Source organism: Oryza sativa, chromosome 5 (genome assembly GCF_034140825.1).
Source record: "Oryza sativa Japonica Group chromosome 5, ASM3414082v1".
NCBI lineage: Eukaryota > Viridiplantae > Streptophyta > Magnoliopsida > Poales > Poaceae > Oryza > Oryza sativa.
In genome coordinates this window covers 9,153,721-9,225,378 of record NC_089039.1, presented here as the reverse complement: position 1 = coordinate 9,225,378, position 71,658 = coordinate 9,153,721, and the positions used below count along the sequence as shown (strand labels likewise).

Here is a 71,658-nt window from a genome sequence, read left to right as displayed (position 1 = left end):
CAAACAGCTTGGTAGGGCCTTCAAAACAATTGGAGGGAAAACGTTAAGGTAAAAGGATGATGGCATTCCCAATCAAATACCCCCACTGTCCCAAAATATAACAATTTCAGCATTCAAATTTTGTCCCAAAATACAACTTCTCTACTTACATTCTCTTATCAACTAATCACAATCTCCCCACATTTAATTTCTTCACATATTTTCACTTCTCAAACAATCACAACCTTCTCCCATTTAATTCCACCTACTTCCTTAATACCCATGTCCACCACTAAAAATTCTTATATTTTGGAACAGAGCTAGTATATAGTAAAACAGAAGAACCAGTACCTGTATAAGATAAACTCCCTGCACCACTTGATATAAGAGCACGAATGGCCTATACATATACATATGCATGTTATTATTTAAAGAGGACCACCATATGAAGATGAAACATGCACAATGATAAGTAAAAAAAAATAGAATTAAGCCTAGCAATGGGGCAAAAACATAGCAAGATTCTCCTTACACTGTTTGGTCATATGCCAAAATGCCAAACAGTAGAGCAAAACTACAACACTAGAACATTTCAGATATGCTATTGCCATATTGTTGTCCAAAGTAGGTACTAAAAGTTACAGCATTGTGAATTCCATCAACGTTCAGATCTCAACTCTATGGTACTTCAGAAAAACTACCAAATTCTAAAGAAATGTAGTCACCCTAGGATCTAATGGGTGATAGTTATTCATGGAGCATTAAGCCAGAAAGTAGCTCACCTTTCGAGAAACGGACTGCGCTAATTTGCTTGCACCACGCTCATTGGCACTTCCAGCATCAAATCTACCATGAGAAATTGTAATGTCATAGACAAACAGAGGCCTGACAAGGCTACCACCGAGGATCAGGAGAACTCCTTCAATGCTAGGAACTTCATCGAGTGCTTTCTGAAGAGCAGAAAATACGCTGGAGAGGCCATTCATTAACTTCTCCTGCTTCTTGATCCTCCGTCTTACTTCCCTTTTCCGTGTATTGTACTTTCTCTGATCAGATGGTTTCATTTCTCCTGGTGGCAATGCCATCTCTGTCTATAAATAGCCACAAATTATTAATAGGCTCGATAAAGAAATACTGCGTAGATGCTAATGGTGACATTCTTTCTGAGAACAAAACTTACCATTTCCTCCTTTAAACTTGCAAATTCATTTTCAAGATTCTGCAATACCCTGAAAATGTAGAAAAACAAATTAGACTTCAAATTCATGTGATAATTTTACATACAGCAGTGTATAACTGCCCTAACTTAGTATATAATCTGGCCATCTGCAAAATGGATAATTACATAATCCAAGCTAAATGCTGTTCACTTATATTCTTTTTCTTTGATTGCAGTGCAGGTGTGCTATAACAAATTTAAACAACACAATAGCAGGAGATTTCATCTTCAAAGGTTTCATCTTCAGTGATGTACGCATCCTAGAAGTCAAGCACCAATGCACAACAATGCTGTGTGCCTAACTTAAGCCCCAGAAAATTAGCCCTACATCATAGAATAACAGCGTCACACCAATGCATCAACATTATTCTGTTGTACTGGACAAACTAGGTTGGTCATGAGTATGTGCTCAGGTATTGCAAATGAAGAACCAGAGCCCAGAACATACACAGAAACTAAACAGTCATACATAAAGTCTCTGACCATTTGTTCTTTTGAAGCTCTGTGTGTGTATGTATATTTGTTGCTACTTTGTTCTCTTACTATTTATTCTTCTTAATACAAATATATGCAAGTTTTTTGGCATATTTGCGGGGGAAAAAAGTCGTACAGCAGAAATTTCTACAAGAACGGATACACACACTTTGATTTCTTCCAGAATTTTTTTTTGTCTATTTTATTATGTGCATAAAACATAAGAACGAAAGCACAAGAACACCACACCTGCACCAACACATGTAATCAGGACCAGGAGTAGATAACACGCTACAATAAGGTAAATTAAAGTATCTCGTCAAATTAACAGTTTATAATAACATAACAATCAACAGTCATATTCATCTAACAGAGAATGCACAACCTAAGGCCACATATCAATACCAAACATCTCCCAGGAAGCAAAGGAAATGCAAGCAATTTGTTACAAAAGTGAACCTTCAAATCATCATCGATGAAGTTGCCCAATTCATTGCCAACAGTATGGTCCAGAACGCCACGCATATTTCTAGAGCCATTTTGAATTAATGGAATTCTCAACTCTGCTACAGCAGAACAGCCATTCAGTCAGGCCATTGCCTATTTGATGGATTGATGCAATGCAACTTGTATCCCAATTAGATCCACAAGCACTAAGGTTGCTAGAACAAAACCCATCAAAATCTGGTGACCAAATCCGAAGTTCAGTACCACCTCAATTGCTCTAGAAAATTAGATTCGAACTCGAACAAATTGTTTAGACTGTAACCTAGATGCTAAAAACTCACATAGAGACCCACCAAATCCATCCCTATACCGACCACTTCCCCAGCATTTGGGAGAGGGAGAGAGATTGAAAGAGAGAAGGGCGGGGGGATAGGATGGGAGCGGATCGAGGGGGGATTACGCGGGGATCTGGTGGTGCATGTAGAGGACGAAGCCGAGGAGCTCCTTCACGACGTAGAACACCTCCGACCGCCGCAGCGACGCCGCCGCCGCCTGCACCTCCACCAACGGCAGCCCTACCCCCCGCGGCGGCTGGCTGCCGCCGCCGCCGCCTCCGGAGGTGGTAGCCCTCTCCATCCTTCCGCCGCCGACCGTTCGAAATTTCAAACTTGGGGAGCTTCGGGAGGGGAAGCTGCGTGCGGAGGAATCCGAGACTTGTGCGGAGGAGGGGGAGACGTGCCGTGCCGATGGGAATCTGAGTGGGCCGGCTGTTGGGTTTACGTAGGAAGATGGGCTGGTCCACTAGAAACGTTAAAGGTAATAAGTTTACTTTAGATCTCTCGTCTTAACATCGAGTTTGAATAACATTCTTTAACGTATCACCAGTGCATACAAGGTCCCAATTTGGTTTGGACGGTTGTTTTGGTTTCGTCCCACATGACGTTGACATGGCATAGAAGCAAGATTTAAAAGAAAAATAAAAGTTCAAACAAAATATGTGGGGCCTACATGTCAATCAGGAAAAAAGATTTTAAAAAGTGGGACACACATGTCAGTGGGTCACCCCTCTCTCTCCTTCCTTCGAGGGGAGGGGGGCTAGGCTTCATCCGGTCTCTACTCCATCGCCGCCCCCACATCCCGTTGCCTATGTTCCATCCCCTGGACCGACTCGAAGACAAGGCATGACAGCGGTGGACCTAGCAGCACGGTCTGGATCTGTATAGGAGAGAGAGGGGGAGTTTTCGAGAACACAACAAACTTGTGTGAGAAAGGTTGTAGTTTTCTCGGGTGAATGGGAGAAGTGCTGCTAAGATGGTGATATTTCGCAGGATTTATTCCCTCTCATGATGGCCACCCGACGGAGAGGGCGAGAGAAGTGCTATTGAGATGGGGATTTTGCGCGCGTTTACTTCTTCTCGTGCGAGTGGCAAGGGATTTTGTGCACGTTTTACTCCTCGTGCTAGTGGCAGGGGATTTTTCGCACATTTCAGTCCTTCTCGACCCGGTGAATGGGAATGTTTTGCGCATCTTGTGCCTTCTCGCACCAGCGGACGGTGGAGGTTGCAGGGGTATTGTTGAGGGGTGTTTTAGACTTCTCGTGTTTAATTCTCACCAAGTCTCGTGAATTAACAAGGTAGGATGGTGGGGAGTTGGACGGATTAATTCCCAATCCCAATCCCTTCGAAATTCCCAAGCCCTCCAACCAAACTACTTCCTCTGTTTCACAGTGTAAGTCATTCTAGCATTTCCCACATTCATATTGATGCTAATGAAGACTTCATTAGCATCAATATGAATGTGGGAAATGCTAGAATGACTTACATTGTGAAACTGAGGGAGCAGAGATTAAAATGCTCAATATTCTAAACTCCCATTTCCTCTCTCATACTCTGGCAACTGGAGGGAAGGGGACTGGGAGTTTAGACGAGAGAATGGATAGTGAGATTAAAATGGGAATTTGATTTTTAGTCCCAATATATTGTTTGGTAGAGGTGGTGGAAATTGATATGGAGTTTAGTTTAATATTAGATTTTTTTTTTAGAACTAGGGCGATGGCGCCCCCATTTCTCTTTGTAGAAATGATAGTCATTACAACAAGTCTTGAGAAGTAGTAAAAAACAGATAACTAACGACAAACCTGACCACTGAGTGGGACAGGAACAGAAGACCATCAGCCTAACCATTACAGGCCTAACCAAGATGACGATCCTAGATACAGAGTACTAGGGATTAAACAGACATTCCAAGGAGTATCAAACAAGATCAAACTGCCAGGGAGAGACTAAGCTGGTCCAATTCTTCTGATGCCTCCTCGCCAGCCATGACTTGAATTGAATACTTCACTTGCCACCTGTCTTAGGTGGTGTTTTAACTTTAGTCCCTGTCTTTAGACACTAATTTAGAGTATTAAATATAGACTACTTACAAAACTAATTACATAAATGAAAGCTAATTCACGAGACAAATTTTTTAAGCCTAATTAATCTATAATTAGAGAATGTTTACTGTAGCATCACATAGGCTAATCATGGATTAATTAGGCTCATTAGATTCGTCTCGCAAATTAGTCCAAGATTATGGATGGGTTTTATTAATAGTCTACGTTTAATATTTATAATTAATTTTCAAACATCCGATGTGATAGGGACTTAAAAGTTTTAGTCCCATCTAAACAGGGCCTTAGTACCATGGTTCCCAGCTGCAAACTTCTTCGACTTGCTTCTTGTTTCTGTAGACAAGTCTAGGAATCCACCAAATTACAAGCCATATACACTAAATCAGTAGGATCTTGAGGAAATTTATTCTCAAAACAAACTTTGTTTTTGGACTTCCAAATAGTCCAGATAACAGCAGCTATCCCAGTAACAACAAGGTTTTTTTGTGAATTTCTCTATATTATTGAGCCAAGAACCAAAAAGATTTATTCTGTTTAGACAAGGTTTGAGATTCAAAGCTACAGCAATGACATTCCATAACATTCTGGCCAAAGGACACTCAAAAAAAAAAAACAGGTGCTGGATTGTCTCCTCCTTATCAAAAAAGCACATTTGTTATCACCTTTTCTCCAACCTCTTTTAAAAAGATTGTCTTTGGTAAGAATCTTGTTTCTGGTAAAAAGCCAAATGAAAATTTTAATTTTCAGAGGAATTTTGAATTTCCAAAACTTTTTATGTGGACAATTGACCTGTTGCATTTTGAGAGCTCTATAGAAAGATTTCACAGTGAATTTCCCATTTTTGGACAGAGTCCACCACAGTTTGTCCGAACAGTTATCATCTAAAGTCAGCTGCTCCTAACTAAGAAGAATCCTTTCCCAATTTCTAATGAAAACGGATGGGTGAGATTTGTTTAGGCAAAACTTATCTCCATCCCACCAAAATTTACATATCTTCCAACCAAACAAAATAGTTAATAGCCTCGTCGCTCTAAACTCTCAATCCAACTTCCCCCAACCATACGGGCCGTATGGGCCCAAAAGGACCAGAGCGTTTTGGCGGGAGATTAGTGACTGACGGGATTAAGCACACACAGCAACCAGTGGGGATCTGCCATCTGGCAGTTAATGCGTTCAAAAAGTGGCGAGCCTTTTCCCCTCCGGTCTCCGCCTCCCGCAGTCGTAAGCCACGTCCTTTCACTAACATGTGAACCCACCTGGGTCCACATCTAGGCACCGCCCCCGTCCATGAACCAAGCCCTCGTGCACCGACCGCCCCCCTCTCGCCTTCTCCGCTCGCCGCAAACAAAAGCAGCAAAACCCCCCCTCCCTCTTCTCCCCCCTTCCACCTCGTCGCCGGCCACCGCCAAAATGCACCACCTGCTCCGCCTCCGCCGCTCGATCCTATCCGCCGCCGCCGCCGCCGGCCGCACCCTCTCCACGGCCGCGCCGCCCTCGCGCCCGCGGTGGGCGATGATCTTCCACGTGGAAGCGGCCAGGAGCTCCCTGGCGGCGCTGCGCGCGTCGTTCCAGCTCGCCGAGCCCCCGCGCGCCTCGCACGTCCACGTCCCCGCGCACCTCCTCGACCTCCGGCCCCTCACCGACCCCAGGAGCCAGATGCGCCTCCTCGGGGGCTGCGTGCGCGGCGCGAGCGGCGACGGCCTCCTCCTCCTCGACTTCACCGACGGCCTCTCCACGGGCCCCGTCGTCGGCGTCCACCCCAACGGCCTGGCGCGCCAGATGACCGGCTTCGACAGGCGGTTCGACGTCACGCGCTTCGTCTGCAACCCTGTCACCGGCCAGCTGTTCCGCATGCCGGACATCGACGGCACCAAGGACACCTCGTGGTGCCAGTTCACCGGAATCCTCACCCAATCTGACCGCCCCGACGGGCCGCCGGACAGGTACGCCGTCGCGTGGCTCAGCGTGGACGGGGAAGACAACCGGCGCATCGCCATGCGCCGGTTTCTCTCGCAGAAAGGGGAATGGGACAAGCTGGTGGGTTTGCCGTCCCCGCTCCCACTCGCCAGGCAGATGGACGTCTCCCACGAGGTGGTGGCCTTCGCCGGCCGGCTGTGGTGGGTCGACGTGAGCTGGGGCGTCGTCTCCGTCGACCCGTTCAGCGACCGACCGGAGCTGCAATTCGTCCAGCTGCCGAGGGGCAGTGTGACGGAGCCCGTGGAGGGGATACGGAAGCTAGGCAGGTTCCGCCTCGTCGGCGTCAGCGAGGGGAGGCTGCGCTACGCCGAGGTGTCCCAGAAGGAGCCATTCGTGCTCAGCTCCTTTGCCCTTGATGACAATGGCAGCAGCTGGACGCTGGAACACCGGGTAGCGCTCAGCCGGCTCGGGGTGGATGGATGCCACCCAGACCCGGAGGAGGATGACACGCCACGGATTGGTGTCATTGACCCACTCAATGCGAGCACAATGTACCTCACAATTGGTGACTCTTGTGTTGCCGTGGACATGGAGCGGGGTGAGGTGCTCGGACGTTCGCAGATAGGTTGCAGCACTGGCCCATTTTCGCCTTTCACCGGTTTCCTCACACCATGTATTCTCCCACCGTGGCTTGAGGAATTCCAGATCCCTTCTGCAGGTTCTCTTCTTTCTCATGCTTTATTTTGATATGCATGTTTTACCTGCGACATGAGTATGCATATGTTATGGTCGGTTGGTTTGTTTTCATGAATAATCTCTGGGAATTTAGGTAGGCATGTTGATTTTTCAGAAAACAGAAGTGATAATTGTCAACTGCCTGAATTCCTCTTGAATTTCAATAGTTAATGTGCTTAGCCATCTTATTATGTTTCTAGATGATTGCATCGCGTGTGATCTGTGGCAATGCAATGGCGAGTGGTTTGGTGCCTTATACTATGTTTTGCAATATCGGTAGTATATTAAGAAACTATTGATTTGTATGGCCAATCAACTTTTTCCAATACTATCTTCTCACTCCTATTCATACTACCGTGGGTGATTTTGATCCATTTTATCTACCACATGGATGTCTCATATTCACCACAAGACCAGCTATATGGGACTATAATATCATCTCTGTTTGCTTGTGTTCATGATGAACCAATAAATATTGATTCTTTCTCTTGTCACTCGCTTCCCTTGCCTGATCAATGAGATGTTCCCAAATCATAACTTTTGCTTTCCAGTTTTCTGAAATTTAACAGTGAGAACTGTTCTGATGGATTAGGACTTTTTTACCCTTTTCTATGAGGTGATGTATTATGATGCAATTGCCAATTGGTGCTGCAACTCCGAACTGTCATTTTGGGGAAACATTGGATGTGCATTTATATTTGGGTTTTGCTGATGCATACCGAACTTAAAATTGGCTGAGCAGAGATCCCTAGACGAGTTTGGGTTGCTGGTTTTCATTGGAATCAGATTGTTGGAATCTCCTCTATTTGGGAGGAATCGGGGGAAAAGCCCTGTCTTGCATGCGCCCGTCAAAACTAAACGATGTGGTTGGAGGCTTGTGAGAATGTTATTGTTTCATGAGCCACCTCTGCTGTTAAATTGGTTACGAAGTCATTAAAAGGAAACGTGCAATGTTAAATGCTGAGATTTGCTTAAATTGCAGTCAACATGTATAGCAAGTTAGCAATTCCATTTTGTTTCTTGATGCATATGTTGTGTGGTCTGTGCCAACCTAATGTAGCTAAATTATGATGGGACAAACTCATTTACAGCGCATGTCTTTCAGTGTAGAGATGTTATGCTCTTTCATATTGTAAACAAATGTAGGGAAGTGTTTATTTCCATTTCTTGTGTTATAATGGTTCAACTCCCTCACTGTAGGAACACTTTCAAGCACCAAGGCCAGCATCAGAAGCAAAACCATGGCAGACACATTGGTTCGTGTAGACAGGGATATGAAGAGTTGAGGTGAAGAAGCAAATACATATGGTTCTTTCTTCTGCTATTCTTGTTTAATCCATAATCTATTTCATCCTTTCCTTTGTTAATGAAACAAGAATTATGACTAGTTACTTTTGCTGACCATATATGTTTGTAGCGTCAATTGAGTCCTTCTGTAGTGTGTACTGTAGAACATGATATGATATACTACTTCAGTTTTAAGCTATTGGTACTTTAAATTTCAATGTGAAATAGTGTACAAATAATTATGGTTACCGTGCCCTACTCTTGTCATCAACTGTACAGATTTGTCTGGTTCGATCTGCCCATTATAACCGAGAATCAACTTCGCGTTGTACCAGTAAAACTTATCTAGATGGAAACCTAAATAAAGCTTGCGTATTAAAAAACTAAATAACTGTTTTTGTTATCATGAGTTATTAACTTCATAGCTTCCTGTTTCTTCACAAGTGACTGAAATCATTAGTTTTTGTTGCACCATAGAAATGGTATATATAATGTATATTTGGTACTTAGCTATCATTGTTTAAACCATCATCTATTTCATTCTTTCCTGTGTTAAGGAAACTGCATTCCTGATTAGTTACTTTTTGCTACCCATCATTATTTGTTAAGTGTTACCTCAGATCAAGACAGCCTAATTTACCAGATGGCTACTTCAATTTCAAATAGTCCATGATTCCTATACTGTGGTCTTTTAGTAGCACTTCGGATTTAAATGTTGAGCATATTAAAAATTAGGGCTATCGTGTTTTATTTTAGATCTGCCAATCAGATGTACATATTTGCTGTTATGGAACAAAGAAATGGTATATAGAAAATAAACATTACGCCTATTTTTATATAAAATTGAGAAAAAGGTGTGTGGGATTATAGTATTATTTCTGTTTGCATGCATCCATATTGTAACAAAGAAAAATAGGTTCTTTCTCATAGCACTCGCTCTCTTGGCATCATTAATGAGATGGGCTAATGCTTAATTCATTCTCTCCAGGTCTATGGAATTTAACAGGCGATATCTGTTCTGTTGGTTTCTGAAGTTGTTTTGTGAAAGCTGTTCTGAATTTATGATGAACTTGGAAGTCTTTCTTTCTTATGAAGCAACGCTACAATGGCATTGGGTGCTGCAATCACAAACTCCACCCCCCCCCCCTCTTTTTCTTTGTTTGCTAAACGTTGGCTGAACGCTGAATTTTGGGTTTCACTGATTAATATTGTACTTAAAAGCAGCTAGGCAGACGTTCCCTAGACACTAATGAGTTTGTGGCTTTGAGCTGCGGCTAATGACGTTGGCAGAAGATTTTGAGTCCGTTTTGAAGGTGGAATCCGGGCAAAAATGCCATGTGTTTGAGCACGTCTTAGATGTTGATTCACAACTTGTCTGTTAATGCAAAATTCAGCATGTGTGAGTGTGACTGTCTGAATACTGTACGTAAATTGGTGTTTGTTCCCTCCGTCCCAAAAAATCTCAAACTCTAGGATGTGTGTCTAGATTCATCTCTTGAGTTTGATTCATTTTGGAACAGAGGGAGTACGTGGCAGTACAATAGAGGTGCCATTCCAATTATTTTCTCGACATAACCACCATTAGTATAGTCAAAGACTTAAAAGAATTATTACCACTCTTGTTTGAATCATCTCAATAAATACAATACATGGGTAGGATTAGAGATGTTGAACCTAGATGATTTAAAGAAAAACAAATTTTGGGAAGAAAGAGGTGTGGTAAGAAAGAGGTGCCTTGTATTATGAAACATAGAAACATAGAAAAATAAAATGATTACGTTACTTTGGGACTGAGAAAGTATGTGCAAATGTGTTAAGATTTTAGGGTCTTGCGGAATTTCAGTAGCCCTGAGAATGTTAGTCATTGCTAATCCCTGAAAATAGCAGATAATGTTTTCGGTTTGTACAGACGCTTTGCCAAAGAAAGAAAAAGCTCGACCTGCAAAGTTCAAAAATGACAAAACGATGCTCTGATGCGTAGCTTAAAATTTTTTGTGCATTTGCCCTTTTTTAAAATTTTGTGGTACATATTGTTTTACTTTTCCGAAAATTTATTTTGCCGCACCAACAGGGAGGGGTGCAGCAAACCTTAGCTGTGTTTAGATCTAAAATTTAGATCCAAACTTCAGTTCTTTTCCATCATATCAACCTGTCATATACGTAACTTTTCAGTCACATCATCTTCAATTTTAACCAAAATCTAAACTTTGCGTGGAAATAAACACAGCCCTTGCCGTAAAATGTCGTTCAAATCCCTGGACCGAGCCCAGTAGACCAGGCCAGCTGCACCCAACTACTAGTACTACTCATCAACTCCGTAATTCCTCACGCGAAAATTCCTTTCACCTTCTCTCTGTTCGAAGGAGACGAGAGAAATTATCAAATTAACCCCCACTTTTTCACCGAGATGCTGCTGCCCCGCCACCTCTCCGCCGCCGCCGCCGCCGCCTCCGGCCGTCTCCGCCGCGGCCTCTCCTCGGCCGCATCGCAGCCTCCGTGGGCGATGATACAGTACACCAGGATACGCGCGTCCACGGCGGAGCGCGCGTCGATCGAGCTCGCCCAGCCCCCGGCCGTCTCCCACCTCGTCGTCCCCGAGCACCTCGTCGGCCTCGACCCCGAGCCCCCGGTCGATCCCAACAGCGACATCCTCCGCACCGTCGTCGGGGACGCCGGAGCCACCAGCGACGGCCTCCTCCTCCTCGACTTCACCGATATCCGCGCCACGGCCCGCGTCGTCGCCAACCGCCGCGCCGGCGCGCAGGCTCAGGCTCAGCAGCAAGGCAAGAAGTTGACCGGCCTCAGCTTTAACCTCCACAACTCACGCGGCGACACCCAGGAACGCGAGCTCGCCGGCGTCAACACGAACCCTGACATCACGCGCCTCGTCTGCAACCCCATCAGCGGCGAGCTGTTCCGCCTCCCGGACATCAACGGCACCAAGAAGACCATGTTCTGCCACCTCCCGGGCCTCCTCACCCGGTCCGCGCAGGGGCACGGTCACGGGCCGCCCGACGAGTACGCCGTCGCATCTCTCAGCGAGGGGAACGGCCGCGACGGGAAGGATCGGGGCTTCGCGATGTGGCGGTTCCTGTCGCAAACAGGCGAGTGGGACAAGCTGGAGAGCTTGCCGTCGCCGCTCCCGCTCGCGCGGCAGCTGAACGTACACTCGCACCACGAGGTGGTAGCCTTCGCCGGACGAATATGGTGGGTCGATCTGGGCTGGGGCGTGGTCTCCGCCGACCCGTTCAGCGACCGGCCAGAGCTCCGCTTCATCGAGCTGCCGCGGAGCAGCGTGCTGCCAGAGCCAACCACGGGGGAGGAGTTCATGGCGTCAGTGCTGGCTCAGGGGATGTACCGCCGCATTGGGGTCAGCGAGGGGAGGCTGCGCTACGTCGAGGTGTCCCAGAAGAAGCCATTCGTGCTCAGCTCCTTCGCCCTCGACGACGACTACGGCTGCTGGACGCTTGAGCATCAGGTGGCGCTTGGCCGGCCACTGTAGAACGCGGCAGCTGGACGGCCATGGCAGGATAGAATCCCTTGGATCTGTGCAATTGACCCGGTGAATGCCAGCGTCGTGTGCGTCGTCGTCGGAGATCATGTCCTCGCCGTCGACATGGACAGGAGGGAGGTGGTGGGGTGTTCTGATTTGGGGGAATGTGAGTTCCATGAGCGAACATTTCTCATTGGCACCTTCTTACCGTGTGTGCTCCCACCTTGGCTTGGGTCAAGTCGGATCCCTTCTGCAGGTGATGTTCAACTTGTCCTCTTTATTTGCTAGTTACAATTTGTTCTCTGTGCTGGTCATTTGCTAGTTTTTACATTATAGCATTGCTTTACATGCATTTTCAGTATTCTTCGTCAAACTGACATCTTATAGTCTGTTAATCTCGTTATCTTGGTTATGGAATAGGACAATGACCTCACATGCTGTGGAATTTAGTAGTTCAACTATCAACTTATATACATATATTTCTGTTGCTGTTCTGTTGTATAATCGTTCAAACCCTTCCATGTATGTTTGAGGATATATTTGTTGGAACTCATAATAATCTAATGTTTGTGAATTGTGAATTTATACCACATGATCCACATTCTATTTCCATCTTTCTATAATTTTGTGTTCATAGAGTACAATTAATAGTTTAATACAGATGATATGTCCATTTAAGGATTTCTTCATTTGTCTAACTAGTCAAGTATTTTATCAGATAGGGTGTAACTCTGGACCTAAAATTAGCAAATGAACTCATTCTTTCAAGTATTTCTCTTACTTCTTTACTTCTCCAACTTGTCAAGAACTATATTAGTTAAAGAGTGTAACCCTGGACCAAAAATTAGCAAGCTAACTTATTTGCATATATCAGGTATGTCTATTGTTTGTATCACACATAAGACTGTCCATTTGAAAGTTATTCATAACAACTTTATTCATGTAATTAAGCCAATTATAGATTCGCTGTGCTGAATTTTCCATTACCTACCCTACAAGAAGAGTTTTATTGCTAGCTCAAACCTTATATTTAAATACAGAGAATTCCATATTGTTTTAGTATGTTCTGTGTTACTATTGTGATGTTTTACTTGTACAAATGATTAAATGTACCGCTTCAGGCAAGGAGGAAGGTGCTGAAAACAAGACTTTGGCAGACGTCCTGGTTCGTTCGAGCAGTGATTAGAACAGATGATGTACCAGGTTCTCATCTAAACAATCTTTGGGTACTCTCTCCACTACTGCTTCTTGTTTCATCCACTATTAGTCGTATATCCAGTTTGTCATCCCTTCTAGTCTGAAGGTGTCCATCCTACAGAAATAATCGTGCACTCACCTCTTAGACATTTTATGCAGTAAATACCCACCTCGTGTGTGCCATTTTGTTTCTAATAGAACCTTTCATGTGTTTAGCTAAAACTAGTAAGTCTGTTTGTACTATATGTGCCAGACGTTGTCACTGGTTAGGCTGGTACCCAAATTGTGGCTGATCACTTCTGTTGAAGCATTCTGTTTATAGTTCCAACTTCAAAAGAACCGAGGTTAACTCAATAGTGGAAGCCTAAACACAGCTTTTTTATGTAGGGTACCTTTCTTCCTCTGAAAAAGAAGATATGTTTTCTTCCTAGTTATCCTCATCTTCTTCGACCTGCTTTGTCACCCTTCGCTGTCGTGTCCTACCAAGTATTAGGTTGATGCCAATGAAAATTCTTACTTCTGTTCCGTATTATTATTCTCCGAGCCAGCAATCATCACTGAGTGCAAACTACAATTTGTCAGTAAACATAATATTTAAGAAACTGAATGACACCCAGTCTTGTCATCATGTTAACTGTTGAAAAAAAAAACATTATATCATCTGGCGATCAAGTCTGAGATGAAGCTTTCCTGTTTATGACAAGTGACCCTGCTTTTATATTTTTGTTGGGATGAAATAAATTGATAGAAAGTAACCATACCATGTACATTGCTTTAAACAAAATACAGATAGGTTATATGGGAGTATGCCGGTATTTCTGTTGGCTTGCGTCTATAATGAACTAGCAGACATAATTAAGTGCAAACTAGAAGTTCTACGTACAAAACATGGTGTCTTGTAAGATCTTAAAGGATGCCCAGCTTTGTCATTATGATGAACCATTGTCATTCTTTAGTCCTAAAAATATTGGAGTACCAACGTATCAAGCCTGAAATGAAGCTTGCCATTTCATAACAAGATCATGGTGTAATCATCTGCCGAATCAAGACATGAATATAAAATATATCTGTGTTCTGTAATCTGCTGAATCAGGATAGAACAAAACACATATTGCTATCTCTCGATTTTCATAAGTAAAAGTAAAAAGGACTAGATGAACTAACTTAGCTTCTTGTTTACTTGTGTTTATGCTTATATGCTGCTCGTTCTCTTCATATGATCATTCAAATGCTTTCTCTATTGGGACTATCTAGAGAACTGTCGAAAGTTTTTTAAGGAGAAAACTTTCAAATCTAACTATAATATAATTGCAATATAATTTCACTATAACTATAATGTAACTCGTATATAAGTATTAAAATAATATATGTAACATTATATCTAAATTATATAGAGATGATAATGTAGTTACAGTGCAGTTACATAGTAATTACAATGTAGTTACAATGTAGTTACAAATGTAACTATAGTGTAACTAGGGTATAACTGGAGTATAACTAAAATGTAACTCATTAAACTTTACAAAAACATGTAGCAGATCAAGTGGCTAGCACGCACGGCTTCCAGGATGGAGACCCTGGGTTCGAGCCCCTGCAAGCACAACACGCGTACATTTTTTTTTTCCAAATCTCGCGCGGATCGCACGGCGGAAAATCATCTCGCGCGGATCGCACGGCCAGAAAATCGAAAGTTTTTGGCCTCCAAAACTGTCGACAGCTAGCTAGCAAAACCGTTCTCTATTTCATTCAGGTTTCATGAAAAACAACTGACAGGAATTAGGAAGCTGATGGATGGTAGCTCTTGCAGAAGTCTCATTTTGGGGAACACGAGAGAAGTTCTAATGCTTTGGTCTCGTAGTTTACCTATTTTTGGGAGTACTTCTTTTGGGAGAAACTGGAACCTTTTTTCTTCTTTTCTTTTGGTTGGAGGCCGGCTTTGCTTGTAGTAGGGAAGAAGTGATAGTGGTGACAACGGTGTTAGGAATAGTGGCAGCAGGGATGGAGGTGGTGGTGATGGTGTAGAAACCAAAGGAAGCTATTACGATTTTGACAAATAAGTGACGGGGAAGGAAAGAACCAATCAAGAAGAGTTCGTAAAGAGAGATCGGATGGTGGAGGACTAATGCCACGTCTCGCTTTTCACGTTTTTGAATTTGCCTAATTTCGAAAATTCACATTAATATTTATTCGCCTAAAATAGCTTAATAGAAATTTCATAAATAAAAAAGGGTTAAATTTACTAAATAAATTAATTATGCCACTCTTTTTTTTTCTATTGTTTGTTATTTGATTTTTATTTGGCTTTTGGAAGTGGAGCTCAATTCCGTGAATTCTCTCAAATCCTAAATATTCCCAATCCATAAAATTTTCTAATTTTTTTTTTCCAAAATCCTCCAAATTTGGAATTTTTCCGAAAAGAAAAATCCATATCCTTTTCTTTTTCTTCCTATCTCTTTTCCTTTTTCCTCTCTTCAATTGTTCTTTTTCTTTTTTCCTTCCTAATTCCTTTGTTTTTTTTGCTTCCTCCCGTTGGCTACTGGGGGTGCGGCGGTGCGCATCATCGGCCGTTCTCTGTTTCAACAGCACCGTGCCATTGGCCAATCCCAACCATTACTTTGCATGGACGATCAGGATTTGCAAACCCACAAGCTGAACTGCTGAATGATAAGTTTTTGACCCAACAAACTTGTGACAGTTTGTTTTTGACCCAACAAACTTGTGACAGTTTTTTAGATACTCCCCTTCCTCTCTTCTCATTGGCACCCGGCACGGTGAGCAGACGATGCGCACCCAACTCATGGTATCTCACGATCTCTCTCTTTCTTTCTCTATCTTCATTTATCTCTCTCTACTTCATCTTTAAGAGCAAGTTTAAGGCTTCAATACATCAATAGTCAATTTAATAACTTATTCATGTAATAGTTACCTATAAACATATACTACAATCTAATAGTTTATTCATATAATAATATACTACAATCTAATAGCTTATTCATGTAATAGTTACCTATAACTATATACTACACCATTAATATATGATCCCACCTCTCATATACACACAATGTATTGGAGTCCGTGCGGCAGCCGGTCTGCTTTCCTTCTCTTTTTCTCTTCTCTCCTCTACATGAGTTTACAGCACTCAGCCTGCTATTGTACTCGCTCTAAATGGGCCAAAGCCCTGGTAGCTACCCATGGTTGGGTGCGCATCCACATGATGACATGAGCCTCTTGCTCTAGCCCAGCCGAACCGAAACGCCGCACCCACGAAGAGCCTTGCTGATGTTGGTTTCTGCTTTTCTTCAGAGCATGAGAGCATGACTGTTACTGCTTTTTCTTAATGAACAGACACAAGACGGTGCCAATTTCCTTGAATAGAGAATGAGTAAAAGTCTTTAGAGGGTAAAACCTAAAAAGGGCTATACAAGCTTAAGAAACAATCTCTGCTGGATGCTTTGCTCTAGCACGCACCCAAGTCCTCCCCCTCCTCTTTAATCTTGGTGAGAAGAGCTATTGTCGGGAGTTCTTTAGCACAAGTTCAATAGTATAGCCAAATACCAGCCCCAAGTCATCTAGAGCCAATGTAATAGCCAATCTATCTAGGCAAATTTTGCTACATGATACTTGTTATGTGTGGTTTTAGCCCTAGGACACTGCCCAAACTCACTTTTGGGGGAAAACACTCCATAAACGTGGTAATTTGCCAGTGGACACCGCGCCGATTAAAATAATACTTTCCGGTTGGGGAGGAGAGAGAAATCGCGTGAAATGTCAAAAAAGCCCTTGGGCCCACATGTTAGCTCTATCTCCTATCTCTCTCCTCATCTCTCTCTTTTATCTCTCAGAGCGCGCTCGCACGGGGTGGCGAGGACGGCGGCCGGCGGAGCGGCAGCGCCGGCCTGAGAGTACTAATCACAAGAGCAAATCCACAAATACTAGTATTACTACTAATCACAAGAGCAAAGCATGGCCCCCGCTGGGGTCGCCCTCGCCCTCGCCGCCGCCGTCTGCTTCCTCCTCGTGGCCCCGGCCTCGGCGCGCCGCCCCGCCGACCTCCCGCCGCAGGCGGTGCTGCTGCTGCCCGAGCCCGTTGACTACCGCGAGGCCGCCGCGGAGCCGCTTCTTCCGCCCAAGCCGGTGGCGGACGCCAACGCCGACGCGTCGGACGCGGATCTGACAACCGCCGCCGCGCTCGCCGTTCCAGATGAGGAGGAGAGGGGACCCGCCCGCGCGCGCGCCTCGCTGCTCTGCTTTGTCTTCCGGTAGGACGGCAGATGGTGGCTGCGGACGGCGTGGAAGGGTGAGGGCGACGACTCCGACTCCGACTGGGACTCCGACTGAGAGTCGAACTCCGACGACGACGGGGAGGAGGGAGGGGAGGGCGGCATCGTGGGTGGCCGCTGTGCTCCTTGAAGGCGGCGTGGAGGCGCTCCGAGAGAGAAAAGAGAGATGAGGAGAGAGATAGGAGATAGAGCTGACATGTGGGCCCAAGGGCATTTTTGACATTCCACGCGATTTCTCTCTCCTCCCCAACCGGAAAATATTATTTTAATCGGCGCGGTGTCCACTAGCAAATTACCACGTTTATGGAGTGTTTTCCCCTAAAAGTGAGTTTGGGCAGTGTCCTAGAGCTAAAACCACACATAACAAGTGTCATGTAGCAAAATTTGCCATTTATCTATTATCTATTATTATATACTAAAAATCCATTAAACATACTACAAACGCTCTCATACCGTCATGTGGCATTCCTATAAACGCTCCTAAATCGCCATGTGGCGTTCTAATATATTAGGAATATCTAGCCCGATTTTCATTTAAATTGGTGGGTCTATTAGACCATTAGATTTAATTAGATTAAAAAGAGAATTTAATCCCACCCTCTCCTCTCTCTCTCGCGTGTACGTGAACCTCACACGTCCGTACACAGGTACCGGACTCCTCCATAATATTTGATATGTAGTTTTTCAGCCGGTAAAATATATATCATTTGTTTCATATTTTTTAATTTTTTTTAAATGATACTAAAAAGTCACAATAAAATTCAAAATAACATATTTCTTTAACTATAAACTATAAATAATCCAATGACTTAAACCGATAAAAATTAGCTATTTATTAACTATAGTTTCTAACTAATATAGAGTGAAAACGGTGATAATTATGGTAAGTGGATAGACATTATAAGCATCATATGTATGATTATCTATCTCATTGTATAATTTATGTCCGGTGGCACTCCGGTAAAAGCTCCTACATCGCTTCGTGCCACTTTCATTCAAACCGGTGGACCCAATATTTTAAACAATTAATTTATTTTACCATTAAATCTTATCTTCAAGAAAAAAATCTGCACGTTCCCCTTTCAATACGTATTATATGTTCGGAAAAGAAAACATAATGCGTTCACATGTATATAGGTACTCCGTCCCACCCCCTCTGACTCTCCCCTTCTGTGTCTCTCCGAGTTCTTTCCTATTTCTTAAGCTAGCAACCAAATATAAAAATAATCTCTAGGTACATATGTTTCTATATAGAAATTATTATATGTCACTTGGATGAATATACCCTTCAGTGACGAAGTTAGAAAAAATTATCCGGATATCACTTTGATATATACCATTTCCTTTCAGTGGCGAACCCATAAAAAATTATAAAAAATATTTAATTATTAAGTGATATATTAATTAATATGACATGAATTATCTATTATTATATACTAAAAGTCCATTAGATATCTTACAAATGTTCTTAAGCTGCTATACATTCCTATAAACATTTCTATGCTACCACACGACGCTCTAATAAATTAAAGTGTAAGAAATTCTAAGGAAAAAAATCATTTTACCCAAACCGATGGATCTTATTTTAAACCGTTATAAACTATTAGATCTATATCTTAAAAAAACCCTACCAAATGATCAGGTCGTCAGAGTGCGTATGTACAACACATGTATCCGGTTCCCTCCTCATGGACGAGACGAATCCACTAGCTCTCATCTCTTTGTTTTCCTTACAACAATTAAGTTAACCAAAAGATCCTAAAAATTACCCCCCAAAAAAATCCACCTTAATTTTTACTTACTTTATACCATTAGATATCTAACGACTTTCTACCAACTTAATTATATTTCTCAACTTGTATACGAGGTCTATTTACCTATACAAATATGTAAAGCTAAATCAATCTCAAAGGTACAAATAAATATGGGGGGCTGCTATATAACGGAATCCCATTTTTGAACGGGATGATACTGGTTAGGTATCAGGTCCGGTATCGGTTGATACATATCAGGTATCAGGCGATTCTACCACGTTTTCAGGTAATACTCGCGACGTATCAGGTGATACCTATCAGGTATCATGCGATTCTTGCCACATATAAGGTGATACTTGCGAGGTATCGGGTGATACCTATCAGGAATCATGCGATACCAGCCAGGTATCACGCGATACCTACCAGGTATCACGCGATACACACCCGACATTGACGCCGCCAACCACTGCCGCCCCAGCGCCCCTTCCTCCCTAGCTCCGGCCACCGCCGCCGCTCCCTCCTCCGGCTCCAGCGACGCACCACCGCCACCCCCTCCCATCCCCTGGATCCGGCTCCGGCCCCCGTCGCCGCTCCCTCCCCCATCGGCTCCGACCACCGCCGCCGCTCCCTCCCCCGGCTCCGGCCACCGTCCCCGCCCCGTCCCCCGCCGGCTCCGGCCACCGCCGCCGCCCCCTCCCTCGGCTCTCTGGCTCCGGCCACCGCCGCCACCCCATCCCTCCGCTCTCTGGCTCCAACCGCCGGCTCCCCGACTCTGGCCACCGCCGTCGCTCTCTCCCTCGGCTCCGGCCATCACTGCCGCCCCCTCCCCCCGGCTCTCTAGCTCCGGCCACTGCCGCCGCTCTCCCCCCACTGCTGGCTCGGCCCTCGTGCCTTATGCTCTTGCAGCTGATGGAGGTGGAGGGGAAGCTATCCCGTTGGGGCAATGGTATCCCGTCCCCTAGCATTCCCGATAAATATGTCTATGAATGAAGCTCTTTTTTATTACTATATATCTCCATTCTATAATGGATCCTAAAATTTTATAGGAATTAAGGAGGAATGAAAAAAATACTAAGATATCCATCATTAAATAAGGGGTATGTAAAGAGTTAGAAGATGGTTAGAGTAATGTTGGATAAAAATTAAATGAAGAATGGTTGGATGAAATGAGTAGTATTAAAAATCTCATATATTTTAGGATAAAATTTGAATCCTTTGATTTATGGATGGAGGTAGTAGAAGTAAATAGAAGTACGTGAGTATGTCTTTAATTAGATAAAGAAGTCATATTATCATATTTTTAATAGAAAATTTCTTAAATTATTATATCTTAAAATCTACAAGGACATGTTTAGTATACAAGGAAAAAATATTACTTAAAAGTTTAAATTAAAAAAACGCATGTAGTATAAAATGATAGTTTCATATGAACCAACTCTATTGTTGAGACATATTTTTCTTATAAATCTAAGTAATTTTGTTTACAATTTATAACAACCCGTCCTTCAGAACAAGGTAGCTCAGCATGCATCCAACTCCAACTGGCACGCTCACTTACGCTATCACATCACTTACACTTTCATTCTTATGGACAAGTGCACACAATGCTTATGGACATCACATATCATATCCTTTAAATAAAAAAAAAACATAGACCACATCCTAATTGCACTAGGATGTCACAGAAACCCCCTCAAAGGACCCGACGTCCCTGTTGGTCCACCTTACTTGCATAGTCACATAAGCAGACAAATGTCCAGGAGCATGTACCTTCTTAACGCGTGTCCGTGCATCCAGTGATCGAAACCAACTTTCAAAACAATCCAAAAAAATATTGATAAACATAGATTTAGAAGAGTAAAAAAATATTTTTTAAAAAATCCTATACATAAACATTCGTTACAAAATTTCAAACATCACTAAATAAGGTGCCCGCGCATCTGCGCGGGCTACCTTCCTAGTTTATACAATAGTTACTTACTATACTATTAATACATGGTCCTACCTATCATACACATATTACGTCTTAAAGTCCGTGCTGCAGCTGGCTACAGATCTGTAGCCCGCTTCTTCCAAATTTCCCAAGTTGTCAGCAGCAGGAGGGTTCTCATCCTTTTCTTGGGCAGTCCTTTACATGTAGCCAATGCTTCCCACCAATCATGTACTGTGGTCATCGCCTCTCATGATGCCAATTTGAATTGTTCTTGCGCTGTCTACGTTGCAATCATGTTCCATATTCTTCTAGTGTATCTGCTTTCTGCCAGGAGGTATAAAGCTGTCTCCAAGGTATGTTTGCAAAGTGGGCAGTATGTGTTGTTTCGTCAACCTCTCACATATAGTCTGTTTTTTTATCAAAGCACAGTGAGGGAGGCCCCCACAGTATACATTAAAGAACAAAGAGTATGTACAAAACTTGGCAAGAGCCTGAAAAGAAAAGAAAACTATTACAGTAGATCAATACAGTCTGTTGGACGTCAGGACTCTGTTCTACATGACCAACTAGGGCCCAAGGCTTCCAGATCAGCATGTCGAAGTTTGTTTTGGTCGAGCCGAAGAATTGTGCTTCGTATGTTGAGGCTGCTGAGTATGTCTCATTATTTGTGATCTTCCAAATGATGTCATCCGCTTCACTAGGGGACAGCTCGACCAGCTGGACCCATTCCAAAGGTTGACCAACTAGTCCAGGAGGTCTGTTGTCATACCTTGTACAATCGGCAAGTCAAGATCCTACACCCACTGATTGTTGGTTATGGCCTGCTTTAGTGTTTTATTTTCTTTTTTGAGATTGCATACACTTTTGGTGCCACATCCTTAGGCCGCAAGCCATTGAACCAAGCTGAGTCCCAGAATCGCACGGTGGTTCTGTCTCCCACCTTGATTTGTGTTGCCACCGCAAAGAGGATTTTGTTAGTGTCGTCACATGGAGTCTCCATTCCTAACGAAGCTTTTCCCAGCTATTTCAACTAATGCCATAGCCATCTCATTCGTAACGCTCTTACGAATTTCTCGAGGTGTAGGGGCAAGGCCCATATTTGTGGTCTGTGAACATGTCCTCACCCAATTAACTTTGCATTTTCCACTTGTGAGATCTCCGGTTCCTGCCCATAGGGATCTTTTCCTTTGCTTGTCTAGCACTGCAAAGATGACGCTCCTACACTGCCAAACGGAGTTCATCCTATTAAGGAGTCTACGGACAAACCAGGCTTATAGACAAAGAGGTTTTACTACGCAACACATAAGATTAAAAGCCAGCTTCGATGAGTGACGGCTGCTCCTTGGGGATATTAATATGATATATAGAGTGAGAGACAAAAATTACTCGAATCCATTGAAAAGGCAATTGAGATTGTGAGAGCGAGACAATCGTTGTACCTTTATTGATCAATGCGATTACAATATATAGATGAGGAAGGGGCAGCAACCGTAGGCGCGATGGTTGGGAACCATCAAGCCCGTTGCTGAGGAGCGCCGAGAGGGCGAGAAGGCACGTGGCTTGGCACAACCGCCGTGCCAAACCTTCGGTTGCCGATCCCATCATTTATATGGATGAGATCATCTATTTATTTCATAATACTCCCCCTTGATCGAATCCAGCCTTTGATCATTGCTCTTTCATTGTTCCAGATATCTGTAAAGACAATCTTAGAAATAATTATAATTAGTATATTAGATACATCATGTAAACTCCTCAAAAACCTAGTGGGAAAAATAAGGAGAAAAACCATGATATATTATTATCTATTTTTAGACTTTTATGAGTAAAACTCGTAATATTGTCCAAAATAGTATAATGTCTACATTTATCATTTAGTAAAAACCCAAGTGGTGGAAAGCGAAATGATAAGACATATAACTTATTTTGATATTACCTTGTTAAAAACTTTGAATGAGAAAACCTAAAGGGTAAAACTCATACAAAGGAAAAAGAGTGTAATATAACGAAAATAAGTTATTTCCCAGAGAGAGGTACTCCCCCTGAATCCTGCAAAATTTTAAGTCATGTCATACCAATTCCTTCAACACATTTAAAGAATGTGGAGTATGGTTGTGATTTTGTGAATAAATCAGCAAGATTATCACATGACTTAGTTTGCAAGATGTTTATCTCTCCATGTTGCTTAAGCTCATGAGAAAAAAATAATTAGGAGCAATATGCTTAGTGATGTTGCTCTTAATATAATCAGTTTCCATTTTAACAACACAAGCGGCATTATCTTCATGGATAATTGTAGGTGATTCTAATGAACCAATACCACAAGATGTTAATATGTTGTTAATCACTCTGCGAAGCCATACACATTCACGTAATGTCTCATATATAATGCAATTATTTCAGAATGATTTGTGGATGTGGCTACCAGGTCTGTTTAGAACACTTCCATGAAATAGTAGTTCCACCTTGTAAAAATATGAATCCTAAAGTCGAATCCTAGTTCTTTTAAAGAAAAGTCCTAGATCTCTTGCGCCGTTAAGATATCGAAAGATATTCTTAACTCAAGTCCAATGGCGGTTGGTAGGAGCAGCGCTGTATCTTGCTAATAGAAATCCAGTCTCGTACTATTTGCAGGATACATAAGTGCACTGATAGCAGCGAGATAAGGATAATCAGGTCCTACAACATTCTCTCCATGTTCTTTTGGTCTAAATGGATCTTTCTCTATGTCTAGAGATTGAACCACCATAGCAGTTTTGGAAGGATATGACTTATCCATATTGAATTTCTCCAATATTTTATGGGTATATGCACCTTGGTGCTAAGGATTCCAGTAGGTAAATTCTCAAGTTGTAGATCTAAGCAAAATTTGGTTTGACCCAAATACTTCATCTCAAATTCTGTCTTTAAATGATGACGTGCTTCATTAATATCTTGTGTATTACCAATGATGTTAAGATCAACGGCATATATCTAGATAATGCAAAATCCTATGGAGGATTTGGGAAATTTTCCAGTGATCAAATGATGACTAATAGAGTTGCCAATAATTTTTCTCATCATCCCGATATCGGGGTGCCCAAGTCGATCATTCCAAGTGTGGAATGCATCAACATTTTTGTAAAAATTACTTTATACGCAACATGGCAACGGGCTTAATGTACGTATAGTACAATCCCGATGTGCAAGATGGAATTTTCTCGCAAATGCGTTTGCCATATCCATTTTGTTTAGTTAAGAGAAGAAATTCTTCTCGGTTATACATATGGGTTTCAATGTGGAACCCATTTTGATGGATATCTCTATAATTTAGTAGGGTACGGGTTGAATCAGGATACAGTAAGGCATCCTCGATTGTAATTGGTGTACCCATTAGGAGTGTAATAGTTGCTCGTCCAGAGCCAACTATCACAGTATCGCGTTCAGCGATGGTCAAAACTTTGCCTTCTCTCTTTTTAAGAGTTTGAAAGTATTTGATCTCCCTAAGTATATAGAATTTGTGGTACCACTGTCCACAAGACATAATTCATCTCCAATCGGAGCAATATCCTTAGACATCTATAGTGAAAGAATACTTGCTTAGTGAAGAATTCTTTATTTAATATATATACATACGTACAATAATTTAAAACATCAAATACATAGTATGACGTTTACATAGATTTAATAGTACAAACTCTAATGACTAGTAAATCTTACAAACTTGCAACTTAAGGGAGTTTGTATTTATCTACTTATTATTTCAACTAATATTTGACAAACTATAGGATATCAATATATTGTCTCACACACACTTAGACTAAAGTAGTTTCATCTCCAAGTGGGACACACTGAGATTACAGTAAATCTGCAAGTGGGTACATTGAGTAATATTCGATGAGCATGCCGTCCATCGCAGAAAGTGGAGCAATATCCTCTAGGAGAAGATCGAGATTGTTCTCTGGTTTAATAGGAGCCTACTGAGAACTTCCAACCTCAGGTCTTGCTTCATTTGTAAGATTGAAATGTGCTTCATATCTTGGTTCCTCAGAAGACTTTTTCTCCTTGAAAGATTTCTGATACAGGAGAACAAGGTGTTTTGGGATACGACAATCTTAAGCAACATTATAGTTAGATCCAGACCTATTGGAATGCTTGTTGCTGTTGCCACGAGGTTGTGGTGCCTTACCCTTTGAGAGCTTTCCATAAGTTGAGTGGGCTCGTCTCCAACATATACTCATATTTGAGATCTTTATGGATATAGAGCCTAAGAAGGAAAAGGGCAGTATTTTTCTTGGTATCCTCGATTGGTGGATCCCCATTGTTGGGTTCCTCAATTGAATTAGAAATCCCACGCGAAGCAAAGTTTATTTTGATATCCGAAGCCAGTTACTCCCATCAATGGCCAGTTCATCGAACTCTTTAGTTGTTATGTCCATACAATCATGATTAATATTATTAATTTATAGAGATTAATTAATAAAACATGATATTGATGTTGTAATCTCAATGCAAAATGTAAGACCTCATAATTTTTCATGTTTCGAAAACTGTAGGTAATAGACCTTACAATCTAAGTTAGAATTTGAAACTAGGTGGCACAATGTGGATAATCTCAAAGTAATTAGACTGTGGAGTAGATCGCTTAATAGTGGGCAAGATATACTTGCCGCCTAAAACATGATCTCCAGGCAAATATATACTGATAAATATACCACAACCATTGTTTAGGACCCAACTTCCTTGTGCACAGCCATATTTCAAATAATCTTATATTTTCAAAACATATATTCACTGAATGGCACATGTGGGTAATCATCGTAAGATGTAGACCACTTCGTGATGGGCGAGATACTCGCTACCTAGATTATGACCATTGTGGCCAATGTGTAGGACTCCATCTGGGTAATCATCTTAAGATGTAGACTAATTAATGATGGGCGAGATACTCGCTGCTTAGGCTATGATTGTTGTGACCAATGTCAACATGTGGTTTAATTCCAAGTCAAAATATGTAGTCAAAATGCATTAAATTCTCCATTAATCATGTTATACATAATTAAGAGAATTTGCTAAATTAAAAATACAAAATTAAAAGAATTTTGCCAATTAACAGAGCGAGTAAGTATAGTGTGTCTTTAAATAATATACAAAAGGCATTTTATTAAGACAACAAGTAAATTTAGTAAAGTAGGGTATTAATAAACACATGTCAAATAACATATAACATCAGGGGTCTAAAGGACCATTGCATAATTGTTTTTACAAGTGATGATCTGCTTAACTAATTAACTAAAATGATAGGGACTAAAATTTAAATTTGATAATTTAATTAAAACTAACACTAAAAGAAAATAATAGAAAAGAAAAAAAAACATGTAAAGGGGTGTTGGGCCGAAATCAACAAGGCCCACCACCGCATCGGCGTCGGCCCGGCCCACCAGGCTGAACAAAAGAGGCGTGGCAAAGTCCTCTGCCGCCACCACCTGCACCCATCGCTGCTTCCCCTTCGTGTCCACCGCCGCCGCCGTCCGCATCCACCGTTGCTCCACTGTCCGCCGGGTCCCCCCCTTGTTCACCGGCGGCTTGCCGACCAGAGTTAGGCCGACGGCCCCCACTCCTCATCGGAGTCGGAGTCTGGTTGGACCCGTACGATGTTCCCCACTCCGTTCGGGAGTGTGTGGCTCGGAGAACCATGAGGAACGGCGCGAATGGTGGCGCGAAGGCCGGGGTGGCGCGCTGCAGCGGCTCTGGCATGATGGTGAGATGATGATGAAGTGAAGAGTGGCGGCTCCCCCGTGCGTGCGGCTAGGGTTCCGGTTTACCGAAACCCGGTGGTGTGGGAGTTGGGGAGCGGTGTCAAATTGGCGGCTGCGTGGTTGGTGGAGGTGTTGCAGGTGCAATCGGTGGTGGTAGGGAGACGAGCGGAGCCAGCAGCGATTCCATCTCTAGAAGGAGGGAGCATTGCTCACTGGTGGGCATCATCTCTGCGATCCATCCATGGTGGGTACAAAACTGTACCCCTTGGACTTGGACGCGGCAGGGTGCCCTGACGGCCGGCAAGGCAGGGGCTGGTAGTGGAAGAGGAGGAGCGACCAGAGTTGCGGCGAAAACAATGCGACGCTGAGAGTGGTGGCGGCGGCCACCAACCCTAGTTCGGCGCCCGTCATGGTGATGGCCTCCTCGTCGATTGACAGATGAGATGGTGAAGGCAGCAAGTGCGATAGTGGCGAGAAAGGCTGAGAATGGCGTCGATCATCGAATTGAAAGTTGGGATACTTTCTTTCCTCCTCTTCTCGTGAAGAGCAAAGTGTTGATAACATGTTGAAAAAGGGTACGGGTCTGACTAAGATTATCCTTGCCGAATCAGAAGGTTATTAGCACTTTGCTCTTGACGAGAAGAACAAGGAAAGAAGGTATGCCTACCTTCAATTCAATGATCGATGCCGTTCTCGGCCTTCCTCGCCACGATCGTGCTCACCGTCTTTGCCATCTCATCTGTCGCTCGATGAGGAGTCGCCACCATCACCATGATGGGCGCCGGACTAGGGTTGGTGGCCGCCGCCACCACCCTCGGCGCTGCATTGTTGTCGCCGCAACTCCAGTCGCTCCTCCTCCTCCTCCTCCTCCTCCGCTAGCCCCTACCTCGCCGATCGTCGGGGCGCCCACCGCATCCATGTCCAGGGGTATAGTTTTGTACTCACCATGGATGGACTGCAGTGGTGACGGTCGCCGGTGAGCAGTGCTCCCTCCCGCTGTACATGGAATCGCCGTCGGCTCTGCTCTTCATCGCCCTACCACCATTGATCGCACCTCCATCACCTCGACCGACCATGCAGCCACCAATCCGACGCCGCTCCCCAACTCCCACGCCACAATGTTTCGGTCGGATCAGAACCCTAGCCACACACACGGGGGAGCCACCACTCTTCACTCCGTCATCGTCTCGCTGTCACACCAGAGCCTTTGCAGCACGTTGCCCTCGGCCTCCACAGCACCTTCCCCGTCGTTCCTCACGGTTCTTCGAGCCTCACACTCCCGAACAGAGTGGGGAATGACATACGGGTTCGACCAGACTCCGACTCCGATGAGGAGTGGGGGCCGTTGGCCAAACTCCGGCTGGCAAGCCGCCGATGGACATAGGAGGGACGTGGCAGCGGCGAACACTGGAGTGATGGTGGGTGCGGACAGCGGCGGTGGAATCAAGGGTACAGAGTCAAAAAGGGGTTCTGGATTTTTATTCCCATTTTTTCTTTGAATGACACCTTCAACTTGGCTCCACCTTAGAGAGGGTTTTCGGTTTTAATCAAGATAGGGTCAGGGGCATCAGACCTGCTTTTGACATATCTATCCTATCCTTATTTGGGTACCATATGCACCTCTTTGGGCTTCTATTAAACTAGCCCCATAACTTCGGGAGAAGGGGTGCCCAGACTCGAAGGGGTAGCGATGATGGATACGGGCGGTGGCGACGGTGGACTCGGCGGTGGCAGATAAACCGCGGGGCAACCCCCATGCCCCATGCTTCTTTTGTTCAGCCTGGTGGGTCGGGCTAGCGCCGCTGCGATGGTGGGCTGAATCCTATTGATTTTGACCCACCACCCCTATAATTGTTTTCTTTTCTTTTCTTTTAATGTTAGTTTTAATTAAATTAGCAAATTTAACTTTTAGTCCCTATCATTTTAGTTAATTTAGGTAAGCAGATCATCAGTTGTAAAACAATTATCTAATGGTCGTTCAGACCCCTAATGTTATATGTTATTTGACATATGTGTTTATTAATTCCCTCCTTTACTTGTTGTTTTAATAAAATGCCTTTTGCATATTATTTAAAGACACACTCTACTTACTCGCTCTGTTAATTTGCAAAATTCTTTTAATTTTTTATTTTAATTTAGCAAATTCTCTTAATTATGTATAACATGATTAATGGAGAATTTAATGCATGTTCAACTACATATTTTGACTTGTAATTAAACCACATGTTGATGGAGCCCTAGTTTGGTCATAACGTTAAACCACATGTTGATGGAGCCCTAGTTTGGTTATAACGACCATAACCTAGGCATCGAGTATCTCGCCCATCATTAAGTGTTTTACATCTGAAGATGATTACCCAGATGGAGTCCTACACATTGGCTACAATGGTCAAAATCTAGGCAACGAGTATCTCACCCATCATAAAGAGATCTACATCTTACAATAATTAACCACATGTGTTATTCTGATAATATGTTTTGAAAATATGAGATTATTTGAAATCTAGATGCGCACAAGGTAGTGGAGTCCTATATTGGCTGCGGTTGTTTATCAAAATATATTTGCCTAGAGACCATATTTTAGGCAGCAAGTTCATCTTGCTCACTATTAAGATATGTGCTCCACTGTCTAATTACTTGGAGATTATCCACATTGTGCCACCTAATTTCGAATTCTAACTTAGATTGTAAGGTTTATTACCTACAATTTTCGAAACATGCCAAATTATGAGGTCTTACAATTCGCATCGAGATTACAACTTCGATATAATGTTTTATTAATTTATCTATGTAAATTAGTAATGTTAGTCATGATTGTAGGGACATGGCAACTAACGAGTTCGATGAACTTGCCCTTGATTGGAGTAAGTACCCAATTTGGGTTTCGGATATCAAAATAAATTTTGCTTCTTGCGGGATTTCTAATGCAATTGAGAAACCCAACAGTGGGGATCCATCCAATTGAGGGCCGGAAGAAAAACACTGTCCTTTTCCTTCTTAGGCTCTATATCCATAAAGATCTCAAACATGAGTATATGTTGGAGATGAGCCCACTCAACTTATGGAAAGCTCTCAAAGAACATTATGATCATCAAAAGGAACTCATCTGGCCTAATGCTAGTTATGAGTGGAAGCACTTAAGCCTACAAGATTTCAAAATTGTGGCAAAATACATAACATTCGCTCTAAGTTGAAGTTTTGTAAAAAAAGAGTCAACATGGGCAGAGAAGATAGAAATAACTCTATATACTATCCTTCTGGAGGACATGATACTGAATCAACATAATCTTATTGGAAAAAGCAAACACAACAACAGGCGTAAATCCAATAGTCGAAAGAAATGAAAAGGAAAGGGTAAGGCACCACAACCTCGTGACAACAGCAACAAGCATTCCAACATTTGTGGATCTAATTATCATGTTGCTTAAGATTGCCGTATACCAAAACACCTTGTTCTCCTATATCAGAAATATTTCAAGGAGAAAAAGTCTTCTAACCAAGATATGAAGCTCATTTCAATCTTACAAATGAGGCAAGACCTAAAGTTGGAAGTTCTCAGCATGCTCCTATTTAACCTGAGAACAATCTCGATCTTCTCTCAGAGGATATTGCTTCACTTTCTGCGATGGACGACATGCTCATCGTATATTGCTCAACGGATCCACTAGGAGATTTACTGTAATCTTTTTTTTTGAAACATAGATTTACTGTAATCTCAGTGCGTCCCACTTGGACATGAAACTGCTACTTTAATCTTAGCGTGTGTAAGACAATATATTGATATTCTATTGTATGCCAAACATTAGTTGTTGTAATAAGTAGATAAATACAAACTCCCTTAAGTTACAAGGTTGTAAAATTTAGTAATCATTAGAGTATTATTGACGGTCGTTATATACCAATTTCGACCGTCAATGGCTATGCTTGCAATGCATATTATTATTGACGGTCGTTATAGACCTAGCTATGCTTGCAATGCATATTTGTTTTAGAATAATCTATTTCCACTTGTACTTGGATATTATTTGCTTGCAGAGATTGCTACATAAAATGGAGGAGAATCGACGGAAAATAACTGAACAATCAATCGAACGCCGTCGAGAAATATACTTGCGGGTAAATGGGCTTACAATTCCAGTGAAACAACCTCAAAAAGCCCAAGACACCACGTCACTAAAGTGAGGAGTCTACAGGGAGACGACCTGCCAAATTTTGGGCCGATTGGGCCAGCCCATGGTTCGGTCGAACCCCCATCCCAGCCGTTCAGGCTGGGTTTGGAGTGGACGCTCCAGATCACTCCTCAATGATGGTTGCTGAGCAGTTAGGACATTTCCATCTATCACAACTATCATTAGCAGCTTATTTAATGAGGAGCTTATTCTCCACTCCAACACACACTCAAGAAGAAGATCAAAGAGCTCTCTTAAGTTTAGTAGTGTTCTAGTGCTAGTGGAGTAGGAATTAGAATAGTTTTCTTAGTCCTCAAGTCTTCATGAGATTTCGGGTATAGCTCTAGCAGTTTTTCTCTCTTCTTTTGTAAGACTTACTGAATTAATAGAATATTCTTATTTATACATCTTCGTTATTTTATTCCCTTTATATCATCTGAGTACCGAGATTATTTTATATTTGCATCGATATAGTTGTGTAGCTAGTTTACCAGAGAGGTGCATTAGTGTGGGTTTAATGTCCTAGTATTCGGTTGCTCTATGTCGGATGCATGGATGTAGAGTGGTATTTAGTAATGTAAGCGTGGTGTTTATATTATTAAGTATCATTATTAAGCAACTTTCATATCGAAAACTTATACAAAAATACACCTTTAGCAGTTTGAAAAGCGTGCACGCGAAAAACGAGTGAACTGAGTAGGGAAAGAGGGGAAAAGAACAACATTGACTAATAAATCTCTAGAATGGACCAGTGAAGGAAAAGATTCCTATGCACTATTGCTTGCCAATTACACTTTGAACCTTGGTATATTAAATCAAGATTTTAGATTTAGATGGGTGTGAGTTTTGCAAGTTTACGGAGTTTAGATGACATCTTGGAACAAACTCCAGCACCGATAATGAGAGAAAAAAAAGAGAAAAAGGCACGAATTACCCACCCTCCCCCCCCCCCGAACTATCGCGGTCGGCTGAATTCCCCCCTAAACCCGAAAAGAGACATGACTCACCCTGAACTTTCAATACGGGACGAATTACCCACCTCGATCCAATCCGGAGTGGTTTTATCCTACGTGGCATACGCGTGGCAACCCAGTCAGCATTTTCTTTTTTTAAAACATGGTGGGGCCCACCTGTCACATACTCTATCTCTCTCCTCTTCCCCTCTCTCACTCTCTCTCTCTCCCTCTCCCAGCGAGCACGGCAGCCCGCGGCGGCTCCAGCGTCGTCGTCGTTGTCGTGGGATAGAGAGCCGGTGGAGTGGGATGCGGCGGTGCTGGATGCGGAGGCCGCAGCGGCGCTGGATGCAGAGGCGGCGGTGGCTGCGTCACGGGGACGTTCACGCTCGAACTTCCCATGGAGATGAGGAGTCTGAGGGGCTTGCCGGCGTGCCCCGCCGTCCTCCCTTGCTTGGGGGGTTTCACACGATGCGCCTCTGGCTTGGCAGCGCGGTCCTCGGAATCCTGAATGCCACCGGCAGCGCCTTCCGCGCTCTCACCGATGTCCTGCTCAGCTATACCAGCGTCAACGATGGTGATGACCTCCGCCTACTGCCCGCAGCTGTGGAGGCTGCCACATCACCGGCCTCACCAACCTGTGGCTCGACGCCGCCGCCACTACGCTTGAGGAGCTCTGGCTTCATCATTCCTACGACATGACAGCAACGGAGGTGGATGCGCCCGGCCTCCGGGAGCTCACCATCGTCGTCTCTGGCCTGCCAACGAGGAGTTGCCGATGGCGGACGCCGTGGCTCCCGAGACCGCCATCGCTGCACCTGAGGCCCGGGATGGTGGTGGAGAAGGGGAGGTGATGTGACCTTGGATGGCTCCACCGCGTAGGACCACGACGACGACGACGCTGGAGTCACCGCGGGCTGCCGTTCTCGCCGAGAGAGGGAGAGAGAGAGAGAGTGAGAGGGAAGAGGGAAGAGACTGTGTGTATATGACAGGTGGGCCCCACTATGTTTTAGAAAAAGAAAATGTTGACTGGGTTGCCACGCGTACGCCAAGTAGGATAAAACCGCTTTGGATTGGATAAGGAGGGTAATTCATCCGGTATTGAAAGTTCATGGTGAGTCATGTCTGGTTTTCGGGTTCAGGGGGGAATTCGGCTGACCGCGATAGTTCGGGGGGGGGGGGGTAATTCGTACTTTTTCCGAAAAAAATATTCATGGAAGTTTAATTGCTGCTTCCTCCATCCCAAAATAAACCAATCTGGGACATGATGTGACTTTGCCTTAAACAACAAATTTAGACAACCCCTATCCAGATTCATTCTTGATAACGTCTAATTCTACTTTAGATTTGTTTATTTTGAGATGGAGGAAGTGGGAGGCGACTCCCGGTCGGGCGCCCGATGCGGAGGGGGTAAAATCGGGCGCTGACGTCAGTGCCACGCATGCGTGCAAAAACACTTTAAACTATTTTTTCTCTTAAATTATTTATCCAAATCATGATATGATTGCACCATTAAATTTGTTGCAATTAAATCTTCAAAACAAGACCACATATGGATATATTTCGATAAAATTTTTTTAGCTTATTATTGAATTATTTTTAAATGTTGCACGATGTTCCACCAGGTATATCGGAATTGTTTCACTAAGTAGATCGAAAATGTTTCAATCATTTAAATCGGACGTTGTTTCACCTTATATAAAAACAATGTTTCAGCAAATAACGAAAGAATATTTCAGTTCACTGCAACATTTGATCCATACATAGTGAAACATTATAAGTGCACTAGGTAAAATATTTTTGGTGGAACAAAAAATGGAACGAATTAGCTTAATAGAGGGTTTCCAAAATATGTGGGTGATTTGTTGCAAAAGAATATTTTAATTCACTGCAACATTAGATCTATACATAGTGAAACATTGTGAGTATATTAGGTGAAATATTTTTTTGAGAAACGTGGCAGGTGTGAGCAAGACACATGATGGGGCCTAGGGGGACATGTGGGGCGTCGGGGGGAGCGCCCGATTTTGATCCCTCGGACGGTCGCCTGAGGCAAAGAATTTTCGGAGGAAGTGCCTTGGTAAAATAATTTATAGGAAAGTAGTAAGTAAGATTTTCAAAGAAAACTTCCGGTAGTTAAACCAGTAGTACTAGTAGGTTTTTAAGGAAAAGTTAAATAAAAGGTGAAAGTATTAGTAGTTATTATTAACTGTGTGACACCGTACATACTTCACTGCGTGAACCAATCCCAATAGAGCATGCCACGACGCTAGGTGCACCTCTCTGTTGGAAGGACCGAGGAAAGAGAGTGAGAACCCCACCCTCACCAAGATTGTGCTTCAGTGTCGCATCTCTGGCCGCCTCCGCCGCGGCCTCTGTACGGCCGCATCGCAGCCTCCGTGGGCGATGATACAATACACCAAGATAGGCGAATCTTCGCTTTCTTCGGCACAGCGCGCGTCAATCGAGCTCGCCCAATGTTGAAAGCATAGTGCTAGGAGACATATTTTAACCATGAGATTAATTCCTAAACTAAATGGAAAGGTAGAAACAAGAATTAAGAACTCCCACATGGAAATATATGCTAGTAGCATGATCACAAAAGATGCAACGTAATTTGACATGGCAACGTCAAACACGTCAAGCTATTAGCTATGGCTCTCAATTTACTCCACATATGCAGGCTAACAACTAGCAAGAATTAATTTACTACTAGCAATTAGTAAGTCTCAAACAATAATATCACGTAGAAAGATGGACCGATTTTCTCACAAATCAACGGTACTCAAAACCGTTGAGAGACGTATAGTGAAGCACGACGAAGTCCGCTGTTCGTGGCGAGCCGAGACAACGAAGTTGAGACCTAGAAAGATCAGCACGGGGATGACGAAGGACGAGAAGATCGCAGATCACCAGCTGCTGCTGCTGCTAATCACTCAAAATTATGGAGGAGATTAGGTTAGAGAGAATAGGCTCTCCGCTGTCACACCAAGGAAATACTATAAGAAGATGTGCTGCTCCTTTGATCAGAAATTAACAACCAGGGCGCAAGATATGGATCGATCCACATGACTCGCACATATCCATGCTGCCCACCTCCCTTCTTTTCCTCTATCCCAGTGACATGTAGGCCCAAGCCTCTCTCTATATTCATTGGGACCACCTATACATTTGTCAACAAATTTTCTACTAAAAATTTGACAGATGTAATTATAGTACAATCGTAGTGTAATTACACTGTAACTTATATGTAATTACACTATAACTTGCATGTAACTACAATGTAACTTGTATATAAGTTTCATGTAATTTTGAATCTTTAGATCTATTACAAGATTTGTTTTGGTGAGGAAGAAAAATAAAATCACAGCACATACATATGTAAGGATTTGTTTCCACAACCTCTATTTTATCGAAATAACATATTACGGAGAGATTTTTGAAAGTTACATACAAGTTACACTATAGTTACAGTGTAATTACACTACGATTGTACTGTAATTACATCTGTCAAATTTTTAGGAGAAAATTTATCGACAAATATATAGCAAAATCGAATAAATATATATGACGTAAAATTTTAGTGATGGTTTTACCAGGGTTCTTATGGTTATATTGCTGGTAGTGAAGGCTCGAGATCCTCTAGCCCCTATGATAGATCCGCTGCTGATTCGGCTGGGAATAAGCCGCATAACGCGGTGCTGGCCTTCGCCGGCCGGCTATGGTGGGTCAATACAAGCTGGGGCGTGGTCTCTGTCGACCCGTTCAGCTACCGACCGGCAAATCATCGAATTGAGGGAGATAAATTGATCTTGTTTTAATAATTGAGGGAGGACAGAATTGTAAACCGGGAGCCCACAGATGCTAGGAAAATAAAAGGGGAAAAGAAAGCAAATGATGAAAATGATGACAAGGAAAAAGATCCCTCAGTAATCCTTTCCTTCCCACGCAATCCCACATAAAAAAGTGAAAAGAAAATAAAGGAAAAGCTATTGAAGCAGAAGCATCAAGCTAGGCATAGCACTCACAGCAAGGTAAGGAAGGGATAAATCTTTCTTAAAAAAAAAACTAAAAACTAAATGGCCGTTAGAAGATAAATACACGTACGCGCGTGAGGCTAGCTATCTACACCCACACTGCCGTGCTGATCGATCAGGCCTCCCAGTTCATCAACTAGCTAGCTATGGCCATCGTCCTGGATGCCTTCGCGTCCTACGTCGGCGACCTGCTCAAGCAGGTGGCCCAGGACGAGCTCACCCTCCTGCTCGGCGTCTCCAGCGAGATCGCCAGCCTCCACGAAAGGCTCAACAGCCTCAAGGACTACCTCGCCGACGCCGAGCGCCGCCGCATCACCGACCAGAGCGTCCAGGGCTGGGTCAGGAAGCTCAAGGACGTCATGTACGACGTCACCGACATCCTCGACCTTTGCCACCTCAAGGCCATGCAGCGTGGCGGCGTCGGCTCATCCGCACCTCCCGTCAACATCAGCTGCCTGGACTCGCTGCTCTTCTGTCTCCGCAATCCGCTCTTCGCCCACGACATTGGTAGCCGCATCAAGGCGCTCAACGCCAGGCTCGACGCCATCTGCAAGAGCGCCGCCGCCTTCAGCTTCCTCAAGCTGGAGGCCTACGAGGACATGGCGGCGCCTCGCCGACCTAGTGCCGCCGACCGCAAGACGGACCCGGTGCTGGAGCGGTCGGCTGTGGTCGGAGAGAAGATCGAGGAGGATACCAGGACACTGGTGAAGATGCTCACCAACGGCAAGAACAAGAAGCAGAATGCAGTGGTGGTGGTCGCCGTGGTGGGCACCGGCGGGATCGGCAAGACGACGCTGGCGAAAAAGGTGTTCAATGACGAGGCCATCAAGGAAGCGTTCGACAAAAAGATATGGTTGAGCGTGACACAAGACGTGAACGAGGTGGAGCTCCTTAGGATGGCCATTAGGTCCGTCTCTGTCGGCGGTGCCAGCGATGGTCGAGAGAGCAACAAGTCACTGCTGGTGCCCACACTCGTGGACGCCATCAGGGACAAGAGGTTCTTCCTGGTGCTCGACGACGTGTGGAGCGACAGAGCATGGAGCGGCCTGCTCAAGGTGCCCTTCAGCCATGGCGCCGCCGGCAGTCGTGTCCTCGTCACCACCCGCCATGACGCCGTCGCCCGGGGTATGCAAGCCATGCACCCCTTCCACCACGTCGACAAACTGTGCCCTCCAGATGCATGGTCACTGCTCAAGAAACAGGTCAGATTTACACAATATACTAAATGTTTTACATCCCTCCCTCATCTATCTCTGCCATAAGAAACACTGTGACACCTATCTTCTTGGCCATAATAATTAATTCTAACAACAAAAATCCCCGAAAAAAAATAATCTAACAACAAAAAGACATTGCCAACATATTAACTTGTATGTATATAGACTAGAATAGAGTACCATTTGCTAAACTAATTGTTCTAAATGCATGCATGTATATGAAATAATTTTCAGGTAGTTTCAAGTGAGATGGAGGACGTTGAGATTGATGAGACGCTCAAGGACATCGGAATGGAGATAATAGACAAATGTGGTGGATTGCCTCTTGCTGTCAAAGTAATGGGGGGACTCTTGTGCCAAAAGGAGAGACGGCGAGCAGATTGGGAGAAAATTTTGCATGATTCTATATGGTCAGTACCTCAAATGCCTGATGAGCTAAACTATACTATATACTTGAGCTATCAAGATTTGCACCCTTGTCTGAAGCAGTGCTTTCTGCACTACTCCCTCCTCCCCAAAAATGTGGATTTCTTCATTGACACAGTTACTAGCATGTGGATAAGTGAAGGATTTCTTCATGGGGAAACTGATGATTTAGAACAATTAGGAGAAGAGTGCTATAAAGAGTTAATTTACAGAAACTTAATAGAGCCAAATGCGGAGTACGCTGGAGAATGGGTTAGCACCATGCATGATGTTGTTCGCTCATTTGCTCAACATCTGGCTAGAGATGAAGCACTTGTAATTTCATCTAGAGATGAAATAGGCAGGGGTGCACTTAAATCACATAAATTTCTCAGGTTGTCTATAGAAACAGATGATTTGCAACCGAATGATGAATTTGGGTGGAAAATTATACAAGGGCAAAAATCACTTAGAACACTAATACTAGTTGGTGAGCTTAAGATTAACCCAGGGGATTCATTGATTACTCTTTCAAGCCTAAGGACTCTACACATAGAAAATGCCAACTGTACTTCCACATTGGTTGAATCATTGCATCAACTCAAACACTTGAGGTACATCTCCCTAAAATGTGGTGACATAACTAGATTGCCAGAAAACATTGGCAAGATGAGATTCTTGCAGTACCTTGGCCTTGTATGTGAGAATTTGGACAGGCTTCCTAATAGCATTGTAAAGCTAGGACAATTGAGGTATCTTGACCTTAGTGGCACAAGTATAACTAGTATACCTCGAGGGTTTTGTGGCCTAACAAGCTTGAGGACTTTATATGGTTTTCCAACCCAAGTAGATGGTGATTAGTGTAGCTTGCAAGAGCTGGGGCCTCTTGCTCAGCTCTGGGTTCTTGGACTAAGTAACCTAGAGAATGTACCTGCTATCTCGTTCGCTGCAAAGGCTAGGCTTGGTGAGAAGGCCCACCTTAGCTACTTGATGTTAGAATGTAGTAGTAGACTTGGTGAAGATGGTTTTGTACAAGACGAGAATGGTGTCCCCACGGAAGAGCAGCGGCAAATCGAGGAGGTGTTCAATGCGCTTACCCCGCCACTGTGCATAGAGAGCATTGAGATTAGTGGCCATTTTGGAGAGCAGCTACCAAGGTGGATGATGTCAAGAGTAGCAGGTGCATATGAGAGGTTGTCGATGGTGATCATGGATGACCTCGCTTGCTGCAACCAACTCCCAGATGGCCTCTGCCGACTTCCGTCTCTGTATTACTTTCAGCTCACCCATGCCCCTGCAACCAAGCGTGTTGGCCCTGAATTCCTAACTATACTACCATCATCGAGCCAACTCCGCCAAGCTCATGCCTTCCCGAGGCTGAAGAGGATGAATCTGATAGGCATGGTGGAGTGGGAGGAGTGGGAGTGGGATCAACAACTAAATAGTGTGCATGCAATGCCTGCATTGGAGGAGCTTGTGATCGAAAACTGCAAGCTGAGACGCCTTCCTCCTGGCCTTTCCTCACAAGCAACGGCCTTGACAAGCTTGTACCTACGTAACATCCAACAACTCAATTCTGTGGAGAGCTTTGCTTCTCTTGTCAAGCTTGAGGTGTATGATAACCCCAACCTGGAGAGTATCACTTCCCTCAACAAGTTACAGAAGCTCGTCATTGACGGCTGCCTGAAGATGAGGATATTGGAGGGGGTTCCTGAGCTGCTGAGGCTAGAGCTCAAGGACTTAGATATGGAAGAGCTTCCAGGATACCTGCTGCAGAGTGTGAGTCCTAGGCATCTGGTGCTAGACTGCAGCTTGGAGATGCTCACAGCCATATCAACAGGAGAATCCGGTCCTGAGTGGAGCAAGTTGAGCCGTGTCCAGCATGTGAAGGCCTATGCTGACCAAGGAGACAATGAACGGAGGTGGCATGTGTTGTACACGAGAGATCCCTATAGATTCGAGACAAATATTGGGATCAGCTCTTCTTCTAGTTCTGGAGGTAAATCAACACTTTAACACATATGCTTCTTTCTAATTTATATCTATATATTCTTTTGCATTAATTTCTTTGCCCATGTTCTGTCCACCTTTCAACATGTTCATTTCATTTTCTCATTTGGGTTGCTTCATTCACAGAATCAGGGGATGATGAGGAATAGTACAAAAATACTTTGAGAGCTCACAACGACAAGGAGCTAGCCTCACTACCTATCAAGAACAATTGTAGTTCAAACTTGTGGGCAAAACAAAACTATATCAAAAGATCAGAGGTCAACCAAATCTTGAGAGAAGTACGCAGGTAACACAAAGGGGCTCATCAGATACCAAAGCTTTTTCATTGTTATACTGTCATCAATTTGGAATGTCTTTAATTAACTACATTGAACATAGGAAAGGGTAGTAAATTAACAAGCCATGGGCATGTGACATAGAGTGTCATTCAATAATTCGAGATAATAATGCTCCAACAAAAAGGTGGGTTTTTCAGGCTTCCAACTGAAGATTTTCATAATGGAGTCACACATCCATGAGTCACTGATTGGATTCAAGAGATTTTTTTTGCTATCTCCTTGAAGACCTCATCCATGTCAAGCTTCTTCATCACCTTGAAAGGTCATGGCATGTTCTGCACACAAATTGGAGTGTGTTCAATCAAAAACAAAATCATGATGTGCCCTAATTCCTAGAAGTATTGTAATCATTACATAGAATGGTATCTCAAAGAAATTGTCCAAATAAACATTATTGTGGAGTACTAGATTCGTTGTAAGGCAAATTGGTTATTTCCGACAAGTCTAGTTAGAAGAATGTTGTAATTAGAGGAAAATACAACTTTTTTATTACCTAAATTATTGAGGGCCAAAATGTGCTAGTGATGGTTTTCTGCCAAAATGTGCTAGTGATGGTTTTCTATTATGTTGTTGCCTTGGATGTTGTTTAGCTATTGCCGTAAGTGTCAATTTAGTCCGGTTGCAAATATGTATTGTTGTTCAAATTGATTTAAATGCAGCATATGCTAAAATATTTCAGACACATAGTATCTATAAATGGAGATGAACACAACAGACCTAAACTAATTCCTCAAAAAAGACAGCGATTTGGCATATACTACATGATGAAAGCACTTAGAGACTAGCCTAGACACAACAGATTCCAGAAATCTACAATACCTACAGAGTCATCGTCTTTGCTTTCTTGCCATCAGACGTGGTGGCCCAGTAGCATCCAATCCCACTAGCAGACCATGCCACCGAAGAATTGAGCAGCGAAGGAGAGCATGACGCCGCCTCCACATCTTTCTTGTTGATGTGAAACTGAAGCAACGCAGACTGCTGAAATTAGGGATAGTGACAGCCCCACCGTCAAGGTGGTTGAGAAACTAGTAGCAGCGTGAGAGACGAATTAGGTTTGCATGTGGAGGCATCACCACATTGGTACATATGCACAGATGACCTGTGCACAGGCACATGCCCTAGAGAGAGCTATAGGGAAGAGAGAAAGAGAGATAGAAGAAGAGGAGAAACATGTGAGGTTGCCAAAGAAATAGAGGGAGAAGAGGGAGGTCGAGGAGGAGAGCTCCTCAACCCCTCTCCCTACTCCCCAACGGTGGCCCGACAATAGCCCACGTCCCCCAATGCCACAACACTTGCTCTTCCCACAGAGAAGAGGTAGCGAGGAGGTGGCTCCAGCCGCGAGGACAACCATGGCGAGGATCTCCTTCAATGGAGGCAAGACGGCCATCAGCATTGGTGACAGACGTGTGGTAGGTGGAGAGGAGAACAACTCAGGGCTCCCATGGCTCCACCAAAGCTAGGAGCCATTGTCGAAGGTCCGCCAACTAGGAAAAAGAGATAGAAAGAAGAGGGGACGAGAGAGAGAAGGGATGACATGTGGATCCACTTATTATTATTATTATTATTATTATTATTATTATTATTATTATTATTATTATTATTATTATTATTATGTTCATGTTGGTACTAACATGGATGCCACGTTAGTCACTAAATGAAAATTGATCTCGTTTTGATAACTGAGGGAGGATGTAAACTAGGATGCATAGCTGAATGCCCATAGAGTAGGAAAAGAAGAGGCAAGAAGAAAACAAATGAAGAAAATAATGATAAAGATCCCTCAATAATCCCTTCCTTGCCTCGCAATCACGCAAAAAAAAAGAAAAGAAAAGCCAACAATTAAAGATTGAAACAAAACCATCAAGCTAAGCGCAGAATGAAGAGCAAGGCAAGGATAAACTTTGTTTAAAAAAATTAAAGACTTTCTACAGTGCATGTGATATATTAGAGCCATTGATTGCTCTAAATCCAACGGATTAAGATAGAAGGTACCAGTGCGAAGGTACTTAAAGTTTGGGCTATGTATAAAATTCGTGCGGGTGGAGATTGGGAATAAAATCGACAGCGTGGGATTCAATCGCGCAAGCTCTGCCTCTTTGGCGAGCCCTCTCCACCACTGGGCAAGTGTGGGTTTTACGTTCAAAACAAATCTACACCCTAGTTACACATGTAATTAAAGTGAAAAAGTTTTTCTCCTAAATATTGTCGAATGTGCTAGCTACAGATAAACTCAATTATTAAGCCATGAGAGTCAGAAAGACTTTTTTCAACAACAAATCATGTGTTGTTAGAATTGGAGGATGTTAAAGAGTAGTGCTTTCCAAACCTCTGGTTAGGGTGTGTTCAGGACACTTTGCTGACCTCTGTTATATTGTTTTCCATGTGCATACTTCCTGAACTTGAAATTTTTTCTAAATTAAAGTTGTTTTAAAAGATCGTATTACTACATTTTTCAATTCTTTTATATTTACTTAATTAATCATATATATATAATTAATTATGCGCTAATGAGCTACTACCTCGTTTTGAGAATGAGTTACAAACAAGTAGTGCCAAACACACCACTATAGCCTGTGGATCAGTAAGCCGTTGAATCTGACATGATGAGTAGTAGTTTGTTAATCCAACGGGATAGGTGATTCGACAATATTGATGTGTATGAAGATTTGCATGGTTCAAAGATATGCATAATTTTACGCATGTAGGAAGATCTTAGGAGGTTATTTACGCACTTATCATTTTGCTGGGGTGGCAAGCTGATGTGCAGAAATATCCTAAGTGACTCTTTTTTCTAAACTTAAAAATGCACCCACTAACAAGGTTTTAATACCGGCATACTCAGGTTTCATTATCTTGTACTCAATCACACCCAACGACCAATATTTATGTACCCTCAAGAAGAGGGTAGAAAAAAGCAAATGAAGGAAATGATGACAAGGAAAAAGATAGACCCCGTAATAAGCCCTTCCTTGCATCACAATCTCACCAAAAAAATAAAAGAAAAAAGAGCTAACAACAAATTAAAGATTGAAGCAGAAGCATCAAGCTAAGCATAGGATGAAGAGCAAGGCAAGGCAGGGATAAACTTTATTTCAAAAAAAAAAAGGAAAAAATGTATGTTGGTAGCTATATACACGTCCGTGCGGGTACTGACTGCCTCATCAACCAATCTGCCCTCCGTTAGTGTCAATGTGTGTTTGTGTCGATCATTCACATTCACATATGGCCATTGTTCTGGATGTGTTCGCGTCCTACGTTGGCAACCTGCTCAAGCAGGTGGCCAAGGACGAGCTCAACCTCCTCTTCGGCGTCTCCCTCGAGATCGCCACCCTCCACGACAAGCTGCGCATCCTCAAGGACTATCTCGCCGACGCCGATCGCCGACGCATCACCGACCTGAGTGTCCAGGGCTGGGTTACGAAGCTCAAGCACACCATGTACGACGCCACCGACATCCTTGACCTCTGCCACCTCAAGGCCATGCAGCGCGGGGGTGGTAGCTCATCCTCCTCCGACCCTGTGGGCTACCGCTGCTCTTCTGCCTCCGTAATCCACTCTTCGCCCACGACATTGGCAGCCGCATCAAGGCGCTCAATGCCAGGCTCGACGCCATCTGCAAGAGCGCAGCCACCTTCAGCTTCCTCAAGCTGGAGTCCTACGAAGACATGGTGGCGCCTCGACGGTTCAGCGTCGCCAACCGCAGGACGGACCCGGTGTTGGAGCAGTCGGCCGTGGTCGGAGAGAAGATCAAGGAGGACACCAGGGCGCTGGTGAGGAGACTCACCGATGGCAAGCACAAGAAGCAGGACGCGGTGATGGTGGTTGCCATGGTGGGCACCGGCGGGATCAGCAAGACAAAACTGGCGAAAGAAGGTGTTCAACGACGAGGCCATCAAGGAAGCGTCCGACAAGAAGATATGGCTCAGCGTGACACAAGACGTGAACGAGGTGAACCTCCTGAGGACGGCCATCAAGTCTGTCGGCGGCGCCAGCGATGGTCGAGAGAGCAACAAGTCACTGCTCGTGCTAGCGCTCGTCGACGCCATCAGGGACAAGAGGTTCTTCTTGGTGCTCGATGACGTGTGGAGTGAAAGATCTTGGGACAATTTACTCAAGGCACCCTTCAGCCATGGCGCCGCCGGCAGCCACCTCCTCATCACCACCCGCCATGACGAAGTCACCCAACGGATGGAAGCCATGCAACCTTTCCACCACGTCGACAAACTGTACCCTCAATATGCATGGTTACTGCTCAAGAAACAGGTCATAGCTCTACCCATATTAATTATTACCAGCATATATATGTAATCTTGTACTAATTGCTAGCTAGTAAGCTCAAAATTAATCTGAATTCATGCATGCATGCATGTTCAGGTAGCATCAAGTGATGATATGGAGGAGGTTGAAATTGATGACACACTAAAGGACATCGGAATGGAAATAATAAAGAAATGTGGCGGATTACCACTTGCTGTAAAAGTAATGGGAGGGCTGTTGCGTAGGAGGGAGAAACGGAGATCTGATTGGGAGCAAGTTCTGCAAGATTTTATGTGGTCAATACCTCCTGCTTTATTAGACGATGCGGTGTACCTGAACTATCAAGATTTGCATCCTTGTTTGAAGCAATGCTTTCTGCACTGCTCCCTCCTCCCAAAAAATGTAGTATTCTACAATGTCACAGTCTTGGCATGTGGATAAGCGAATGATTTCTTCACGGGGACACCGATGATTTAGAAAAATTAGGAGAAGGGTAATATCAAGAGTTAATTTACAGAAACCTAATAGAGCCAGATGAAGAATATGCTAATCAGTGTTAGCAGCATGCATGATGTTGTTCGCTCATTTTCTCAACATCTATCTAGAGATGAAGCATTTGTAGTTTCAACTTTAGATGAAAGAGGCAAAGGTGCACTTCAAACACAAAAGTTTCTTAGGCTGTCTATAGAAACCAATGATTTGCAACCAAATGATGAATTTGACTGGAGACTTATACAAGGCCAGGGATCACTTAGAACACTAATAGTAATTGGTGAGCTCAAGATTAACCATGGGGATTTGTTGATTAATTTTTCAAGCCTAAGAATTATGCACATAGAAGACGCCAACTGTACTGCTTCCTTGGCTGAATCCTTGCACCATCTCAAACATTTGAGGTATATCTTTCTAAAATGCAGCGACCTAGCTAGACTACTACGGAACATCAACAAACTCAAATTATTGCAGTACCTTGAGATTGAGTTTGAAAACTTAGTCAGGCTTCCTAATAGCCTTGTAAAGCTAGGGCGGCTTAGGCATCCAAGCCTTGTAAAGCTAGGGCGGCTTAGGCATCTTGACCTTTTAGGTGTAAGCATAAATGGCATACCCCGACAGTTCTGTGGATTGACAAATTTGAGGTATTTATGCGGGTTTCCTGCACAAGCAGATGGTGAGTGGTGTAGTTTACAAGAGCTGGGGCCTCTCGCTCAGCTACGGAGACTTTCACTAAGAAAGCTAGATAATGTACCTGCTCCCTCCTTGGCTACAGAGGCTAGGCTTGGTGAAGTTGCATCTTATGTACTTAGCTTGAGATTAGACTGTAGCAGTAGACTTGGTGAAGATGGGTTAGTAAAAGATGAGAAAAGTGTCTCCGAGGAAGAACCTTGACAAATCGAGGAGGTGTTGGATGAGCTTGCCCCACCATGGTGCATTGAGAGTATTGAGATCAATGGCTATTTTGGACAACGGCTACCAAGGTGGATGATGTCTAGAGGAGCAAGTGCATTTGAGAGACTGATGATTGTGATGATGCAGGACCTAGCCTGCTGCACCCAACTGCCTAACAGCCTCTGCCACCTCCCATGCCTGAAATTTTTTCAGGTCATGCATGCCCCTGCAATCAAGCGTGTTGGCCCTAAATTCATTACTATACGACCATCATCCAGCCAACACCACCATGGTGCCCAAGTATACCCTAGTTTGAAGGAGATGAATCTAATAGGCATGGAGGAGTAGGAGTGGGAGTGGGAGTGGGATCAGCAACCAAATAATGTGCAGACAATGCCTGCATTGGAAGAGCTTACGCTCGAAAACTGCAAATTGAGAAGCCTTCCTCCTGGCCTTTCCTCGGAAGCGATAGCTTTAACAAGCATGGACCTATATAAATCCAGCAACTCAGCTCTATAGAGAGCTTTGCTTCTCTTGTCAAGCTTGAGCTGCAAGATAACCCTGACCTGGAGAGGGTCACATCTCTCCCCAAATTGTAGAAGCTCATCATTGTCGGCTGCCCGAAGATGAGGGCATTGGAGGGGGTGCCTGAGCTACGGGGGCTGGAGCTGGAGGACTACGACATGGAACAACTCCCAAGATACCTGCAGGCTTGCAGGATGTGAGTCCTATGCACCTGGTGCTGGACTGCAACTTAGAGCTGCTCACATCCATAGCCCTTGGAGAATCTGGTCCTGAGTGGGGCAAATTGAGCCATGTCCAGCATATCAAGGCCTATGCTGATCAAAGAGACGATGAAAGGAAGTGGCACATGTTGTACACAAGAGAACCCTACAGTTTTGAGACAAACATCGGTGACAACTCTTCTTCCAGTACTGGAGTAAATTAGCTCGGCTGCTTATTCTTCTTCTGATTTCTGTCCATATTTTTTCTTTCTTTTTACCCATATTCGTTCCATCTTTCAACTGCATGATGAGCCTTTCTACTGTCTCCGTTTCACTTAATGGACAGCTTCAGAGGATGAGGAGTAGGAAACAAATACTTCGATAGCTCAAGGCACCCAAGTGGTATCTGGCAGCCATCCATTGTCGAAGACATTGCTAGAGACAACAGTCAATGCATGCTACAAATTGTTGCGGTCCACAACTGTCAGCAAATCTCCTAGCCTAACGAGCAATTTTACAGTCCTTGAAGAGATACCATGAGGTAAAAAAAATTTAATGTAAAATTTGGTGCCTCATAGTATTTAATTTACAATAGAAAAAGTGGTACCTCATGGTATCTTCTTAAAGACTGTAAAATTGCTCTAGTCTAACATTCATTTTTTAGATAATGCCTAGTCTATCATTCATAAGGAAGGCTCTACAGCTCTGTACATGAGATGGGACTGTGAATTTGTGATTTGTATTGTTGACATATGCTACTACTTCCTGCAATGTACTGAAAGAAACAAATATATTACTATTTGAGCCAACATTATTTGATTTGAGGACTGCAGTGACTTAACACATTGTTAATTTTGTACTTAGCCTCTCCCCTGAATATTGACTATTATATTGAGAAAAGTTAGGAAAGACCTAAGAAGGTAGCCTCATTGCCTATCAAAAACAGCTGCAATTCAAACTTTTTTTTTTGAAACCTAAGCCAGCTCTTGCTGGTTTTATATTAAGTGAGGGGGGAACTGTACATAAATTCAAACTTGTGGCTAGAACAGAACATATGACATCAAATCACTAGGTAACTGAATATTAGATATTACGAGTAGTATGCAGGAATCTTTAGATACATTTAACACAGGAAGTGCCAGTGAATCAACACACCATGGGTATGCAACACGGAGTGCCATCCAATAACATTTCAAGATGAAGATCCAACAGAAAGGTGGGATTGGAGGCTTACTACTAGTTATAAGCCACCTAAAGATTTTCACCCCATGAGTTGTTGATTTGATTCAGGAGATTTTATTTTGCTATGTCCTTGATGACCTCATCCATGTCGAGCTTCTTCATCGCTGTGAAAGGTCTTGGCATGTTCTGCACACAAATTGGAGTGTGCTCAATCAGACACAAATCATGATGCACCCTAATTCCTAGCAAATATAGTAATGATTATATAGAATGGTCTCTTAGATTCGATGTTCTAATTGGAATGCAAGTGATTTAAGTACATAGGTGAGTTAATATATCATCACTGAAAAGAACTGCCAATGCAAGTTAAAAGAAAACCAAAAGAATAACTAGCTAGCAAACAACAGATGTAGAAAGCTAAGAAAAGTCCCTTATGATTCAGGTACCAAGTAGTAAACAAGATTACCAGCAGTGATATGAACACTTCACCACCTTCCTCACGAATCTCCAGGCAACCACGTCGTGGCTGAGAATTAGGAGGAAAACAATGATGACAACGAAGGAAGCCAGTGAGATAACCGAAAAGTTATTTTAGGGTTGATTGTTGCAAAAAAAAACAATTACTTCGGTTTAACACCATGTAGATACTTTTTCAGGGTTGATTACCACAGATACCCCAGGAACAAAACTTTCCAGATCCTCCTTTACCTTCACAGCTCTGATCTTGAACTGTCTGCATTGAGTGCTAGAGAATCGTACAAAGAAGCAAGGATAAAAGAAAATTCAATAAGAATTGCTACCAATAATTCATTTAATGCAATAGGACTTTTTTAGATATGTCAAGATAAAGGAATGATGTACGAGTTATCTAGAATTATTCAGCTAAGCAAGGAGAACATTTTGTCCAATGTGCAAAAGCAAATTATAAGTCTGTTCGATAACAGATCTATTGCGCGTATGGTCAATCATCATTCTTATATGTAAAATACAAAAGAAGGTGGTCTTACATACTGATTAGAGATACAGTAAGGAATTCTGGGTTTGGGTTCTATGTCGATGGTATCTATTGACAAAACCATTGTTAACACTTCCAGTGATAATTCACAAAAACTAAAGTCCGTTATTGAAGTTTAAGTAACTAGTATTAATTGAACGTACAGAAAACAGCAGAAAACACTCAATTATCAAGGAAGGAAGCAGAGTATATGACCCCCCAAAAAGAAATGGAAACCTATAGATAGCAAAGCACTTGACAGATAATCACAAAAAATGGCTTCATATATACACCAAAACTAGAAGCCGCAAGAAGAAGTAAGTAAACCTACTACAGCCAAAATACTATAATCCCCTAGCAACTATTTGAACTTAGGTACAGAGAGAACATTGTTCTTTTTCTTTTTCTTCTGAACTGACATCGTTAGAAAATGATTTCCTTATGGCTTCGGCGGGTATCAAAATCTGAAGAATGCACAGAAGACCATCCATAGTATGTATGTAAAAGGGGGCTTCACCTTTTAGGTTATCAACCAACCATTAGCCTGTTAGCCCCAGCAGAACGCCATTAAATCCCAAGGATGAACAAGTAATCCCCTCACCCCGAGCGTGGGGGCACTTACCATGACTCCACGACGATGCGCTTCCCGTTGCTGGCCACAGCGCTGTAATCCGCAGCCGCCACCTCTGCATCTTCTTTCCTGGCCCTCTTCCTCCCCTTCTACTCGGGTGCTGCCGCCTCCTTTTTGGCCGCCTTTGCCGGAGCCTCGGCCCACTGCTTCCCGACGGCCATGCTCCGTGTCTTCCTCGGTGACCCGGCCGCCGGAGACTTGCGCTTAGGAGGCATCAGCGGCAGTAGGCGAGAGTTAGCGTTGGTTGGTTCCTTCTCCAAGGGAGATGGAGTTGGGGTTGGGGAAATGGGGGGGTTTCGTCGGAATTGAGGGAAGAGAAAAGGTGCGAGAGGTTCCCGCCCAACCCTCTTCCCATTGGCAGGAAAGAATCCACTCCCAACTTGGTCCTTCTTGGGCCTTGGGCCTATGAATCGATTGATGTATGAGCCTTCCCTGTAATTTATCGATGTGAACCCATCTGTCAGCTGGAAGTATCTTTCAGTTGGAAAAAGTACACCAAAGGTCACTCGACTTGTCATCGACTTAAAAAACGCCCTCAAACCACAAAACCAGATATCTGGTATCCCTTAACTAATTAAAACCGATCACAATAGGTCCTAGATCAGTATTGCAACAGGTTTTGTTCGACGTGGTGACTGAGTCAGCGTGGGACCCACGTAGGCACTATATGTAAGAGTGATCCACGTCATCACCCTTCCTCTTTCTCCTCTTCTATCATTCTGGGCGAGGCGAGAGGCGGGTGCAGAGGCCGGCAGATGAGGCGGGAGAGAGGAGGAGGGTGGTGGCTGCAGCGGGGTACAGCCCAGCCGGCCCATCCCGTCCCCGCCGCAAGCGGTCGTCGTCTTCCACCTCCAGACGCTGCCCGTTCCTCTCCCCGGCCACAAAACCCTAGCGCTGCCACCGATTCGATCCGCCTCCCCGCTTGTTTTCCATTCCGATTGATTACGAAAATCGATTACCCTTCACCTCCTCATAAATTCCCCCATGTTTTCCCCATCAATCATGCCTTTAATCGCCTTGAATCATCGCCTCTTCATCTCCGGCGAACCGACGCCATTACCTTCGGCAACCGAGCTCCCCGGCACTGTGTTCGTGTTCCTTTCTTGGCCTCTCTCTTGGTTCGTGTTCCTTTCTTTCTTGCCAAGTGCCAAGTGCCAACCACGGGGCAGGAGTTCTCGGCGCCATTTTTTGTTTATAATGATGTGTTTATTGCAAGATAACACGCTCATCCTTTCACATGAAACAGGTCGATGCGACGGTAAATTGTATTAAATCGTAATCTTCTATGCTCGCTCAATTTCTTCGGATTCCATTACTGAAAATGCACAAAACCATCGGATTGAGTTTCTCCATATTAGTTCAGAATTTATTAGGTTATATGTTAATGACAAAGTCATATGACTAAAGGATCCGTAAAAAACGATCCTAACTCTAGCGCATAATTTTATTTTTTTTCATAAAATAACTAAGCACATAAACACCGTTTTGGCGGGAGCATATGATGGGATTAGGCACTGATGAGGACATCCCTTCCAACGATACAACCACGCCTATTGCACAGCAAGGACCAATGACTAGAGCTCGAGCTCGTGAACTTAATTATCAGGTAAAGTCATTCCTAGCTAATCATACAAGTTCTTCTCAGAATTAGGTGCTACTAAATGGTTGTTGTGATCTACTTGTTGTTAGGAATATGGGAGAGGAACCAAATCGCAAGCAGCACTAGCAGCGCTGATTTGATGAAGTCAATGCTCTTCACTCCGGAGGGCAAACGGGGCAAATGAGTACTTGTTGGAAAGATCTCGTCGTCTACTGTCAGCTATGTGTGGCCTCACCATCAACTTTGACCCAGGCTACTCAGAATGACGAAAATAGTTCTTTACATCAGAAACTTGGGCTTGGGCCTTGTATCATTACAGCCCATTAGGGGTCCACAAAACCTAGGGTTTGCTCCCACCTCCTCTCCTGGTCATTCCTCCACCTATATACACTCCTAGCAGCCACCATTTTGCACTTTGGGTTTTGTTTTGATGTAAGTTTAGCTGCAGCTACTTCCTTGTACTCGCGTGTGTCGGCTAGACCACCCGGATACTTGTATTTAGAACCCCATTTTGGTTTGTTTAAGTTTCATCATTTGACAAGTGCCGTGAGCTGTTTCCTTGTCAACTTGTTTCTTGCTTGTTCTTCGATTGCTTGCAGGTTCAAGGTTGTTCTTGGCACGACAAGAACAGCAACAACGTGGAGTCGGTGTACCAGTTGCTACGGCGCAGCACCCCTGTGGTAGTTGTAGTCGGACAGCCAACGTCGTATCCTTCCCCAAATCGAAGTTTATCCTCCTCTCATCGAAAGATCGGGAACCCCCGTTGCTGCATCAGGCACGGAGACCAATGAGCATCTGCCATAAGGCTGCTTATTACCGAAACGCTAATTAGCGCGTAGGCGTTGGCGGCGCAAACACTAATTCCCTTTTTATCTTTTTTTCTCTGTTGCTCTTTTTTTCTCCCGTGATTAGTTACCTTTTTCTCGCCGCAAGCGTGATTTTCTTCACGATTTTTTTTTTGTTTTATAAATTAAAATTTTCACATCCAATTTAAGTTGAAAATTTTTAAAAAATGTTTTAAATTTTAAGATGAAAGTTTTCAAATTTAAATCGAATGTCTTGAACTGTGTGATGAAAGTTTATAAACCAGTATTTTCTTACAAATGCGATAAAAAATATATTTTTTCAATTTTTTTCCCAAGCAGTGCGGAAGCCGGAAGAGGAGCAAGACACCGTCACCACCCTGACATGACATGCGGGCCCTACCTCATTACCTCAAAACACGGCACCGCTCCCCCCGCGTGAACCGAGCTCTCGTGGACCTCACCGACCGCCTCGGCTTCTCCACTTCCTTCCTCGAGTGTTTTACCCCTATGCCATTAAGAAAGTTGGAGGTACGCATGTGCCATAAAAAAGTTTTGAGTCATTTATATGCCATGACACAAATTTTCGTTTACCTGTGCGCCACTTTGGATGGAATCAGCACTAACGGAGACTAACGGAGGTTTAAAAGGTCTATTTTGCCCTTGCTCTATTTCAGCCACTTTGGATGAAACATTTGGAAGAGAAATCGGCTCACACACCACATAGAGGCTGAAATGTAGATTGAAGAAAATGAAATAAAGTGAACATTTTTAAAAAATGAAAATAAAGTTAAAACAGGAAATAAATATGGAAAAATTCGTAAATAAATTTTAAAATGATGGAAATAAATAGAAAACAGGGAATAAATAAGAAAAAAAATTCGTAAATAAATTTTAAAAATCATAAATAAATACAAACATATGAAAACATAAGGAAAATTCGTAAAAGGATAAGGAAAAAAATGCGTGGATAAATAAGAAAAAATGCAAAAAAAATTAGAAAAAGCAGGAATAATACTTGGTTATAGGATCAACGTTCAAGCAACTAAACTTGGTCATAGCATCAACATTCATGACATAACTTGCATCCATAGCAACAAGTTCATATCACCAACATTTAAAGTAGTAATTCAACACACTAAGTCCACACATAAAAAGATCACCAACTGCTAGCATTACAGAATCACACCCAAACTGAACAAACTCTGAACTCTGCAACAATATGTAGCAGCAAGAAAGCAAGAAATGCAACAAGCTGTTCGTCCTCACAGCTGCTTCAGTCCGTCGGCGAAGCATGAGCTGAACCGCGCCATGTCGGACTCCGGCAGCGCCACGCCGATCTCGATGCCGCGCCATGGACACCGTGCCGGGCGTCTTGTCGATGGACAGGAGCTCCACCTTCGTCGGCTGGCCCAGCCCGAAGTCGGTGTCGTACACGGCGTACAGCGGCGAGCCGCCGATGGACATCGGCCGGTGCGGCATCAGCGACACGATCTTCTGGAACCACCCGTCGGCACCGTCCAGAACGCCGTCGTCGAGCCCCCTGATGGCGGCGCCGATGCCCGCCGCCGCCGTCACCACGCTGCCGGCGCCGAGCAGGCTGGATCTGGCGAGGCGACGCGAGACGAGGCGAGGCGGCGGCGGCGGCGGCGGCATGCCGGCGAGGCGAGGCAAAGGCGGCGGCGTGCCGGCGACGGCGACGACCGGCGGCGGCGGCGGCGGCGGCTATAGAGGCGGCGGCTAGGCTAGGGTTCGAGTGAGGCGCACGGGAGAGGAGGAGTAGAGATGAAAATGCTTCAGGGGCAATTTAGTCATTTTCATACGTGAGTCCCACATGTCAGAGCTCATTCTCTAACATGGATGGAATGGTACACGGGTAAACGAAAGTTTGTGTCATGGACAGGTAACTCTCAATTTTTTTACGGCACACGCGTAAGCTTCAACTTACTTAATGGTACAGGGGGTTAAAAGACTCTCCCTCCACGCCGCAACGCAAAGGCAGCAAAACCCTCTCCTCGATTCCCCCCTCTGCTTCGCTCCGCCGCCTCCGACTCCGAAATGCAGCACCCGCTCCGCCGCGGCGCCCGTGGCGCGCGCCCTCTCCACGGCCGCCGGCGCCGGCGCCTCGGCCTCGCGCCCTCGGTGGGGGATGATCCACCACACGGGCCTGCTCATGCCCCCGTCGTCGCCGCGCGCCGCGTTCCAGCTCGCCGAGCCACCGTGCGCCTCCCACATCCTCGTCCCCGAGCACCTCGTCGAACCGCAGCCCTGCCCCCCCGGCATGATGCGCGCCTGCAGTTCCCACGCCCGCGCCTCCAGCGGCGACGGCCTCCTCGTCCTCGACTTCACGGACGGCCTCACCGCGGCCCCCGCCGCCGGTGCGCGCGGCCCGATACCGCTCGACGGCAAGCAACTGAAGCCCGACGTCACGCGCTTCGTCTGCAACCCTCTCAGCGGCGAGCTGTTCCGCGTCCCGGACATCGACGGGACGAAGAAGACCTTGAAGTGGCAACTCGTCGGCATCCTCACCCAATCTGACCGCCCCAACGGGCCGCCGGATAGGTACGCTCTCGCTTCGTTCAGCTCAAACGCCGCCGCCGCCGACAACGATGAGTGGTCCTTCGCCGTTCGGCGGTTTCTCTCGCAAAAGGGGGAATGGGACGAGCCGGTGGTTTTCCCGTCCCCGCTCCCGCTCGAGCGGCCATTGTTCGTGGATCACGATCCGGTGACCTTCGCCGGCCGTATTTGGTGGGTCGACGTGAGCTGGGGCGCCATTTCCGTCGATCCGCTCAGCGACCAACCGGAGCTGCGCTTTGTCGAGCTGCCAGGGGGCAGTGTGATGGAGCCCGTGAAGGATGAGAAGCGGAGGGGCCTAGTCAGGTACCGCCGCTTGGGCGTCAGCGAGGGGAGGCTGCGCTACGCTGAGGCGTCCCAGAAGGAGCCATTCGTGCTCAGCTCCTTTGCCCTTGACGACAATGGCAGCAGCTGGACGCTGGAGCACCGGGTGGCGCTCAGCCGGCTCCGGGTGGATGGGGGACTCCCATTGCAGCAGGAGGACACGCCACAGATTGGTGTCATTGACCCACTGAATGCTAGCATAATGTACCTCAAAATCGGCGTGCAATGTATCTCCGTTGACATGGAGAGGGGTAAGGTGCTTGGGCGTTCTCTGTTAGGTGATGAGAGTTATACTCGCTCATGTCTCACCGCTCTCCTAACTCCGTGTGTTCTCCCACCGTGGCTTCCATCATACCGGATACCTTCTGCAGGTTCTTTCTCATGCTTTCTTTGAGATGCATGTTTTCCATACGATGTGAATATGCAGATTTTTATTGTTACGCTCATATGTTCTGATTTGTCCTTGAAATTTAACCGTGTGGTTGGAGGCCTGTTTATAGTAGGATGATTTGTTTCATGAATAATCTATGGGATTTTTGCAAATGCTAATTGTCAAGCGTCTGAAAGCCACTTAAATTTCAATCGATGTGCCTGCTAGCTATCTGATTCTGTTTCTAGATGAGTGTGTTGTGCGGATTGGTAATTCAATGGGGTGATAGATGAAAAAAATTATGTATGTCCAGTCAACTAACCTATGCTCTTTTGAATCTGTTTTTTTTTTCCTATGTTAATGATTCATGCATAAATTCTGTATCATCATTTGTGAAGATTTATTGTAGGTCAGGAGAGATATCTTAATGCAATTATATTTCGCAGTCTTTTTTGTTGCAGTTTAGAATTCACTATGCAAGACTAATAGACTATACTAAAACTCTATAAGTTATCACTTTCACATTTTACTCTAGAACTTACATGCATTTACTTTAGAATTATTGTACGGACGGTACGAACTGCCAGGAGTGGCTTAATGCAAAATTTCACATTGGTCCAGGAAAACTTATCTAGACTGGAACCAAAATAAATTGCCTTGTTATTATCTTGAGACATTGTCTATGTTGCTTCCTGCTTCTTGACAATGATCCTGTCATACGGTTTTGATGTAATGATGTAAGTGGCATGTAGAAGAAAAATATAATCACATTATTTTTTCTATTAGAAGAGTAAAAAACAAACATGTATATGGGACTATAATATTGTTTTTGTTTGCTTGTGTTCCTGATGAATAAATAAATATTGGTTCATTTCATATCACTTACTCCCCTCGCACGTTCCCACTGCTTAACTTTCGCTTTCTAGGTTTCTAAAATTTAACAAGTGTAAGCTGTTCTGATGGATTAGGATTTTTCTCTTTTCGGTGAGGTGATGTATTATTATGCAATTGGAGCTGTGATTCCAATTTCTCATTATGGAAAACAATGGCCGAGTCCTCAACTTTGGGTTTACTGATGCATATTGAACTTAAAATTAGCCGAGTAGAGATTCCAAACATGAACCCATAAGTTGGCATCAGATTGTTAGACTCCTTTTGGGAGCAATCTGGGAAAAGGCTGTCTTACATGTCATTCGAAAATAAACCATATAGTTGGATGTTTTTTGATATTAGTATTGTGTCATAAGTCATTTCCAATTTCAGTTGTTCATTGAATGGTGGAATTAGTTGCTGTAATCTGGGAATTTAGGTAGGCATGTTGAAACATCCAAAAAAAAACAGAAATACCCATTGCAAATTGCTTGAAACTTACCTAAATTTCTGTCAACATGCATAGCCATTTTATTCTGTTTGTTGATGAGTACGTTATTGATCTGCACTAGCCCAATGTGGAGCTAAATGGTGATGGAAAATTATGCATTTACAGCCAACTGAGCTGAACATGTTTCAGTGTATAAACATGGTTTATCTGTTGAATGTGTCAGAGACAAGATGCTATGCTCTTGCATACTGTATACGAATGTACACAAAAGTACAGTTCCATTTCTTATGTTGTATTGTTTAACTCCCTCACTGTAGGAACTCCAAATACCAAGAGCAACATCAAAAGCAAAACCTTGTCAGACATATTGGTTCGTGCAGATAAGGACACGAAGAATTGAGGTAAAGAACCAAGTTCGCTTGATACTTTATTCTGCTATTCTTGTCTAACTAGCATATGGCCCGTGCATTGCAACAAAATTTTAATTAAAGAAAATTATCATTAACCCGTTATTACCATCATTTTCTACATATATAATCTTTTAATTGCTGCATATATTTGCTACGGATATGTGGACCCTTTGGCCCCACATTATCCTTTTTCTTTCCAAAAAGTAGAGAGTTGGTGGGGGTGGTTGACATGTGGACCCTCTAGCCCCACCTCTCCTTTTTCTTCTCCAGAAAAGGTAGGAGTTGGTGGTGGGGGTGGTGGCAGAATCACCACCATGACAACTCTCTTTTAAAGGAGTACTACACTCTTTTAAAGGAGTATAGACAACCCGTTATTACTAACATTCTTTGCACATATCATCTCTTAGTTGCCACATATATTTTGTTACTGATATATGGACCCTTTGACCCTACATTGTCATTTTTCTTTCCAAAATGTAGAGAGTTGGTGGGGGTGGTTGACATGTGAGCCCTCTAGCCTCACCTGTTCTTTTTCCTCTCAAAAAAGGTTGGGAGTTTGATGGGGGTGGTGGCAGAACCACCACCACTATTCCCTTTTAACAAAGTATAGATGATATATTTGATCCTTTCCTATGTTAAGGAAACATGAGTCCTGACTAGTTACTTTTGCTGACCATTACTGTGGTGCACTTTAAATTAAATTCACCTCACCATAAAACAGTACACAAATAACTATGGCTACTATGTCATACTATAGACCTTGGAGCTGTACAGGTTGTAGCTGTGGTTTTATCTGCCAGTTATCACTGAATACAAACTTCAAACAGTAAATTATGAGTCGGTAGTCTAGGAATCTAGGATGCAAGCCTAAATAAAGTCGGTAGTCTTGTTGTCATTATGAGCTACTAAGTAAATTGCTTCCTGTTTCTTGTCAAGTGATCATATTGTAAGTTTTTCTACCCTGTGGAAATGGTTTGTGGAATATATATCTGGTACTTTCTCTAGTTATCCTTTTTTGAACCACCAACTATTTCATTCTTTATTGTGTTAAGGAAATTGCATTTATGGCTGGCTACTTTCTCTGCCTATATGTCCCTGTTGTCATTTGAGACAGGCTTGTTTACAAAATGACTACTACTTACTCACTCCATCCCATAAAAAACCAACCTAATACCGGATGTGCGGTCCTAGATTCGTTTTTTATGGGACGGAGGGAGTAGGTTTCAAACAGTAAAATATTCCTATCTACAGTGCTCTTGTAGTTGCAGTTTAGATTCACTATGCAGGAGTATGCTAAAAAATATTGATATTGCATTTTACTCAAGACCTTCTATTAGCTGTACATACTTGTTACAGTATGATTTAAACTACCTCGTATGACTTGATGGGAGTATTTCCCATCCTTGTGAGACATAAGGACGTATTTTATCTTTGTGTAATAAGTAGTTATTTTTTGTTGCAACGAGAGATATAAATACCCCTATATACATCATAAAATCATCCTTCTTGTGATAGATGACTATAATTTCTTCGTATACATCTCAACCTTCGTATTTTTTTTCTCATGATAGGGAGGTACACAAGCTTCAAATTCGTCCTGTAAACCTAAATGAAACCTTTAGTTTTGTTGGCATCTTGAGTTACTGTCTACAATGATTAATGTTTCTTTATCAAGCTATCCTGCCTTAAGGTTTTGATGCAACAAAAAAATGCACATGGAAAATAAACATGCAATTATACTTTTCTCTATATGAAACTGCAAAGAGGTATATGGGAGTACACTATTATTTCTGTTAATACGTGTTTTTATAGTAGCAAGAAGAAATGGTTAATTTCTCATGTCACTCCCTTGTTATGATCAATAAGATGTATCTAACGTTTAACTTGTTATCTCCAGATTTCTGAAATTTAACAGGTGAAAGTGAAAGCCATTATGATAGATTAGGAAGTCTTTTGTTGAAGTTGTTCTGAACTTCTGATAGATTAGGAAGCTTTTCTTTCTTACGAAGTGATGCACTACGATGCAATTAGTGCTACATAAACTTCCTTTTTTTTTTTTGGAAATGTTGGCTGACAGCTGAATTTCGAGTTTCACTTATGCATGCGAACTTAAAATTAGCTGAGCAAAGGTTCCCTAAGTGAGTTTGCTTTGAACTGTAGGTTCATGTTGGCAGCAGATTACGAGTCTTCGTTTTTGGACGTAGGGAAAACATTGTGTATGTCATCTTAGATACTCGTTTTCTAGCAACTCTTTGATTTGATGTTGATCTGCTGGAAGATGAGCAACTATTTGATGTTAATCTGTTGGAAGATTGGCAGCTTTGTGTGTTAACACAATCGATGACTGGCAGTCTGATTACTGATGGTAGTAAATTGGTAACTTGCTGAAGTTTTTGAGACATTTGGTTGTCTGATTCATGCAATTCGAATGTGATGTTTGGAAATTTTTTTTGCCATTTTTATTGCATTCTTTGTCCTTCGGCATGCTCAATTGAAGCGAATATCGCATTGTTTATTTATTTTGTTTCTACCATTAGACTTCTGTAGCCCCCAAAATATTAGTCATCGTTAACCCTGCTTGCCAGAAAAATAAACAGTCTGCTTTTTACAACGCGAGATCGTGCTTAGTATAATTTGGTTTAAGTTGGAAATGCATCAATGTTGGATGCACTGCCAATCTATTGATGCATGCTGAACTTAACTGCCAATCTGCTGATGGTAAGTAAACAGTCTGCTTTTACTGTAAGTCTGTAACCAAGGTTGGTAGTACCTGCGTATACTAAGATATTACTCTCTACATATTTCCTCCGTCCAAAAAAAAAAGCTAAACCTAGGAGCTAAACCTAGGGGTCCTAGGTTGGCTCTGTCCAAAAAAAAGTCAACCTAGGATTAGGAGGTTGGCTACCCTAATCCTAGGTTGGCTTTTTTTTTTTGACAGGAGTATATAAAAAGAAACTTCAATGAAGGAATCTGGAAGCATTTGACCCGTTCATTTTCATAAGTTGGAAGCATTTGACCCGTTCATTTTCATAAGTTGATTTTTTATGAGACGAATATATTCTCAAACGTTGATTTTTCACTACTATTGAAATGATCATTGCGTGCGGGCGGTAACTCACACCCCACGGAAAAATCAGCTCATTTTCGCATGTGATCCATTTAAGAGGACTGCATGGGAAAATCGATTTTTCCGTGCGGTCCTCTTAAATAGGCTGCACGTGAAAATGAGCCAAATTTCCCGTGCAATATATTAAGAGAACCGCAGGGGAAAATAGTTTCCCTCCTACCCACTTCAAAAAATTCCCTTTTTCTCTCCTTTCCCCTATCCGTGCGCGCCTAAGTCCCCCCCTCTCTCTCTCTTTTATTTATCCGGCCGATCTGACTCTCTCTATCCTCCCTCTCTCTCTCTCACTCCTCTCTCCTCGATCTCCTCCTGGCGACGGGCGTAGGCGGTGGCGACAGCGGTGGCGGCGGACGGTGGCGCGTGGCCCCTCCCCTTGCAGATCCGGCGGAGGGGAGGCATGGGGGAGGGGGTGGCGGCGACGACAACGACGGCAGCCCGCGGCTCCTCCCCTCCCTTCCCCGGCGGCGATGGGAGCGGGCGGCGGATCCGTCGCCAGCGCTTGCAGCGGCGACAGCGGCGGACCTCAGCTAGGGTGGCGGTGGCGGCGGCTGGATTAGGGTTAGGCTTTGGTTTTTTTTTCGATTTTTCATTTTCCCGTGCGGGTGGCTTAAGCGCCTGCACGCGCGGGTGCGTCGCCTGCACGAAAAAGTCGCGATTTTCGCAGATACTTCCTTCCAGACGGTCAAATTCTCTACACGCGAAAATTGAATTCATCCATACGGGAAAATCCTTAATGTAGTAGTGTTTTCATGAGACGAATGCAAAAGTTGCTCTGAACTCTCTTTTGAGCAAAACACACCGACGTGGGGAGGGGGGGGGGGCTTTGTTCGATCTGGCTGAACGGGTGGGATTTTTTGGAATGCAAAATTATTAGCACATGATTAATTAATTGTTAACTATAATTTGATTTTTTATAAAAAGATATAAAAAGCTTTTTATAAAAAATACATCGTGGTTATGAAAAACGAGATACGTTGTACTCCCTTCAGGCTTCATCCCACGAAGATTTCATTTTCCAGTTTTTGAATATACTCTTCGTCTTATTTAAAATTTTTCTATGATTAATATTTTTGTTGTTATTACATGATAAAACAAGAATAGTACTTTTATGCGTGACTAATTTTTTTATAAAATTTTTAAATAAGATAAACAACCAAATGTTGGCGTTGGACGCAGACAAAAAAAAAGTCTTCGTTAGACGGAGAGAGTAGTACACAAATCAAAAGGCTAATTCTAACTGAAGAATTATCTTCATATTGTTACGTTGGACCTTGAGGATCACAGCCCATTGGGCCAACACCGTCTGTGGCTCCCAGGCCGACACAACCTGAGCATTTTGGCGGGAAACCGTTGCCATGCTTTTTGTAGGCCAGCTGTCAACGGATCGTTCAAAAAGGATGAACAAGTACAGAGGCAGGAGCAGATGGATAGAGACAGGTAACGTCACCAAGTAGAACAACGCAAAATGCTGCACCGAGTCTATGCGCACCGGGCCACACCGTTGCGAAACCCTCTCGGCTCCAAATGCCCTGGCTCACGGTGGACCGAGCCCACGGCCGGACGTCACGGCTCCCTGCCCCTCTGCTGCTCGTGTCAGAGCTCCACTTCTTTCCATGGACCTCACCCACCGTGAACAACCGACCCCGCCGCCTCGCCTTCTCCGGTAGGGTAGGGTAGGCTAGGCTAGGCTACGCTCGCCACGATACGCGCGCCGCCTCCGCCCAAAGATGCAGCGCCTCCCGCTCCGGCGCGCCCTGTCCGCCGCCGCGTCCGCGCCCGTACGCCGCGCCCTCTCCACGGCGTCGCGGCGCCCTCCGTGGGCGATGGTGGAGAAGTACGTGGCGGTCGGATCTCCCGAGCGGCGCGTATCCCTCCGGCTCGCGGAGCCCCCGTGCGGCTCCAGGCTCATCGCCCCCGCCCACCTCGTCGGCTACGCGCCGCGCGTGCCCGACCCCGACACGGACGAGCTGAACGCCTTCTTCGCCGGCTTCGTCAAGGCCGCGAGCGGCGACGGCCTCCTCCTCCTCACCTTCATGGAAGTCACCGGCACGGCCCCCCTCGTCCCCGGCGGCGGTGGGTGGCGCGCGCTGACTGGCATCAGCATCGACCCCGACATGACGCGGTTCGTGTGCAACCCCATCTCCGGCGAGCTGTTCGGCCTCCCGGACATCGACGGCACCAAGAAGACCGCGTGGTTCTCCGACATCGGCATCCTCACCCAATCCGAACGCCCGCACGGGCCGCCGGACAGGTATGCCGTCGCTTTGTTCAGGGAGGACTCGGTGGGCTACCGCGGCGGGGACGAACGGTTCGCCATGCGCCGGTTTCTCTCACAAACGGGCAAGTGGGACAAGCTGGTGGGCTTGCCGTCCTCGCTCCCGCTCCACCGGCGTCGCATGAACACATCCACGCAGGAGGTGGTGGCCTTCGCCGGCCGGCTGTGGTGGGTCGACCTGAGCTGGGGCGCCCTCTCCGCCGACCCTTTCAGCGATCGCCCGGAGCTCCGCTTCGTCGAGCTGCCGAGAGGCAGCGTGACACAGCCCATGGAGAAGGAGCGCCGGGAGCTGCGCAGGTTCCGCCGCGTCGGCGTCAGCGAGGGGAGGCTGCGCTACGCCGAGGTGTCCCAGGAGGAGCCATACGTGCTCAGTTCGTTCGCCCTCGACGACGACGGCGGCGGGTGGACGCTGGAGCACCGCGTGGCTCTTAGCCGGCTCTGGCCGCATGACCAAAACCTCTGCAAGAACACGCCGCAGATCGCAGCCATTGACCCACTGAACGCTGGCTGCATGCACCTCGTAGTTGGCAGGCAGGTTGTCTCCATAGACATGGACAATGGGGATTTGCTTGGGTGCACGCTGGGAGGTGGAAGTGATCCATCCGTGGATACACTTACACCATGTTTGCTCCCTCCGTGGCTTGCATCGTGCCGGATCCCCCGTGCAGGTGATCATCTTTCATGTGATTTCTCCCGTGTACATGCATGCTTGACACACCAGATTTGCTTATTAAGTGTTAATTAGATAGATCCAGGACTTTGTTCGTTTTACATCTCTGTTGAAACTTGAAACGGTATAATGTTAGTGGGAGGCTTAGCTTGTGCATAGTGGTACTGGTAGTATCATTTGTTTTGTCACTTCAATATGCAATGTTGGAAACGTGTATCTACTTACATTATTGTTTTCTCTTGTAAAATTTTGAAAATCCTTCTGTTTGTGATTGAAGAAACTCTTTCAAGGAACAAGGCGGATGCGAAAAGCAAGAGTTTATCAGACATGTTGGTTCGTGTAGATAGGAAGAAGATGACTTGAGACCAAACAGCAAATGGGTCAGCAGGTACTTCATTAAGCTAACTATTATTCAATCAGTCGTCTTGTTAATTCTTTTCACCATACATGGATGCCGTTCGATTACCACTTTTCACTGCTTGTATTCCTTATTTTCTTGAAGTGTGTGCTCCGAATCATGAAAGGCCATTTTATAAGATAAGATGGATATTTTAGTTGAATTAGCATAACATTTGAGCAAATATTGCTTTTTCTTCCGTCTTGTGGTAGCACTTTAGACGAAGGGGCAGATCCAGCACACATTCATCACTGTCATTTGACACCGGTTACTCTTTGCCAATCACTGTATAAGTCCTCTTTAGATTAAGAAATTTCTCTTATAATCTGCAATGGCACGATTATTTTTTAAAGAAATTTGATTAGTGACCTAGATGATATTTTCTCCTGGATCCATCCCTAATACAAGGTGCATCCTAGGGTAAAGTACACTAAAAATTATCAGTCATGTTTTACTCTTCAGTATTGACTTTGCATAAAAAAGCAGATTATAGCTGTTGTTTAAACAGCATTGCATAAAGCAAACTCCAAATTTGGCCAATAAAATATGAAGTAGGTAACCAAGTCACTAAGTATAAAAGCCTTAAAGGTGTTTGGTCTTGTCATCATTATAAGTATCTATTTTCATAAGAGTTAATTATAGTTTGTTGCATTGTGTATAATATTATGAGCAACCACTTAAAAGCTTCATGTAATATTTTTGCTGGGATAAAAAAAATTGATGGAAGGTAAGCAGTAGATGTGATTAAGTGCAAACTAGAAACTTTTGCCTATAAAACATAATAGTATTGTGTAAGAGCTGAAAGGATTCCCTGCATTGTAATCATGCTGAGTCACTGTCATTCTTTGGTCCTAAAATATTATCTCTTATCAAGCCTAAGAGTCTAAGATGATGAAGCTTGCTACTACGATTTGATAGTAAAAATCATAATTAGGTATTCTGCTGAATAAAGACATGAATATAAAATAAAATTGTTGTGTAATATAGTACTGAATCAGGACTTGAATAAAAGATAACATGCTCTCTTTTCAATTTCTTAAGTAGAAATGGCTAGATGGACTATCATAGTTTTCCATTTACTTGTTTATGTTTTCATTTTTTTTATACCGCTCATTCTATTCAAACATATCCTAATGTTTCCTGTTTGATTCAGATTTCTTAAAAACCAACTGAAGAGGTGTTTTAACGAATGAGGAAGCTGATGGATGGTAGTTGTAGAAGTCCCGTTTCGGAAACCCAATGGAAGTTCCAAGTGTTTTGACCTCACAGTTTATCTACATATTTTTGGAGAAACAGGAACCCTTTTTTTTTTCCTTTTTTTGGGTGGAGGCTTTGCTTGTGAGCATATTGAGAACATTGCAGTAGAGTGACTCAATTCAGCCAGCATGTCATGACCATCACATAAGAATATACATGCTGTGTTTGTTGCTGGACAATATGGTCATCTTTGCACTTGAAAAATAGATCGATGGATGTTAATGTAACTTTCCAGGATTCTTGTTTAGGCATCTTCTGTGCTTGCTTATTCATATCGGATACCTGTCATCACATTGTTTCAGCTGGTAAAAAATTCAATACTAAATCTCGGGTTGTATCTTCATGCTTGGTTATACGTGTGCATCAGCACCTAAGTGCCAATCTATTGTTACTGGTAGGCAAGATATGTAAAATATCTCTCTGTTACTTATTTGAGGCAGAAGAGCAGGGAATCATTCGAATATATCGCAGTGATTTCATGATTTATACGCAGAAAACAGTGTTTTGCTTTCATTTGATAGAACCATTGCACTACTATGAAGTACAACGAATCCAGACATGGTTATGAAGTGTTTTATCTGGTACTAGGTTGCTTTATAGGACGGAGGGAGTAGCAGCTAGCATGGCAAACATGATGGTCAATCTCTGAACTTTCAATGCCATTTGCTTCACCCCGCTTTAAGACAAAAACCACCTTGGTTTCACATTTTCACTTGTACGTTACGCCGCGTGGTTTTATCAAGCTTTGGTGAAGGGACCTAATGATTTATGTATTCAGCATATTTCAGTGCATATATAAAAAAGTTTCTCACTGTTCTTATAATAAATTTTCCTCCCTAAGATAAATAAGAAGGATGTAAAGAGAGGAGGCTGCTTATTATTCAGCGGTGGACAAAATGACGATGAAGATAAAAGGCATAAACATTTTTACATAAAAGAGAACACAGAACACAAGTACACAACAATAACATAGAGCGAATATTTCTTAAAAAAAAACATAGGACGAATATTTTACATGGAGTCGATATATATGTACATGATACTTATATTTGTATAGCATTAGCATTAAACAGTGTCAATAACGTATAGGGATATAATGTTTGCCTCATTAGTTATGATGGATTAGGGCCTGTTTAGATCCTCTGGCAAATTTTTTCACCCTATCACATCGAACGTTTGAACACATGTATAGAATATTAAATGTAGAGAAAAAAAAAACTAATTACACAGTTTGCGTGTAAATTGCGAGACGAATTTTTTAAGCCTAATTAGTCCATGATTTGATAATATGGTGCTACAGTAAACATTTGCTAATGATGGATTAATTAAGCTTAATAAATTCATTTCGTAGTTTATAGGCAGAATCTGTAATTTGTTTTGTTATTAGTCTACGTTTAATACTTCAATTTAGTGTCCGTATATCTGATGTAACACGCTAAAACTTTTCACCCCCGGATCTAAATACAGCCTTAATCTATTTGACCATATGGTAAAAAAAAAAAGGCTACATGCAAGCTAGCATTGTGGACACAGTACTTTGATGGTTAAGCCACGTTTGGATTTCCTAGCCCATTTGACATACACCATTGTTTAACCTACAAAATGGAAATCCATGCGATTCACTATTTGAGATGTATAGTTGGGTTATCTTAATGAAAGATAACCTCACAAAGAGAGAATGGAGGGAAAACAAGCAATCTAATCTGTTTTTTTTTTAAATATACAAAAGACCATCCAATATCTTTTCTCTTACTGTCATGTTGCACGTTTTTCTTGATGATATGTCTTCTTTGACATTAATATTCCCTTTTCCAAAATGTAAAAGATATTTTTGGTAACTGGCTAAGGGGAGTGCCTAGACTAAAAAATGATTTTATTTGGAGTTAGTGCTCTATGTTGGTCAATCTGTCGTTGCCGTAATGTTGTAATTTTTAACCATAAAAAAATGTCTAGCATCATGCATGTTATCTTCATGTGTTCCAACTGGCTTCACTCTTGGTGTATGATACTTTCACAAGAACAACAAGATAAGATACTATGTACAATGATGCTACACGTTTGGAATTTATAGCCAAGGAACTTTTATTACAGTTTAGATGGTGTAGTACCTACAGAATTTTGTCATACAATCTATTTGATTTTGGAAACATTATTTTATTAGATCATCTTATTGGCAGAAGTTGGGGGTTTATCCTATCATGTATTTTTTTTAATTTCTTTTATGTTTACTTCTGAGACTTTTTTGCTGTATGCCCACGAGCAGAGACCGGAGATGTAATCCATTTCCAATCTAAAAAAAGACATTGTTTAGTAATAACCTGTTGGTGCATTCAAAATACTTATATGTATAATGTAGGAGCATGAATAATACTTGCCTAGTCACTCCGTCCTAAAATAAATCAATCTAATATAAGATGTAATGCTACCTACTATAATGAATATACATCTGTTTAGTCACCTATCCCGATTCATTGTCATAGATAATATCAAATCTCATGTTAGATCCATTTATTATTGGACAGAAGTTGTGTGTGGGATGGGAAGGATGATTGATCACGCTTGTACTGCATGAGAGCAAACAATTTTAAAGGAATTTAAGGAACTTTGTTCCAAAGTACCACCCGTTCTTTCCTATCTAAGATACAAATTCTACCTCGATTTTTATTAGCATGTTTTTCAAACCAGTGAATGATGTGTTTCATCCGATAAATTTTCTATATAAAAGTTGCTTTAAAATATTAGATACTATATAGAAGTTGCTTTAAAATATTAAATAAATCCAAATTTCTAATTTGTAATAATTAATACTTAATCAATCATGTGCTAATGGCTTTCTTGATTTGTGCCCTAGCTTCACCTTCACCTTTATTAGAAACGAACACCACCATATGTTACAAATTCTTTTACAAAATATATCTCTATTTTTTAACTTATCTATATGAAACTAGGTGTCACAACGCAAGGTTGTCTATCTGTAAAAATACGGCTTCTAAAGGCTCGTTCGAAACTCCAAAATGAAGGAGAATATTAGTGGCACATATATAATGGGATAACTCATTAGCACATAATTAATTAAGTATTAGCTATTATAAATTTTAAAAATATATTTATTTGATTTTAAGAAAAACTTCTACATAGAATTTTTCACTCCATGTACCATTTAACATTTAACGGTTCGAGAAGTGTGCTTACGAAAACTGTGAATTAAAGAAGTTTAGAACTAGGCATCAGGTTGTTTTTTTGAATGGGTTAGGAACCATTCCCCGTCGACACATAAAATGGAGTTGCTAATTAACACATGAATAATTACTCTCTCTCTTCCAAAACATTAGATATTAGAACCGGATGAGACAAATCATAGTACTATGAATCTGAATAGATTGGTAGTATTATGATGTATCACATCTAGTCCTAATATCTTATTCCCTCCGTCCGAAAATATAAACATTTTTAGAATAGGGATAAGTCAAACATTTTTAACTTTGACTATTAATAGCAAAAAAATAAAAAAGATTAATCACGTAAAATTGATGTTACTAGATTTATCATTAAACAAACTATCATAATATGCAACTCTTTTTATTTAAAACATTTTATTTTTATAGATATTGTTGGTCAAAGTAGCATCTCGAAAATCATGTCGGAGTACGAAGGGAGTATATATTTGGATGGAGGGAGTGCGCTTATGACGGAGCTCGTGGCTCCTCACCGGGAGACCGCGCAGGCCCCCCTTTGCCGGTTCGGCCGGGGGCTTAGGGTGAGATCTCAAGCTCTCTCTCTCTCTGTATCTGGAAAGATCACCCGCCCGCAAGACACACGAGACACAGTGATGTATACAGGTTCGGGCCGCTGCGAAGCGTAATACCCTACTCCTGTGTTTTTGTGGATTTGTGTATGGACGAGTCACAAAGGATTAACTCCCTTTCCCCTCAGCCTTCCAAAAGGGAAAAAAGTCCCGTCCCCCTCTAAATGGGCAAGGTCCTCCTTTTATATCTCAAGGGGATACCACATGCACCTTTCTCTTTCCAAACTGGACTGTTCTTTTTCTCTTTAATGGGCGGAGATCGGTACGGTTTCCATCCGGGAGCCCTTCTGATGGGACAGCCCACACCTACCCCCACCTCCCCCGAAGACAGAGATGACGCGGGACCGTGGCTGTCTGTCGATGACGCGACCAGTGCCAGACCGGTCATTCTTGTTCACCACGCGTCAGCTTAACAACGTGCATGTTTGCCCTTTTTCGTGTAACACCTTGCCTGTAATGGTTAGGATGAAGCCTGGTGTAAATCTGACCAGGGCTAACGTGCCATCTCTAAGAGATAACACCCTAGTTCCGGCTTGAGACGAGTGCCTAGAGGCTTTCGTCTTGACGGGATGGGGCAAGGCGTGCGTCAGACCGCCAGCCGCCACCTAACCCGTGATCTGACCGGTCTGTGACTGGTCACAGACCGGATAAAGGAACGCGCTGTACTGCGTTGCATGCAGCGTGACACGCTTGACCAGACTGCAATAAATGCTGTTAGGTGAGCACAGCTGTGCTCACTTATCCCATATATGTGGTGCAGACTTCCTTAAGGGGTCGGGGTGCCTCGGCCCTCGGGGCCGGGGCAAGCGCAACCCGACCCCCCCTCGGGGGAAATCAGGAGGAGGGCGGACACCTCACCCTCGGGCCCGACGTCCCCGAAGGTGCCAGGCCACGTGGGCGATTGCGTCTGCCTCAAGCCTCTGGTCATGATACTCCCGGTCCCATATCACCGACAGTAGCCCCCGGCGTTATGCCAGAGCAAATTTCCCTTCCCAAGGGAAGCGGTCAGGTGTGACGCCACCCCTAAAGCCTGGTGACAGGTGGGACCGGTCTCCGTAGTTGGGCAAAATACCCAACGGTCTCAATCCATGCACATTGGTATTGGTAACTTTGGTTGTCCATAATGGGCGGTCTATTCAAGACTGCCACACCACTTGAGCAGCGCGCGAATCTGGGTGAGCAGATTGGTCTCGCCCGGAGATACGGTAACGCCGCTTCGGTCGGCGAGCGTAATTAACGCGCGCACGATACAATCCATTTCGATTGCCACAACCGCATATCCACTTCATGCGCCGTAAGCGGGCGAATGGGATTAGTGGAAGCGTGGGCACGGGAAACGAGGGAGCGAGATAGCGAGATACGAGGGAGCGAGGTAGTGGGCGCGAGAAACGAGGAGCCAGGCCCAGCGATGGCAAGGGTATAAAAGCATCGAGAAAAGGATTTGCTTCCTTCCTTTCGCCATTGTTCCTCTTGCCTTCGCCGCCTGAGCTCTAACTCTTTCTCTGCTACGCCCTACTTTCGCCACACGCGCTCGTTCTCAATCATCTCTTCCTCCACCGCCATGGCACGGGGCTCTGCTCTGCTCGACGGCAGTGTACTACCGCCTTCCCGCATCGTGAGCGAGAGGCACGCCGGACTGCCGCGCCGCTTCATGCCGGAGTCCGCCACCGGTCGGGAGATAGTGATGCTGGGCGAGGGGCGCCCGGCACCAGACTACCCGGGGCGGTCCATCTTCTTCCTCCCCTTCGCAATGGCTGGGCTGGTCCCGCCATTTTCTTCTTTCTTCATGGATGTCCTGGAGTTCTACGATCTCCAGATGGCGCACCTCACCCCCAATGCGGTGATGACATTGGCCATCTTCGCGCACCTGTGCGAGATGTTCATTGGGGTGCGCCCCTCTCTTCAGCTGTTCCGGTGGTTCTTCACCGTGCAGTCGGTGTCACCGCCGTCGGTGGTTGGCGGCTGCTACTTCCAGCCGCGGGGGCCGGTGTTGAACCGCTACATCCCCTGCGTCCTCCGCAAGAAGTGGGACGACTGGAAGAGCGACTGGTTCTACACCCCCCTCGCCAACGAAGCGCGCCTCCGACTTCCAAGCCAGCCCCCGGCGCAGGTCTCCAGCTGGCGGGCGCCGGTAGATCTGGGGGAGGACTACGACGCCGTCCTCGACCGCCTGGCGGGCCTGCGATCCCAGGGGCTCACCGGGGCCATGGTGTACGGCGATTACCTCCGTCGCCGGATTGCGCCGCTCCAACGGCGCGCCCGGAGCGCCTGGGAGTACACTGGGCCTGAAGACTACATGCGGACCCACCAGGGAGCCAGATGGGATTGGGCTCCCGAGGACTTCAAGATCGTGGTCCAAAGGGTGCTGAATCTTAGCTCCGTGGAGGCGTCTCGCATTCCTCAGGAGATCCTCCCCCTCTGCAGCGATCCCGACCGCGCCTCCATTCTAACCATTATGATGGGGGTCGGGGCCTCAGAGGAGAGAGCCCCTAAGGGCCACGACAGCGCGGGCGAGCGCCGCCGGGGGGAACAATCTGCCCCAGGAGGGGGTCGTGCTTCTGGGCCCCGCGTCGGGGGCTCGGGGAGCAGCCGCCCTGCCGACGCCCAGGGGAAGAGGAAGCTGGGAGGAACACCTCCCCCATCTCCTCCCCGAGGGGGCGGGGCGGCGCGTGCCAGCAGTCGGCGCCCGGAGGGGGCCGCGCCGACGTCGCAGCCCGAGGGGGAGCGCAAGAAGAAACGGCTCCGCAAGACGGGGGAGACGGAACCATGCCGGGGAAACCTGATTTCCCCTCCAAGGTGGTCATTCAACCGACCCCCTCGCAGGTTCGTCTCACTCTCATTGCAACCATCTTTCTCCCAAAAGGAAGTTTTTTCTTACTCATTTTGTTCGTCTTCTGGTTTTTTCTTCTGCTTCAGCGATGTCCCGTCGCATTCCTCCCGCCACCCCAAGTCCGGCCAGTCCGAGGCCGAAGATCCAGCGGCCGCAGAGGAGCGGAGGCGAGAATCTGACCGGCGTGAAGCCGCAGACCGCCTTCGGGAAGCTGAAGAGGCCGCCCGGGAGGCCGCCCGGATTCGCCAAGCGGAGGAAGCCGCTCGGGAGGAGGCCGCCCGGGCTGAGGAAGCCGCTAAGGAGGAGGCCGCCCGGGCTCGCCAGGCTGAGGCAACAGCTGCTGCTGGCGCGTCAACTGGGCCCACTCCTTCGGGCAACCCTCAGGCGACAGCCTCCGGGGAGGCTCGCGACGAGGCCGCGGGCACATCGCCTGGGCCCACCTCCCCGGGCGACGCCCAGGATCAAACGGGTCCGGGGGACATCCCCGAGCCCAGCACGTCCTCCGGGGGGCCGAGCCGCATCGCCTTCTCTCCAAGGCGGCTCTTCTCCTTATCTTCCGTCGCCCCGCTGAGCGCCGAGCCCATTCTGCAGGCCTTGGCCGCCGCAAACACCGCGGTGCTAGATGGGTTCAGCGCCCAAGTGGAGGCCCTGCGCGCGGAACGAGCGGAGCTCGAGGCCGCATGGGCACGCGTTGAGGAGGGGCGGCGCTCGGTGGACGCCATGGTGGAGGTGGGCCGTAA

At 44.3% G+C, this 71,658-nt stretch overlaps 5 protein-coding genes and 2 pseudogenes across 6 annotated transcripts in view; 5 read left to right on the top strand and 2 right to left on the bottom strand.

Annotated features, from left to right (window-relative positions):
* The window catches only part of LOC4338221 (uncharacterized), a 4,039-nt gene extending 1,240 nt beyond the window's left edge, over positions 1-2,799 (bottom strand). Inside the window, exons 1-5 of the mRNA XM_015783459.3 lie at positions 2,580-2,799; positions 1,160-1,208; positions 762-1,070; positions 331-379; positions 1-18 (exon numbers count right to left, since the gene is read on the bottom strand). The exon at positions 1-18 is cut by the window's left edge and continues 77 nt beyond it. Coding sequence (XP_015638945.1) covers positions 1-18; positions 331-379; positions 762-1,070; positions 1,160-1,208; positions 2,580-2,755 — 601 coding nt within the window. The 5' untranslated portion in view covers positions 2,756-2,799. The remainder of the gene's footprint in view (positions 19-330; positions 380-761; positions 1,071-1,159; positions 1,209-2,579) is intronic.
* Positions 2,800-5,837: 3,038 nt separating this feature from the next.
* On the top strand, positions 5,838-9,871 carry LOC9269437 (uncharacterized). The gene is made up of 3 exons (XM_015783396.3): positions 5,838-7,149; positions 8,367-8,453; positions 9,442-9,871. The coding sequence occupies exons 1-2, from the start codon at positions 5,925-5,927 to the stop codon at positions 8,450-8,452; spliced, it is 1,311 nt and encodes a 436-aa protein (XP_015638882.2). The 5' UTR covers positions 5,838-5,924; the 3' UTR covers position 8,453; positions 9,442-9,871.
* Positions 9,872-10,786: 915 nt separating this feature from the next.
* On the top strand, positions 10,787-13,675 carry LOC9267253 (uncharacterized). 2 transcript variants are annotated; one of them, XM_066310367.1, is made up of 3 exons: positions 10,787-12,202; positions 13,068-13,172; positions 13,531-13,675. In XM_066310367.1, the coding sequence occupies exon 1, from the start codon at positions 10,861-10,863 to the stop codon at positions 11,953-11,955; it is 1,095 nt and encodes a 364-aa protein (XP_066166464.1). In that variant the 5' UTR covers positions 10,787-10,860; the 3' UTR covers positions 11,956-12,202; positions 13,068-13,172; positions 13,531-13,675. The 2 variants fall into 2 exon arrangements, with proteins under 2 accessions (XP_066166464.1, XP_015638975.2); XM_015783489.3 differs by having other exon boundaries at positions 13,068-13,675.
* A 22,409-nt stretch (positions 13,676-36,084) lies between these two features.
* On the top strand, positions 36,085-40,545 carry LOC4338219 (putative disease resistance protein RGA4). The gene is given in 3 exon segments (XM_026025367.2): positions 36,085-37,209; positions 37,459-39,628; positions 39,766-40,545. Coding segments are annotated over 3 exon segments (3,249 nt in total). The 5' UTR covers positions 36,085-36,153; the 3' UTR covers positions 39,789-40,545.
* A 2,623-nt stretch (positions 40,546-43,168) lies between these two features.
* On the top strand, positions 43,169-46,351 carry LOC107278334 (putative disease resistance protein RGA1; annotated as a pseudogene).
* Positions 46,352-47,433: 1,082 nt separating this feature from the next.
* Positions 47,434-49,390, bottom strand: LOC4338218 (uncharacterized; annotated as a pseudogene).
* An 11,944-nt stretch (positions 49,391-61,334) lies between these two features.
* On the top strand, positions 61,335-64,623 carry LOC107275469 (uncharacterized). The gene is made up of 3 exons (XM_015783070.3): positions 61,335-62,627; positions 62,907-63,017; positions 64,180-64,623. Exons 1-2 carry the CDS (start codon positions 61,412-61,414, stop codon positions 62,990-62,992), a joined length of 1,302 nt encoding a protein of 433 aa, XP_015638556.1. The 5' UTR covers positions 61,335-61,411; the 3' UTR covers positions 62,993-63,017; positions 64,180-64,623.
* Positions 64,624-71,658: the final 7,035 nt, after the last annotated feature.

Coding starts and splice junctions, on each gene's coding strand:
- LOC9269437 (XM_015783396.3), top strand. CDS start 5,925: ATGCACCACCTGCTCCGCCTCCGCCGCTCGATCCTATCCGCCGCCGCC. Junction 7,150..8,366: donor ATTCCAGATCCCTTCTGCAG/GTTCTCTTCTTT, acceptor CCCTCACTGTAG/GAACACTTTCAAGCACCAAG.
- LOC9267253 (XM_066310367.1), top strand. CDS start 10,861: ATGCTGCTGCCCCGCCACCTCTCCGCCGCCGCCGCCGCCGCCTCCGGC.
- LOC107275469 (XM_015783070.3), top strand. CDS start 61,412: ATGCAGCGCCTCCCGCTCCGGCGCGCCCTGTCCGCCGCCGCGTCCGCG. Junction 62,628..62,906: donor GTGCCGGATCCCCCGTGCAG/GTGATCATCTTT, acceptor TTGTGATTGAAG/AAACTCTTTCAAGGAACAAG.